Source organism: Podarcis melisellensis (genome assembly GCF_964234715.1).
Source record: "Podarcis melisellensis genome assembly, chromosome: 11".
Lineage (NCBI taxonomy): Eukaryota > Metazoa > Chordata > Lepidosauria > Squamata > Lacertidae > Podarcis > Podarcis melisellensis.
The window spans coordinates 11176864-11237811 of NC_138543.1; the positions used below are offsets into that span (position 1 = coordinate 11176864).

The 60948-nt window shown below is 42.2% G+C and overlaps 1 protein-coding gene across 2 annotated transcripts; it reads right to left on the bottom strand.

The window, feature by feature from the left end:
• Positions 1–25100: 25100 nt before the first annotated feature.
• MFSD14B (major facilitator superfamily domain containing 14B) lies at positions 25101–60679 on the bottom strand. 2 transcript variants are annotated; one of them, XM_081930655.1, is made up of 12 exons: positions 60251–60676; positions 52710–52802; positions 49319–49381; positions 45816–45943; positions 45443–45557; positions 40494–40703; positions 38669–38782; positions 36666–36737; positions 34596–34708; positions 32735–32832; positions 30355–30512; positions 25101–26633 (listed from the first exon to the last, which is right to left on the bottom strand). In XM_081930655.1, the coding sequence occupies exons 1-12, from the start codon at positions 60449–60451 to the stop codon at positions 26430–26432; spliced, it is 1569 nt and encodes a 522-aa protein (XP_081786781.1). In that variant the 5' UTR covers positions 60452–60676; the 3' UTR covers positions 25101–26429. The 2 variants fall into 2 exon arrangements, with proteins under 2 accessions (XP_081786781.1, XP_081786782.1); XM_081930656.1 differs by lacking the exon at positions 25101–26633 and adding an exon at positions 28065–28525 and having other exon boundaries at positions 60251–60679.
• Between the last annotated feature and the right edge of the window lie 269 nt (positions 60680–60948).

A 60948-nucleotide genomic window follows, 5' to 3' on the forward strand; every position in this document is an offset into this window, starting at 1 on the left:
CCCCATCCCCAAAACCTGGACCCACTCCAAAATAGTCTCCATCCCAAAACCACTAAAAGATAGCCTCAAAGTAGAATCATACCGCCCAATCTCATTAATAAACCAAGACTACAAGATATTCACATCAATCTTGGCCAACCACCTAAAAACCTTCCTACACAAATTAATAGCCCCAGACCAGACTGGCTTTGTCCCTGGCCGCAATATAACAGACCCCATCAGGAAACTACTGAACCTGATCGAACACAGCAAGGCAACCAAACTCCCATTGACAATTATGTCCCTAGACATCCTCAAAGCCTTTGACTGCTTGGAGTGGAAATACATATTAGCAGTACTAACTAACATGAAATTTGGCCCCAACTTCCTACAAATCCTCAAACAAATATACTCCCAAGCCTCAGCAAAATGCAGAACTAACAATATGGATTCTAATACTATAGCTATCCAAAGAGGCACGAAACAAGGATGCCCACTGTCTCCCTTCTTATTTATCCTGGCTCTGGAACCCTTAGCAATCCGCATCCGAGCAGCCACAGACATCAAGGGAGTGGAAATAAAAGGCAGAACCTATAAATTAGGGCTCTTTGCAGACGACCTAATGGTCACAACACCAGACCCCATAAGCACAGCAACCTCCCTAATCAGAGAACTCAACACATTTGCAATGGTGTCGGGCCTACAGGTAAATTTTCCAAAGTCAGAAGCTATGTGCTTTAACACCCCTCCTCACACCCAAAAAGAACTCACGAAGGTCACCAAAATAAAACTTTGCCACACCAAGTTCAGATACCTAGGGGTACAAATAACCAGAAACCTCAATAAATTGTACCTCCACAACTACAAGCCCTGTGGCGACAAATTAACAAAGACCTAAAGAGATGGAATAACATGAATTTCACTCTCTCAGACAAAATAGCCATGATCAAAATGATCACACTCCCAAAACTAACCTACCTATTCCAAACCCTCCCAATCTGGATCCCCTCAACCCAACTTCGCAGTTGGCAGAGAAAACGACACTCTTTCATCTTCTCACATAAAAAACCAAGAATAAGCTCCAAATGCCTGCACCTCCCCACCTCAGAAGGAGGATGGGGAATCCCCAACATAGAAGCATATTACAATGCCAACCAAATACGCCATATAATCCCATATATACTAGAAGATGAGACAAAACAATGGGTACACCTAGAGAGGGACACAATTGAAAACACCTGCACCACAACATACCCACTCCTCCCAAACAAACTAAAGAAAATTCCCACAACACTTAACAGGTACACACAGACCATGCTCAAAGCATGGAAAACACAAATAGGCAAACTATCCCCAAGCCCATCCCCACTAATCCCCCTGGTGCACCACCCATTATTCTACCATGCGGCACAAAACCTCCAGACAAAAACCTGGTGAACCAAAGGCTTATATCGCCTAATAGACTTTTATAAAAATAACAAACCCTTGTCAACACAAGAAATACAAGACAAACTAGAAGACACCCAAATGACCTGGTTAACACAACACCAACTACATGCCCTCTTAAACAACCCAACAGTAAAATCAGCAGCAACTAGGCCCCTGACAACCTTCGAAAACCTCCTCCTAACAACAAAGGGAAACGGTAAAGGGACGGTATCCGCAATATACAAAATACTACTCCAAAATCCCGCAAATCCCATAGACGCAATCCTCCTTCTGAGGTGGGGAGGTGCAGGCTATGAGATTAACCCCACTCAATGGACCAGAATGTGGTCTAAACCCCCCTTTAAATCCATATCAACGAAAAGAAAAGAACTCACACTGAAACTCACCTACAGGTGGTACCTAACACCAAGGAAACTAGCGCTAATACACCCAGGAACCTCACCAAAATGCTGGAGAGGGTGCACCTCCACAGGCACATACCTCCACATGTGGTGGGAGTGTCCCAAAATTCAACTATTCTGGACAACAGCCATACAAGAAATATGTAAAATAACTAAGCAAGTAATAGACATCACCCCAGAATTGGCCCTACTAAACATCTTCCAAGACAACAATGCCCATTTACACCACAAAGAACTCATAACCCACCTGCTCTCAGCAGCCAGAAACATCATAACCAGACACTGGAGAGACCTGTCAGGAGTAAGCATGGACCAATGGTTCCAAATAGTATGGGAAACAGCCCTACTAGAAAAATTAACTAATAAACTGAAACTGACACGGGGACAAACAGAAGAAGACGCCTTCACCCCGGTATGGCTCCCCTTTATCACATACACAGCCCAACAGGACAATGACAATAATCCACCAACAGCATACAAATTAATATGGTTAACCTGATCCAAAACACCCACCCACTTCACTCACACACAAAAACAAAGATCACCACAGCCAATCACAAGCAAACAATCACACCCTGGGCCAACCCCAACCTCTCTCACCACCAAAGGAACACAAGTGAACAACACAAGCAACGCTGACACCAAACTCTACATACATTAAGCATAATAGAAACATCGCCACCCGACCCCACCCCATCCATCTCCACTCCCTCCACCCCCCTTTCTTTTTTCTTTCTTTCTTTTTTTCTTCTCCCCCTAATGCCTCAACAAATGAAACAGATTTGTAAAAACGCTACGTGGAAGAAGAAGGAAAAAAAATACGAGGCACTACACTTCTGTAAAACAAGAAAATCCTTAATAAAAATATTTAAAATATATATATATATAAAAAGAAACCCATCTAAGGCTGCTCGCAAATAAATTCAAAGCACTTTAATAAAAATCACAAGGGGAAAAATGCTAAAACATTACACATCACACACATGAAACATTGTACTAAGCTTTCACCTGGGTGAGAATCCTCTCATAGTCTTTGACAGCATTGACTCTGCAGCCTTCAAGCAAGCAAACTTGCCTTATTATCACTCCCTAGCATCCCACTGCCAGAGGATTGCCTCCTTCCATTGACCACTTTGCCTCCTCCAAGTGGAAGAAACCTGGGCAGTGCTGAATGTCACATCCATTGCCAGGTGTGTCCTGCTGGAAATAGGAAAGAACTTTCCCCTTGGCCTGGCCTGCCTTTATATCCACTCAGTTGCCAAGTGCTTTTGTGACATCACAAGAAAGCCATAGCCAATGGCAACACCTGGCAATATTCATTGCTTTGAGCCTCACAATGGTGGGTGGACCTATCAGTGATTGTGTGCTTGTTTATTCAGGACACGGGTGGTGCTGTGGTCTAAACCACCGAGCCTCTTGGGCTTCCCAGTCAGAAGATTGGCAGTTCAAATCCCCGTGATGGAGTGAGCTCCTGTTGCTCTGTCCCAGCTCCTACCAACCTAGCAGTTCAAAAGCACAGGGCAACTAGATAAATAGGTATCACTGCGGTGGAAAGGTAAACGGCGTTTCTGTGCACTCTGGTTTCCATCACAGTGTTCCGTTGCATCAAAAGCAGTTTAGTCATGCTGGCCACATGAACCAGAAAGCTGTCTGTGGAAAAACGCCGGCTCCCTCGGCATGAAAGCGGGATGAGCACTGCAACCCCATAGTCACCTTTGACTGGACTTAACCATCCAGGGGTCCTTTACCTTTTACCTACTTCCCAGTAATCATTGGACATCCTCATCTACTTTGACGTCTATCAGCTTCCAGCCCATTTCCTGACTGTCTTTGGGTCTTTGAGGATTGCAAGAGAATGCATAAAGGTTCTTCAGTTCACTGACTGCAAGGGTCACAGCCATGAGGTGTAGCCCTTCTCATGCCCAGTAACAATGTGAGCCATGCCAAAAGTCTTGCATGGAATAAGCAGTGGGCAGCCAGTTGCCATCAGAGACAGCTTCTGCACAACAACAAGAGATTGAGGAACAATCCATCAAAGGTGGATCTAAGAGAGCACAACCAGTTTGGTCACACCAGACATAGCAGGCAGCCAAACTTTGACATCCAGCAGAAGGCGAGAGGCGGGTGGGTGCCAGATTTTTGCATCACACAGAGCACCACTGAAATCTGAGGTGTCAAAATCTGCTACTGAATCCGTATCTCCTTCTCAGCATAAGCCAAAGTATCTTCATAGATCTAAGGCAGAAAAATGCAGGATGCTCTCTCACTACAAAGCCCCTAAACCATGGGTAGGCAAACTAAGGCCTGGGGGCCAGATCCGGCCCAATCACTTTCTAAATCCGGCCTGCGGACAGTCCAGGAATCAATGTGTTTTTTCATGAGTAGAATGTGTCCTTTTATTTAAAATGCATCTCTGGGTTATTTGTGAGGCCTGCCTGGTGTTTTTACATGAGTAGAATGTGTGCTTTTATTGAAGATGCATCTCTGGGTTATCTGTGGGGCATAGGAATTCGTTCATTATTATTTTTTCAAAATACAGTCCGGCCCCCCACAAGTTCTGAGGGACAGTGGACCAGTCCCCTGTTGAAAAAGTTTGCTGACCCCTGCCCTAAACTATAGGTGAATGGCTTTTGAACAAGCCAGGATATTAAGCCAACTTTAAACTTTGCCTTCGTATCCCAGCTTCTTCAGTAGCCTTTCAACCATAGTTTTCCAGTTTGGACATAATGAGAAACTATAGTCAACTGAATATTTCCTGGCGTGTTCATTTTCTCCCGCAAGGAGAGGGATGAAGGGGCTGCATGCGTCCTTCCTATTTTGGCTTATTAAAGTGAGATTATCATCATCCCAATGTAGCCAGTGTGCTGAAACCACACATTGCTGCAATGTGTGCTTGAATTAATTGCCTGATTGAATGCAATGAATCCATTTGGATAGGCAAAAAGAAAGTCTTGTTCCTAGGATATTATGGTATCGCTGCTTGATGCATATTAGAATAATTTCCATCTCTAACAGCAGCAAACCAGATGCAAGACCATTGTTTACACTGATTTCCCCAATTTTCTCTCCCAACAGCACCTCCCATCCTATATCTTCCCCTTGAGCGTCCTTTTCTGACCTTGTGCTCGGGCTCCTTCACCATCTCCCTGCACTGGATACAACACAGTCAATAAATTACGGAGCTATTGCATTATAATAGGGAAGAAACAGCACGACTTCATTGGAAGTTTGATTCCGCCTGCATTGAAGATGTGAAACATTCTGAAAGCGTGGCAGAGAAAATTACTTGAACTCAATTGGCGATGCCACCCGCTGGTACCATGATAAAGGATGGCAGGCTGAGAGGAAACAGAAAGCCAGCAGCTTCGCTCCTCAAAGCACGCTGCCCCTGGAAGGGTGGGGATGGTGACAACTACATTCCCAAAACTGGCTTGGTGCCAGATTGGGGCACGCTTAGAGAATATTGAAATCAATGCATGACTCTAGCTGGACTCAGGCAATTGCACAAAGACATGAAGGGTTAAACCAGAGGTGGGGACAGAGGTGCACATGAAAGCCACAGTCCCAACAGCCCTGGGTGTATTATTATTATTATTATTATTATTATTATTATTATTATTACAGTGCTACCTTGAGTTACAGATGCTTCAGGTTACAGATGCTTCAGACTCTGGTAACCCAGAAATAGTACCAGTTACAGATAGGTAGCCGTGTTGGTCTGCCATAGTCAAAACAAAAAAATTCCTTCCAGTAGCACCTTAAAGACCAACTAAGTTAGTTCTTGGTATGAAGAAGTGTGCATGCACACGAAAGCTCATACCAAGAACTAACTTAGTTGGTCTTTAAGGTGCTACTGGAAGGAATTTTTTTGTTTTGACCAGAAATAGTACCTCAGGTTAAGAACTTTGCTCCAGGATGAGAACAGAAAACGTGCAGCAGCGGCACGGCAACAGCGGGAAGCCCCATTAGCTAAAGTGGTACCTCAGGTTAAGAACAGTTTCAGGTTACGTACAGACCTCCGGAACGAATTAAGTTCTTAACCGGAGGTACCACTGTATTATTATTATTATTATTATTATTATTATTATTATTATTATTATTCCCACCTTTTTTCCTGACAGGAACTCACCGTCTCCTTCCCTCTTGAAGGCACATGCCACCTATACCAGTAAAGTTCAGTTTTGATCCTAGGTGCAGGAAATATGCCTCCATCTTCTTGGGCATGGGGACAGACCCTCACCGTCTTGCCACCCCCAAATGGCAACCCCACCGGTGGCTGACCGCCCCCACAGCAGCCTGGTATAATGAGCACGCACACTTTATATGTGCACAGGAAAGTATAAAGACAAGGGAAAGTTTCTTACAGTCCTTTTTTATTTCAAACTTTACAGAGAGGCTATAGAACCCAGCCTCTTGGAAAATGGTGTTGTCCCAAGTGAATCTCTTCACACACATACACACACACACACACACACACACCGTCTCTCCCACTTCATTTGTTATTTCTACGGGTGCTGCTACATGCCCTCTGTCTTTGAGCTCTTTGCTCTCCTACTTTTAAGGCTTGATGGGTTCTGGGAGAGGAAGTGTCTAAAATACTTTCGAATAACAACGTGTCGGCCAGGTGTTGTTCTGGCTCTCCCGTGATTTCCCAACTTTCTCCCTCATCTGCCTTTGAGCTGTGACCTCCCTCAAACCCCTGTTGTAAATCTATACTGTCTTCCTCCATCCCCCCTCTGCCCAGTCCCTGAAAAATACCTAGAAATCACAGGTCTGGGTGGTTTTCTGCTTGTCCTGCAACTTTCCCCACAAAAATCCACTCTTTGGTGTTGAATGAAGCAAATGCCAATCCACAGAACACCCAACTGATGTCTGCTACAGAGCAGGCTTTCCAGGGGGTGGGGAAGTGGTGGGACAAGTGGAACTCTGGATGAGTCCCTTGTCATGGCTGAGGAAGGGTCTCTCACCACCTCATTTAAGAATGTGGTGATGCTTGGCCTAGACGGTCTAAGGCCTTCATCCTGACATTCTAAAAGAGGTTAGCTTATTCACAAAGTCTCTGGCACATTCATTTTGGAGAAAACTGTGACAGGCACGTCCATAACTCATTCCTGTTCCTGCGGAGAGCTTGAGAGGAAAGCAATGATAAAAACAAAGCTGAAATTGAAAGCAAAGGGGCAAATATTGCACTCGTCATTGTGTCAAATGTTGCGGTTTGGTCAGATTCAAGCATTTTGCTCTGCCAGGATATCATATTGGATGTGCTCCCATTACAGAAGAAAATGAAACTACTGACAGTCTGTTTGCTTTCATAGCTTCGGTATTTGTTGTTGTGAAATGATTGCTCTGTGTATCATCCTGAGAAGTTTCGACCCAGCAACTGTTCTCCACAGCATGATCTCAGGAGGAACTAATAGATAGATACACAAAAGTTTCCTAAAACTAATCTTCATTTCCAAAAGGTGGCTTTTCTTGTGGGTAGCCAGAGAATGGTGGGATGGAGAAAACATTTGGGTTTTGGCACAAAGGACTGAAAAGATCTCCATCCACAGATAGGGGAATCATCCTTCTGCCCATGTCAGCTTCCAAATAAGGATTGTGGTAAACTGGTATCTTATCAAGGAATGGGTGACAGATGGCATAACTTCTCTGTCCCATTCCATGCCTGGCTGGAGCCTGGTAAAGGTTGCATGAGCTTCAGCTGGCTACTTGCACAATACACTTATGGAAAGTGGCTGTGAGCCCAGTCCAGAGACATGGGTAGTTTTATACATACCTTTAAAAGACACCTTCTTGTAGATGAATGCATCAGCTCACAGTGAACTCCCAGATGATGCAAAATTCAGCCTCTTAAATCAGAAATGAAAAAAGAAAAAGAAAGGGCAACTTGGCTTTGCTTCTTCGTGATTATTACTTTTGCTGGCCAACCCTAAATAAAAAAAACATGCAGATGCTCTTCTATTCTGTTGCCATCGTAGAGTAAAAGACACAACAGTATTTTCTACCAATATTTTCAAGATGCAACAAAGCTGGCATTGGTGGTCCGGTATAAAGAATGTAATCAAGAGCAACATTCTTGATTCTATCCAAAAAGCACCCATAATGACATCCACAAATCTCATGGCATAGATCACTGCAGACGTGCCTTATGTTGTCCTCATAGATTGTGGAAGAAGAAGCAGGGTGGTGTGACCACAGCAGATGAACGAGAGGACCACGCTCCAGGAAACCTGTTGGCTGCATTCACTGCCATGAGGATGTTAGTCAATATTCTAGAGTTCAGATTAAGAAGGTGGCTGCTGCCTTTATTTACTAGGCCAGTGGGACACAGTTTATGGACCAGATTCAAATAGCCCATTCTGCTAGCAGAAGGCAGTGGAAGGACTCCAGTTAGGGCAGCAGGGTCTTCTCCTCCTCTCCTCCTCTGGAGAGCGTCTCTCCAAGGGGAGCTTTTATAATAAAGTCTGGCAGGCATTTGAACACCATCACGTTGGCTGTTCTGACCAGGTCATGTTGACTTCTGGGTGCCAGGCAGCATGGCTTCTGAAAAGCGCAATGGTCCTAAAGTAGGGGTACATCTCAACTTAGAAGAAAATGGCAGGCATATATGCTCTCCCAGGTTCTTTCTTCAAGATGTAAGAGTGTGTTCACACTGTGGTCTTAAAGTGTGTTGAAGATGTTTCTCCCTGTGTGTTTCAAAGCTCACTCAGTGTTATGTACTGAAGTTCTCACCCTGGGCCAGCAGGGAGATACTGTAGATAGTTTTCACTCAGGTCCACATATGCAAATAAGGGATTGAAAGTGACGTTCAGTGATTGGATAGTTACAGAAAGTGGCTACTGTTGCGTTCTAGTGGAGCTCTATCTAAGCAGGCTGGCTGAACCCTTCAGTTCAGTTTTGTTCTGGCCTGTGAATAAACAAGAGCTGCTTGAAGAATCGCTGTGTCGTCTGATATGTTCACTCACAACTTAACACTGGGCTTCACTTCATTCTGTTTGGGTACACACCAGGGGACATTTACAGGCTGGGAGTGTCTTTACCCAAAGCCAAGATGCTCACAGCTTGGCTACAGATAAATTAGGAGCAGCTTAAGGGTTCCAACAACATATAAAATGGTAGTATCTTATGACAAAGCACAGGACGCGTATGCATTTTGGACAACGGTTGTGTGAACGCAGATTTAAAACCGAGCACTGGAAACACAGTGAGTTCACAGGAAATGGGAGTGAGAAAACTGCCACAGTAAGGAAGGCCTCCAGACACAGGGCAAGAGAATTTGAAACAGTTTTCAGCACTTTAAAAGCCGGTGGTGTCTGAAAAGGCTACACTCGAATCCGCCTCAGCAATGCACTTTTACTCTTCTTGAAAATGTCTTATCAATACCTTGACAAAAGATCTTTCTGTACAAGAGGCCTCTCGAATACTCTTTTCACTACAAAAAGGAAGGTCACAAAACCAGATCTCTAAGGAAGGGAGACACGCTTGTATGACAGGCTTACCTTTAAAACTATGAGTCAGACCGGAACATAATTCATTCTGAACTTCGGCACCTGACTAACTGTGCACGCAAACTAAGCAACTATCGGGGGGGGGGGTAGAATCCCAGAAGCATCTGCCAAGCCTGCCTATGAAAATGCCTACCAGTTGGAAAGTGGTTGTTGCTTGCAAATAGGGAGGTGGTGCAGATAAGGGAAAAGATGCAGCGCTCATAACATGACCCAGAAAGCTGTATGTGGACAAACTCCAGCTCCATCTTGAAAGCAAGATGAGCGCCGCAACCCCATAGTCGCCTTTGACTGGACTTAACCATCCAGGGATCCTTTACCTTTACGTTTTTTACCTATATCCTAAAGACACCACTGGGACGTGGGTGGCACTGTGGTCTGAACCACTGAACCTCTTTGGGCTTGCCGATCAGAAGGTCGGCGGTTCGAATCCCCACGATGGGGTGAGCTCCCGTTGTTCGGTCCCAGCTCCTGCCAACCTAGCAGTTCAAAAGCACGTCAAAGTGCAAGTAGATAAATAGGTACCACTCCGGCACCATAGGTACCATTTCCGTGTGCTGCTCTGGTTTGCCAGAGGCGGCGTAGGCATGGTGGCCACACGACCCAGAAGCTGTACGCCGGCTCCCTCGGCCAGTAAAGCGAGATGGACGCCGCAACCCCCAGAGTCGTTCATGACTGGACTTAACTGTCAGGGGTCCTTTACCTTTTTAAAGACACCTCAGGCTCCGCTTACCTTTGCTCCAAAGAAACAAAACTCTAAGTAAGCACTGGGACCCCTATCGCTCAGAGATGGGGTGCATGCAACCATATAAACAGAACACAGGAATATGCAACAGTAGGAGACATTGCCCTTCCAACATAACCATTCTGCAGATCTTAAGTCACAAGCTCTCAGCTTTATTTTCTTCCTCTTTTCTGCTTTCTGCTTGGTAAGCAAAGTTTTTATTGTTTTTAAATTAACACAGGCCTTGGCACCAGCTTCCTCTGCCCTGCCTCTCTCCCTCAACTGGCCTCTTGAGCTCAATATCAAAGGCGAGGAAGAAATAAGTGATTTAGAAATGCCACATCGAAAGCCAACCCTTTTAATCTTTGCAATAAATACTCTGTCCAATATCAAGCCCTTCATAAACGTTCAAGGATTTAATGGACCTTTATCTCTTTGCCCCCACCCCCCCACCCCTGCCAGCCTTTTGTATGTCAGTAGAGAGTGGGTGTTCTTTATAGTTTCATAAAAGTTGGGAAATATATTTATTTTCAAATCAACACGGATGTAAATCTGGAGTGAGCTGGATTTTATTGGTGGAATTAAAATGGTTTCAAGTTTCCACTCATCTGACAAACTTTTTAGTCTGAAATCTCAGCATCAAAATTGAAAAATAGGCAGAGACAAGTATGTGGGCCCCTTCATACAGCCTTCTTATTGTACATTCATGATTATTTGGGCTTTTGTTGCTCCTGTGGCAGTCACACATGAGCCAAATTTCAACACTATATGGGGTTTTGGAGTAGTCACACTGCTTCATTTCCAGTTAGTGCAAATCTTTTTTATATGTTTGTGGGGAGCGGGGTATTTTATTCTGTACATGACAGATAGATGATTTGATTGACTGATTGATTGAGATATAGAGATAATATAAACAGAACATTTTTTCCCCTTTTCTGATCTTTTCTTCTCAAGTAATATTCCATTTTTAAAATGATTATTCCCCCCCCCCACGTACAGAATTAGATCATTTGCAGCTTCTGAATGCGAAACTCAAAGAGCATGTCACTGAACTCTACAGATGTCATGCAAGTAAACACGGCACATCTCCGTAAGAAATTGGAACTGAGAGTTCATTATTCAAATGCAAATATACCAAAGTGCTATTTAATATTTCAAAGTCCCATTAAGAATGGAAAGGGCACCAACTGGAAGGCAGGAAGATATTTCAATTACTCTGATGGAACCAGGGACCATTGTGCCTCCTTATTTTAAAAATGCATACCCCACTTTTCAAACAAGTTTCAAAGCTGCTCACTTAAAATACATATGTTTCGAGTATCGAAATGCAAAGTCAGCAAAACAGAAAACTCAGCTCCGCGGTCAAAGGCTTGTAAAAAAGAAGATTCCCTGAGATGTGCCACCACTGTAGCCTCGGAGGAAGAGGAGGAGCCTAAGTGCAACCCAGGCTGGATCTACACATGTGGGGGAAAACGCTATACATACATCATAAATTAAATCATTATAACAAAAGGAGGGGGGAAACTATGTAAAAAGTGCATAGACAAAGTTTTGTGCTCTACAGCACCATCTGGTGTCGCAGGTTTGTAATGCAGTTAAAACAATATAATGAACTGCGTGTAGCTGAGTCCCCAGGGAGGCTCATCTGCCAAGTCTTGTCTGCAGTTTGAGTCCTTTCTAGTGTGATTTTTGCCGCTCACCCTGAGCATGCACCCCTAGCGGGGTATCCCTGCAATAGGGTGAGCTCCTGTTGCTCTGTCCCAGTTTCTGCCAACCTAGCAGTTCAAAATCATACCAGGGCAAGTAGATAAATAGGTACTGCTGTGGCAGGAAGGTAAATGGCATTTCCGTGTGCTCTGGCTTACATCATGGTGTTCTGTTGCACCAGAAGCAGTTTAGTTATGCTGGCCACATGAGCCGGGAAGCTGTCTGTGGGCAAACGCCGGTTCCATCAGCCTGAAAGCAAGATGAGCACCGCAACTCCATAGACTGGACTTAACCTTCCAGGGGTCCTTTACCCTTACCTTTACCTTTCATCTGCTTGCTGCAGTCTGAGATGAGCTCTCCAGATAATGTTTTCACCAACATCCGCCAGCTTCTCTCAGGTCCATCGTGAGACGTCCGCCAGCTTCCAACCACAGATACCAGCAGCCTTCAAGCAAGCAGACCTGCCTTATTACCGCTCCCTAGCATCCCACTGCCAGAGTATTGCCTCCTTCCATTCACCAGTTTGCCTCCTCCAAGTGGAAGAAACCTGGGCAGTGCCGAATGTCACATCCATTGCCAGGTTTCTCCTGCTGGAAACAGAAAAGGGCTTTCCCCTTGGCCTGCCTTTATATCCACTCAGTTCCCAAGTGCTTTTATGACATCACAAGAAACCCACAGCCAATGGCAACAACTGGGGAGGCATCATCTTCATCACTTTGAGCCTCACAATGGCAGGTGGACCTGTCAGTGATTGTGTGCTTGTTTATTTGGCAAATAAATGGTTAGAAAGCAAGCAATGGGTTTCTCAATTGTCTATGTGGGCTAAAGGTTAGTTTAGGGTCTGCATTGGTTAAACGACAGAGTGCACCTTCACCACCACAAGCAAAAACAATAGGCGGTCCCTGAAACTGTAATTTTTCACTTAAAAAGAAAAAGGTAAAGGACCCCTGACAGTTAAGTCCAGTCGCAGACGACTCTGGGGTTGCAGCGCTCATCTCGCCTTACAGGCCGAGGGAGCTGGCGTTTGTCTGCAGACAGTTTTTCCAGGTCATGTGGTCAGCATGACTAAGCTGTGTCTGGTGCAACAGAACACTGAAACCAGAGCAGTGCACAGAAACGCCGTTTACCTTCCCACCAGAGTGGTACCTATTTATCTACTTGTACTTTTTTGGCGTGCTTTCGAACCGCTGTGTCGGCAGGAGCTGGGACAGAGCAACAGGAGCTCACCCCGCCGCAGGGATTTGAACCGCCGACCTTCTGATCGGCAAGCCCAAGAGGCTCAGTGGTTTAGACCACAGCACCACCCACGTCCTTATGACAGATCTAAAGTGGTGCAAAATGCTGATCCGTAATAGGTTTACTCAGGTAAACAATTATGATAGCAAGAGAAATCCAACCTCAGGGGTTCTATCAACTCATTCCAAGAGGTTAAAAGATAATGTGATCTACACTCTCATTTCAAAACCCCTTGGCTTATAGGCATTCCAGGGTTGATTTATCCCGAAGCTGTCCATGGACCTCAAAATAAAGAATTAAAGGCTTCCCCCTTGCCCTAGTCTGTTGCCTGGTCCAAAGCTTGCAATCCCTGCTGTGACATCCGAGCAGCTGAATCAACAGCAGTCGGCTGCAATACTAGCATCCCTATTTGAAAATCTTAACTTGGAGATAGCCTTGTTAAGTGCAGCAGAAGCAGATAACTGCCTCATATGAGGACCAAAGGTCACTGCAACATCAAAGAGACTTAGCTAATGGCATTAAGAGGCAGGGAAAGGAGGAGGATAGAAGCTGAGATAGCTGTACTTAATTGCCTTTATTTTGCCCTGGCCAAATCTGAAGGTTTGTGAATTTTTATGGCTTAGCTTGGTATGATGAAGACAGGCAGGCACAGAAGTATAATACGTATTTGGAGAAGCAAAGCCTTTTGAACCCAGGACAGAAGAAGAGGCACCAAAAATGCTCTATGATTGCTTTGCAAATGAATTTTTTAAAAAAACAAATCCGTGCTGTCCTCCACTCGTAACCTTTCTATGTACTGTGACAAAATTCAACATTTTGAATTGATTGTGATAGATTAAATACATGGTGAAAAACAATTTGAATATATGGCAGAAAACAATAGGAATCCACTAAAAATGACTTTTAATGCGTAACGTTTTTAAAGAACTAAAAGTGAGCAAACCATGCAGGCATCTATTTTATGTATTTATTTCAAGAATTTATAAACTACCCCCATTAAAACACATTGTGATGAAAATACAAAACACACATAAACACACGAGCTGTAATCCTTCCAACAATTCTGTAAAATAAATCCGTATTATTATCTCTATGTTAGAGATGGGGAGGAGCTTGCGTAAGACCTCCTAATGAGTTTGTGAAAGAGCAGAATTTGAAACAGGGTGTTATGTACTGAGTTGAATAGGATCCAAAATGCAGCAGTCTGATTGGTCCTAGAACAATAGGATCCAAAATGCAGCCGTCTGATTGGTCCTAGAACAATAGCATCCAAAATGCAGCACTCTGATTGGTCCTAGAACAATGCAGCAGTATGATTGGTCTGCAGGAGCCACCCAATCCAGCTCCAGATGGAAGTGAATCCACAACCTGATTGGCCTACAGGAGAATTCCAGAATTAGCCAATCACGTGGGGCCCATTGTATAGACAATGTATATAAAGCAGATACTTTGGGGAAACTTTCATTCCTCCTCACCACTATGAGCTGAATAAAGAGCATGAAATCCACTCTCGACTCTATTTCACAGGGTCTTCCCAATGCATTGCTCAGGCTGCAGTGCTATACTGACTTACCTGAGAGTAAGGCAAACCCCATTAAACTCAGTGGCACCTGCTTTCAAGTTGGGACATCCGATTGTGCTGTCAATCATTTAGCCACTATGCTGCACCAACTTTCTGTCTTTCGAAACAGGGTCTATTTTCCTTTTAGTTAAGCTAGCTGAGAATCCACCAGTGAAATACTAAAACAAAAAACCTCACTCCCAGATGCACAGAAATCCAATATCTTTTCCCACCTTTTAAAATAAAAACACACACATATCCTTCATAAGTTATGATGCGATGCATCCATGGTAAAAGCTGTATAACAATGCCAGCTAGTGGCCAGTCGGCTGCAAGACACAGTAATTCAGAGGAAACTGTTTCAAAAGCTTTTCCTGCAGCAGTAAGAAATACCGTATTGTTTGCTCTATGACTCACTTTTTCCCTCCTAAAAAGCAAGGGGAAATGTGTGTGCGTCTTATGGAGCAAATGCAGGCTGCGCAGCTATCCCAGAAGCCAGAACAGCAAGAGGGATTGCTGCTTTCACTGCGCAGCGATCCCTTTTGCTGTTCTGGCTTCTGAGATTCAGAATGTGTTTTTTTTTCCCCTTGTTTTCCTCCTCCAAAAATTAGGTGCGTCTTGTGGTCTGGTGCGTCTTATAGAGCGAAAAATACGGTAATCCCATTCTTAAACTCCAATGTAAAGCAGCCATTTCAGATGCACATGCTAATATTTAGATACATTTACTGCACTTGAGTTTAGTTTTTCATTTCAAGTATGCTAGTATATCGCAAACCATAAAAGTCACCTAACTGGCAGGAAGTAGGAAATTTTATTACCCTTGGATCAGCATTAGCCTCATTCTTCAACGGTAAATATAGTCTGGGATGTCAGGATTACTACTGCTCGTTCGCCTGCAAGGGAGGGGGGATATTGCATTCCATCGTTTTAATAACCTCAGCAAAGGCATTACAATGGTACCTTGGCTCTCAAACATCTTGGTTCTCAAACACCTTGGTTCTCAAACGCCAAAAACCCGGAAGTAAGTGTTCCGGTTTTCAAATGATTTTCGGAAGCCGAACATCCAATACGGCAGTTGGCTATTGTTTCAAGGGCGCCTACACCAATCAGAATCTGCACCTTGGTTTTCAAACATTTCAGAAGTCAAATGGGCTTCTGGAAAGAATTAAGTTTGGTGCTTTTTTTTTTTTTTTGCTGTTTCTTTTGCATTTTTGTTTTTGAGGCTTTTTCAGTTAATTTGATTTTGTGACTGTGTGGAATCCAGTTCAGCTACTGATTGATTAATTGATTGATTGATTGATTGATTGATTGATTGTGTGACTGTGGAAATGGATAAAAACCCCCATCCGAACAATGACTGTCATCAGTACAGCTAAGAAAAAATAATATTTTTTTATTTTTATCATCTACAATACTGTCTGATTTATTTTATAGTACAGTACATTGATTATTGCTTTCATTTTATGGATCAATGGTCTCGTTAGATAGTAAAAATTCATGTTAAATTGCTGTTTTAGAGGTTGTTTTTAAAAGTCTGGAATGGATTAATCCTTTTTGCATTACTTTCTATGGGAAAGCGCACCTTGGTTTTGAAACACTTTGGTTTTGGACTGGACTTCTGGAATGGATTAAGTTTGAGAACCAAGCTACCACTGTATACATGTTTTGCATGCAGAAGGTCCTTGGCATCTTCAGCTAAAGCAGAAGTGGCAGGCCTGTGGCCTTGCAGAGGTTGTTAGCCGACAAGTCCAAATCATGATACAAGTTAGGGACAGCCAGGGACAGCCGAAGGCGTTTTGGCACCTGAGGTGAACCCCAAAATGCCACTCCCCGCCTCTGGGGAAGAAGGGTTGATTGAGGATCTACATCAGGAACAAGCGGGGTGTTAGAAGTGGACCTTGAGACCCTCAAAATAAAATCTGGACAAAATTGGTGAAGCAGCAAAGAATAGGCACACCCAAATTTTACAAACCACAAGTTTATATTTCCTCAACCCGGTCACATGGTTCCTCCCTCTTTCCTCCATTGGGCTGGATACTCAGAAGTTTACAGCCTATCCTGAACACTTACAGTATTTATCACCCTATAGGACGCACCGGCCCATAGGACGCACCTAGTTTTTTGGGGGGGAAATAAAGGGGGGAATTATCCCCCCCCCAGCCGCGGATATCTGCCCAAAGTGCGGGGCGCTCTGCTTCAGCGCGCCCCATTCTCCGGGCAAGCAGGCTGCTATCCGCAGCCTAGGGAGCCCTGCGGGAACTCCTGCAGGCTCCCCAGGCTTGCTGATAGCTTCCTGAAGAGAGAGAGCAAGCCTGGTGCACACAGACCCCTCTCGCTCTCCACGCTTCAGTGAAAGCCTGCATTCGCTCCATAGGGCGCACACACATTTCCCCTTCATTTTTGGAGGGGGGAAAGTATGTCCTATAGGGCGAAAAATACGGTAATTATCTTATTCGTTATTTGATCTATGTTCCTATCAATTTAGATACTGACGCAGGCAACAGAGTCATATCCATAGCTGTCAAGCGTCCCTTATTTGGCGGGACAGTCCCTTATCCCAGCGCCATGTCCCGCTGCTGTCCCTTATTGATGATGTCCCTTAAATAAGCTACTGAAGGTAATGGGGCCCTTTCTATGTCCAGCTGTCCTTTGTCAACAACAAATTGTTGCTGTTTTTTGTGTTGAATATATGCTATATGGTAATTTATGGACCTAATAGGTATCTAAAGCCATTTGCACGCAACAAAATATGTATTTTATCAAAGTAATTGTTGATCCCTTATTTTGGTTGCTGATCCCTTATTTTCGAGGCTGCTGGTCCCTTATTTACAAATCTGTAAGTTGACAGCTATGGTCATATCCTGCCCACCAGTTGTCCCAGTTACAGGTGTAAGCGAGTTCTATACTTGCTGAAACCTACGAATAAACCATATTCCAGCAGCAAGCTGTCCTATTTTGTGAGCATCCTAACCACAAGCTGTTCTATGAGTGTAAGCACGTCTGGGCTATATGAGGTTGTCTAGCAGTTGCAGGATGGGGGAAATAAAGATCTACCTCAGAATCTGCTGATCCTGTGGGTCTTGCTATCTGAGGCAGTCGCCTCACCTTGCCTCATGGAAGGGCCGGCCCTGGGCCCATCACTGAGATAGCAGGTGGAAAAAGACGGATGAAAAAGACCCTGGAGAGTGGACAATACTGAGGCTGAATACCTGTTTACAGCACATTGCCTTCTTCAAAGAATACTCCCTTCACAGAGAGAGCTACAATTCCCAGCATAAACTACAGTTCCTGGGATTTGGGCAGGGAGACTTGCGTGTTTTAAATATGCTTTAAATATGAGATAGCTATTAATGATAAATTAAGATGGGAAATATGCAGAAATGATTTTGAGGAGATAGGGAAGGTGTTTGTAGAATTTGTACTGTCAAAACAGAAAGGCGTCAAACCATCACAAGAGGTGTTGACATTTTGGGAGGTTGGAATGGTCTCAGGGGTGGGGTGCACATTTTTATTCTTATTTATTTATTCTTATTTCTTTGTCAAAATAAAAAATAAAATTATATTTTTTAAAAAACATTATAAATGTGTGGTATGCAAGCAGTCCAGGTGTGAACATTCTTCATGAATTCAGGACAAGTTATGAAAGCAACTCTATTTAGGCTGAGGTCTACCAGAATCTTACCTGATCAGATCTAGCATGTGGAGAGACTGACCTCAGAAGTAAAATTACAGAAGGGGAAGGACAGAACAGGTTGCATTCACCTAGCGTTCTGGCTTAGTTTTCATCAGCACAGTAATTTCTTCTTGTGCAACAGAATGTGTTCACCCTCTCCTCCCCCTACATTTTGCTTAAATCTGTTCGGAGGATTCCCTCAACCCTCTGGAACAAATTTGTGGATGGCGCCGGCAGGTTTGGCAGGGAGAGGAGGCAGGAAATTGCCTTGCACTTAGTGCTACTCCCTAATGGTAAAGGTAAAGGGACCCCTGACCATTAGGTCCAGTCATGGCTGACTCTGGGGATGCAGCGCTCATCTCGCTTTATTGGCCAAGGGAGCCGGCGTACAGCTTCTGGGTCATGTGGCCAGCATGACTAAGCCGCTTCTGGCGAACCAGAGCAGCGCACGGAAACGCCGTTTACCTTCCCGCCGGAGTGGTACCTATTTATCTACTTGCACTTTGACATGCTTTCGAACTGCTAGGTTGGCAGGAGCAGGGACCGAGCAACGGGAGCTCACTCCGTCTCGGGGATTTGAACCACCGACCTTCTGAAGGCAAGCCCTAGGCTCTGTGGTTTAACCCACAGCGCCACCCGTGTCCCAGTGCTACTCCCTACACCAGCACAAAAAGTTAGCTGAATCATGCCCAGTAACTTTTTACCTCAGAAAGTGGCTGAGGAAAAGTTCCTTCTAGCTGTGGGTGCCAAAATAAAATCAAAAGTAGACATGCACATAAACTCTCTTATTGTTTACTCCCACCCTCAATATTACAGCGCAGTTGGTTCAATTAGCATTGTATATATTTGGCAGTATCCCAGCTGGAAAGAATTTGGCCCCAACAAGACTTACAGAGATCCGGATTTATTGATTTTTTAGCTTAAAAAGCCGGAAGCAATGTGATTAGGATTTCGGACCGGCATGCGAGGCTTAAGTTTAGTTCCTTTGAGCAGAATTACGCAAAGTTAATAAATGAATAATGTTTATGAGGCCCGTAAATCCATTTTTTCTTGACAGCATTTTCGGGTTTATTTGCCAGATTTCCGCCCTCCTCTGTGGAATACAGGAAAACATGAGGCCGTACATAACTGAAATATTCAGAAGGACAATGCATGGTAGATAGATGGAGATTATGGCTAACATCAAACCCACAGCAGCTGTAAAGGGAGACCTGGATAAATTCAAACAAATACAGAACACAGTTATGCAGGACTCGGTGGAAAATAGCACAAGCTATTGTTACCCTTACTGATCATCAACTAGGACCCTAGCTGATAACATCCTTTACTTCTGTCAAGCGCCAATCACAATACTCTCAGCTTTAGCTGCCAGAATGGTTTGGTTCACTTCCATATATAAAGGCATGTTTTTGCAGGCACAAGAGTCATGGCCGTATCTTGTATCAATGGAAACAATGTACCATGCGACCCATCAACGGACAGGTCTCAAATGAGACATCTTCTGAAGTCTGGTGTGCATTTTGAAGCCCCAGATTTCAGCCGAGATTGTGAGCTACCGTCTCATCTTACATTTCTCACATAAGCCCAGGAATTCTTACGGCATATGCAAAACCTGGCTCTCGGCCGAAAGATTACAGCAGAAATAATTAAGGGCCTTTAGATTCAAGCAATTAGAGAAAGCACAACAGAGAACGCATTCCGGCCTTTGATTATATATGGCTACCCATTCGTCATCGTTTAAGAGTAGGCATTGTGAGTGAAAGCCAAGATAGCGCAACACAAAATTAATCTTCATGAAATTCAAGCAGGAAGAGGGATGTGTATATGAATAAAGGGGAGGAGGCAAGCTAGAAAAATAAGAATTCAGCGATGTAGGTCAAGCAATCAGCGCATCATGAATTGCAATCAACACACATTTGAAGCTTAATGTTCTCTTTGTAATTTCCCCTTCCCGCTCCTTACACCTACTTTCTTTGTATGGGGCTTTTTCATAACAAAACAGTCTTGGGGGAATTGGCCTGCGGTGTTGAAACATAAGCCATTGTTATGCAGATAAACAGATACGCTGCCTTAAGTGTGTGCGTTTCTTCAAAGAAATAAGGAAGCCTCAGATGCTAATGCTCACAGCTCATGTTTTAACTTAATACTTCAAGGTCAGCGCCTGAGGCAAAGTCAGACTTAACAACATGTTAGGCATTGTAGATTGATGTAGGACTTCACTTCGGATTTTCTCCTATGACTACTTCTCCGTAATAACAGAAATGTTACAATCCTTTACAGAGACACTGACAACCTAACACACCCCTGAGATTTTGCTGTGAGCATTTCAAGGAAGAGAAGGCAACAGTCTGGATTTTCAGATATTTTAACCCCTAAAGCAAGCTTCCTGCAAAGCTGCACCTAGTACGGGAGCCGGTTCTGACATTCATTAAGCCTGCAGTCTTCTTCAAAACCCAATCACTTCAGCCTTTGGCAGCACAAAAGCTTGAAAAATAAAAGGGCCCTGCAACCTTGTACGCTTGTTTTTGACTTCGTATCTCCACCCAGAATGTAACTGCAGGGCACGGCTTCACATTTTAACATGCCTTTCTTGGAAATATTAGCTGGTTTTGATAAGTCACAGAGGAAATACTTCTAGCAACAGGAAACCACCACTGACGTACCTAGGCATCCATTTATTGAATTGCTAAATGCTAAACATGCAGCTGTTTACTGAAATCTTCACCAAGAGTATTTTACACACACACACCAGGTAACAACCCTAATTAAAACTGCTCAGAGACACTTGATAGGCACTTAGTCTATCAAAGTAGGGAAACTAAAAGGGAAGTCATTTTAGGAGCAACCCTTTATCAACAAATCATCTGTCAGGTTAAAACAAAATTAACCAGTTTTGCTTTCTTGAGAGAAAATTTATCCATCAAAGCAGAAGGAACGTGGTGCATCATGTCAACAGTTTATGAGAAAAATATGTGAGATCAGATCCTAATTTATCTTAAGAAGGTTCACAGAATGAAAGATTATTGTTTCCTGCTTTCAGCAGACAACACTCATATCCCAAAATACTTCTCTGGAGAGTTGGGAGTGGGGCTCCTGCCAATATAGGATGGGGGACAAGGGAAGAGGGAAATTGTTCCAAATCAAGCTACACTGAAAAATGAGCAGAGCCCCGTCACCCCCCATGCTTTTTAATATCTATATGAAGCTGCTGGGACAGATCCTCAGGGGGTTTGGGCTGGGTGTTCATCAGTATGCAGATGATACCCAGCTCTACCTCTCTTTTAAATCAGAACCAGTGAAGGTGGCGAAGGTCCTGTGTGAGTGTCTGGAGGCAGTTGGAGGATGGATGGCGGCTAACAGATTGAAGTTGAACCCTGACAAGACAGAAGGACTGTTCTTGGGGAACAGGGGGTGGATGGGTGTGGGGGAACTCCCTGGTCCTGAATGGGGTAACTGTGCCCCTAAAGGACCAGGTGTGCAGCCTGGGAGTCATTTTGGACTCACAGCTGTCCATGGAGGCGCAGATCAATTCTGTGTCCAAAGCATCTGTCTACCAGCTCCATCTGGTACGCAGGCTGAGACCCTATCTGCCCACAGATTGTCTCGCCAGAGTGGTGCATGCTCTAGTTATCTCCCGTTTGGACTACTGCAACATGCTCTACGTGGGGCTACCTTTGAAGGTGACCCAGAAACTACAACTAAACCAGAATGAAGATGCTACGTTTCCGAGCACAGTTCGAAGTTTGGTGCTGACCTTTAAATCCATAAACAGCCTCAGCCCAAGATACCTGAAGGAGCATCTCTACCCCCATTGGTCCAGTGCTGAGAGACTTCTGGCGGTTCCCTCCCAGTGAAAAGTGAAGTTACAGGGAACCAGGCAGAGGGCCTTCTCAGTAGCGGCACCTGCCCGCGGTATGCCCTCCCAGCAGATGTCAAAGAGAAAAACAACTACCAGACTTTTAGAAGACATCTGAAGACAGCCCTGTTTAGGGAAGTCTTTAATGTTTGATGTTTTATTGTGTTTTTAATATTCTGTTGGGAGTCACCCGGAGTGGCTGGGGAAACCCCGGTAATAAATATATTACTACTACTACTATATACCCAAACCAAAATCAAATCAATGTATGATGTTAAAAATACTGTTTGGCATTAACTTAACAGCAGTAGAATTGTAAGCATTTGAAAATAAGCCTTTAATGCAGATATTGATAGTTGTTGTCAGTTTGGTGTCAGTATCTTATGAGTCTATTGTTTTTGAAAAATCATTAAACACATCGTTAAGAAAAAGAAAGTAAAATTAATTCTAAAGCTGTTTGAACGTTTAATCATAAGAGTAAAATGAATCCATAGGAGTCCAACTAAATCTACTCTGTATTGGATAAAGGTAAAACGGTAAAGGACCCCTGGACGGTTAAGTCCAGTCAAAGGGGACTATGGGGTTGCGGCACTCATCTCGCTTTCAGGCCGAGGGAGCTGGTGTTTGTCCACAGGCAGCTTTCCGGGTTATGTGGACAGCATGAATAAACTGCTTCTGGCACAAGGGAACACCATGACAGAAACCAGAGCGCACAGAAGCACCGTTTACCTTCCCACCGCAGTGGTATCTATTTATCTTCTTGTACTGGCATGCTTTCAAACTGCTGGGTTGGCAGGAGCTGGGACAGAGCAATGGGAGCTCACCTTATTGCAGGGATTCGAACCACCGACCTTCCAATCAGGAAGCCCAAGAGGCTCAGTGGTTTAGACCACAGCGCCACCCACGTCCCATTTACCTCTATATTAGTTCCCTACTGAAGCACTTAGCAATCTTCATTCTACTCAGCATAAAGCATCTCCTGTTTTTGGAGTGTGGCCTTCCAGCTTCTTTCTCCAGATTTCAACTGTCTTCCTTTACCAAACCCATTACAAGCTTTTGTTTTTGCTTGGCATAGGAAGCTGGGATGTGCTCTGCAGCAGATCAAGATGATGAGCTAGTTTTCTCACTCATCTCTAAATACCTTGGCACCAGGTGAAGGTTTTTGTTTTTCAAGGCTTTTAAACTCTTAGCTGCTGTAGAATTGTTGTAACTGTTGTTTTTATTCTATTCTTTGTTGTATTTACTTCTTATGCAGTTTGATTTTTGGAAATTTTGAATTGAAAAACTGGATATAAGCTCAGAGTAAAGCAAAGCCACTATGACAATCATACAGCTTCTTTGGATTAGTCATACTGATAAAGGTAAAGGACCCCTAGACAGTTAAATCCAGTCAAAGGGGACTATGGGGTTGCGGTGCTCGTCTCGATTTCAGTCCGAGGGAGCCAGCGTTTGTCCACAGACAGCTTTCCGGGTCATGTGACCAGCAGGACTAAACTGCTTCTGGCACAACAGAACACTGTGACAAGAGCCAGAGCGCATGGAAACACATTTACCTTCCCGACTCAGCAGTACCTATTTATCTACTCATACTGGTGTGCTTTCAAACTGATAAGTTGGCTGGAGCTGGGACCGAGCAACGGGAGCTCACCCCGTCGCAGGGATTCGAACCGCCGACCTTCTGACCAGCAAACCCAAGAGGCTCAGTGGTTCAGACCACAGCGCCACCCACGTCTCTAATCATGCTGGTAATTTTATTGAATGCTCTCACTCCAGCCTCAAAGCACTTTACTATACCTTATGTAGAGGAGGCACTTCTCCAAAAGGCACTGTTATTCAGCTGCAAGTTTTCATCTTGCAACTGTAGGCTGCCATGTGTGCCCTGTACCAGGGAAACACAGTATCTGGGCCTAAGGCAGGGGTTGGCAAGGTTTACCGGCCATGGGCCGGATCACTCCCACAGAGATTATCTGTGGGCTGGGCTGGTGTGGAATGACGCCAGAAATCGCTTTTGCCATGTCCGCAGCGCCGGAAATTGCTTTTGCGGATGCCCAGACGCTGGAAATTGCACCTGTGCAGAAGCGATTTCCGGCGTCTGTACATGAGCTGACGTGATTTCCTGTATCTGCGCATGCGCAATTTCTGGCGCTACTCGGTGAGTCCCCGCACTGCACTGGTTTAGCGCAGCGTGCGGGGGACTCGCCGAGCTGGCAGCTTGGTTCGTGGCAGCTCGCGGGCCACTAAAATGGTCTTCGTGGGCTGCATCTGGCCCATGGGCCCCACATTGCCAACCCCTGGTCTAAGGCATCAACAGTGAAAATAATGGACACAGGCATTTCTGGCCTCATACATATTGAGAATTGCCAACTGAGATTTCTGAGCTGTAGACATGGAGAACCATCAGCGCTGGGATGCATATCACCAAATAAACTCTGAGCTAGTTTAGCCACAAGATAACCAAAGCGAGAAGAAGAATGCTTGTGAAATGCAGAAGCATGGTAGCTTGTCTTCTCTACTTCTTCACTTTGCAATTAGGGCCAGGGAAACAGTGAGCAGTTTCAGGCACACGGGGGGTACTTCTTCTTAGACCTCACTTATGCTGAGAGACCTACACAATCTTGTTTTCATCTTAGGAAAGCTCACTGACAGCTCTGAGATCCCCTGTTTACCTGATACTAGTTATGCTGAACAAAAGTGTGAAGGGAAGGGAACAATTGTTACTAGCAAAGCAGTTGTGACTGGCTCATCCTTACTGATGTATCAGTGCCATCATAGGGGTGTAGGGAGAAAAGACGTTCAGGGTTAAGATGATTAATTACTGTTGTTAAATTATTATTATTATTATTATTACTACTACTATTATTATTATTATTTACTTATACCCCACCCATCTGGCTGGGTTTCCCCAGACTGATATGCAGTAACGCATTAGCCAAGAATGTGCTACAAATAATTCAAACTCAGCTTCAGTATTGGAAGAAACTATATGGAATAAAAATAAAACCACGCTCGTAGTAGGTATATAGCATAGGTTGCAAATTTATTATGCATTAGGAAGCTTTTTAACTTAAAAACCAAACTGCATAGTACAAAAGGTTTGTTATCTTTGCTTAAGGCGGAACAAGTTTCAAAATATATATATATATTTATTTTGTTCAGTCATTACACAATCCTTTATAAAAGCTGTATATCCATCACCATCATTACATTTATAAATACAAGATTTACACAGTACCTTATCTGGAAAAAGTAAAACTTCTTACAAATATCTACATATATTCAATACATATAAAACATTCTTAAGATTACTTGGTTAGTTTTTGTGTGTGTAATGGTCCATTTCCACTGCCGCAAAATACATAGAAATCTGTGCAATTTAATAAAATGTCTCTAAAAATTATAACATGATACTCTGTAGAAACTAAACCATCTTTAGGGCCTCTTTGGGAGAGGCATTTCATAATTATAACCCATGAAATTCTTCCGAAGTTTGATATGAAGGCTAAATAAGAGTTGGTAACAAATGCACACTAAGTAGCAGTTAAGGCAGGAGTGAAATTAACAGGAGAGGGAGTGCTTCATACGGCAGATAAAAAGTGATAGATGATGCAATAAATACACACAAGTAAATGTGAATTGCCTCAGCATCCAGTTAATTAGCCTCTATGTCAAAACTGGCTACATTGGTAGTGCTACCTAGTTCAGTGATTATTACTAACCATCAATGAAAGTACATGTGCCCTTTTAAGGTTTCCAAAGGAGCTCCTGACATACGGGTTAAGAGTCCTTGAGAATGAGGGTTGAAGACTTCCAAAAAAAACCAAAACCTGAATCTATATTCAACGGCTGAAATTCTCTTGACACTTCTAACACAATATTCAATTTACCAGGCAGCCTATTAATTAGAAATGTAGGAACATAATGGCGAAGGGGTTTTGTTATCTTTATCCGTCAGTAGAAGTAACTTTTCTCTAATTGGCGGGGGCTGTGGTCTGCTCACAGTGAATCTGTGTACTCAGTAAGTTCCAGTTTGTTTGAAGGTTTTCCAAGATACTGTGTGTATTCCATATTCCGTCCGGTGCGGGGCTTGATAGCATTTCCAAATCAGATACAGAAAAATAACTGCGTTGAATTCTTATTTTGTTTTTTTTAAAAAAGAAAAGTGGTTAAATCCGTCCCGATAGGACATCCATGGACACCAACATAGCAAACCTTAGGTGAGTGAAATGTGCAAAGCTTCTGACAAGTCAAAAGCTCACTCCAGTCCTGCTCTGGATTCAGAGCTCAGTGCGTGGGTTTCGCTTGCTTGCAGGCTACATGAACGTTAGGAAAATCTAGCTCTCACACGCTGCTGTCCTGCAGCAATGGTTCAATGTCCTCGTCGCTGCCTCGGTCGGGGTTGGTGCTCTGTATGCTGCTGATGCTGTTGGTGTGCTTTCTGGTACTGCTGGCTTTACTGTGCTCGGGGATGAATAAGGCAACCAGAAAAGCGAGGAGGACTGCACATGCTCCAAACAGGAATGGCGGGCCAGGAATAATCGAACTCTGCAGAGAGAGAGAAAGGAACCACAATGAACAGGCTTACGGGGAATAACTCAGGCTGTGCAAAGCTGGGTCCAAGCATTCCTATTTGCCTACAGATACCAGTTTTTAGTCAGATTGCTGAACTGATTTACCAATGAAGCTGAAGTAGAAAACCAGAGTAATGTAGGGCTCATAGCTGCAGCCGATGCGGAGGAAATCCAACCTCAAGGACACAAGGATGCTCGGGTTGGGAAAGGAATAAAGCTTGGGTGACACCTGTTTGCAGTACACCTTGGTAAGGCTAGGAAGACCATTCCTACTATTGCGGAATTGGAGGCGAAAATGATGGATTACGCAATGGATGGAGTTAGTCAAACTGACCGGCAGGATTCGGGATCAGGACGATCAGAAATTCCAGGATAATTGGAGTAAATTTATTACTTAAAGGATAACTGTAAAAACTTAAAAGACATTAGCAGGATTGAAGTAATTCCTACAATGTAGATAAGATGTAAAAAGTTAAAATACGCGATTGGATTTGATAAGGGCGCTGAAGGGAAGGAGGGAAGTCGCAAGCTCGGCAGAGCAAAAAGGTTTATATGTTGAATAATGTATTGTAAGAATGACTGTGTAAGAAAATAATAAAAAATTATTGAGGGGGGGAAAGAGTGCTAAATAAATATATTGATATACAATATCTTTATTGTCATTGTCCCATGCAGAACAATGAAATTGAAAAACTACATAAAACTACTACAGAACTACGTAAAACTACATAAAAACTACATAAAACTGCTACAAAACTACATAAAACATTCAAAAACCCCTAAAAACTCTGAAACCCCATTTTAAAATACACTATACTATAGAGACCCCTTATGCTGCGTTTAGAACCAGAATTGCATTTGCATAGAAACTGTTTCTCAGGCGGCTAGTTCTGGCCTTTATAACCCTATACCTTCTTCCAGAAGGCAGAAGCTGAAAGAGATCATTGCGTACTATCCTGTGCTATCTCTGCCGCTTTCTTATGGCACCTGGCAGCATAGATTTGATCTAAGGTGGGAAGAGTGCACCCAATTATTCTCTCTGCAGTCTTTACAACCCTAGATAGCATTGTTTTGCAGCTCCCAAACCACACACACAGACCATAGGGTAATACACTCTCCACAGTACAATGGTAAAATGCCATCAACAGGTCCTTTGAGAGATTGTTTTTCCGGAGGATTCTCAGAAAATATAACCTCTGCTGTGCTCTCTTCACCAGGTCTTTGCTGTTTTCTCCCCAGGTTAGGTCGTCTCTCAACTCCATTCCCAGAAATCAAAAAAATGAGACCTGTTCCACGCACTTCCCCTCAATAATATGTGGTTGAATATTCAATTTACATTTCCTAAAGTCCACAATGATCTCTTTTGTTTTCTTTAAGTTAAGGAGTTAACTTAATATTGGAATATATATTGGCAAAAAAAAAAAAAAAAAAAAATTAAGACTAGGAGACCAGAGATTTCGGCTGGCCTCGGCATCTACTCAAATATTTGTGGCTTCCACTGCCCCACATCCTCCCTGACTCAGAAGAGGGCTGAGATCTCTTTTCTGATGTCATGTACAGTGGAGGCAGCACTTGGAAGTGGGGTTTCAAATACCATCCAAGTTAATCAGAAAACAACCCATGTTTGTGTCTCACCTTGGCTTGCAGGAGGCTGAGAAGAGCCTGCTCAAAGAGGAAGCTGAAACATGCAAGATTGCCTGTCCAGAACCTGCAAGGGAGAAGCTGGTCCACAATTGAGAGTGGCTGTCTGAACCACAGGATTAAACTCAAGCATGCCAACCTACCCAGCTGCTCAACTTGATCAGACTTACTTTTGAGTAGACATGCCCAGTGCTGCAGTGTAAAAGGATTACACCCGTATCAGCCCTGATGAAGAATATGAAACTCGGGCACTTGTAAAATGAGAGCCTTTGTCGCAGGCTTCAGCAGTGCATACAGCACAAAACGCAAATTATCAAAAATACAGGACTATCAACAGAGGTGCTGAATCGGCCATAACCTTGTGGAAATTCTGACAACCCTGTTACAAAGCACCCCAAGCACACAATCTATATTTATGTAGTTTACTCTTTGCTTAACTGTGGCGATGAGGTTGGGTGGGCGGGTACAATGAAATGCCCATTAAACACAGTCGACAAACACAAATGGCAAAATAAACGTTCAGTCTCGATAATCTATTTCTCAAAAGCTTTCAGCCTTAGTTCTTAAAGCATAGGGGCATTATCTAAAGAACCGTTTCTTTTTCATGGAACTGAATGAAATCTCAGAAGAGGCAGTTTTGGAGTACAGTGATACCTCGAGTTACAAACACCTCAGGTTACAAACTCTGCTAACCTGGAAGAGGTACCTCGAGTTGAGAACCTTGCCCCAGGATGAGAACGGAAATTGTGTGTTGGCGGTGCAACTGCAGCAGCAAGAGACCTCATTAGTGAAAGCACACCTCTAATTAAGAACAGTTTCAGGTTAAGAATGGACCTCCGGAACGAATTAAGTTCGTAACTAGAGGTACCACTGTACTGTGAAAGCATTCCATGTACATACTTACTTTGCCAAAACTTTGTTAGGCAGTACAAATATGGGCCATCATAAAACATCCATATATAAAATTTGAAAATATATACAAAAACAGCCACGTAAAAAATGCAATAGTGAGGATTTTCATTGGTGCTTCTTCCCACTAAATAGTGCCATTCACCACTCTGAGAGATACTATTGACAAAAACTAAGCTACCCTTGCTGTTAATTCCATGTATATAAGGAAGTTCTAATGTCGCAACAGGCATTTTTTTCAAAAAGCAAGGCAACCTTCACAATAATTTCAGGAGTGACTGGACAAAATAGAGCAACGCCAGAGCAATTTTTTGCAGGGTGGAGAGAGAAGTTCCACCACATGAACAGATGTTGTTCTGCGCATGCAATGGTTTCACTGTGTACAGTTCATGGGGAATAATCATTTAACTGGTTCCGGTAGTTTGTTCTTCAAGGAGGTGTTGTGTATTTTAAGCAGCGGTTCTCATTTACACTTGTAAAAACCAAGCATTTACAACCAGAATGGACTGTATGCTCAACTGGCATACAAAAAATAGGTTTCAAAATAGGTTTCAAAAAATAGGTTTTTAAACAGAAGAGGTTGGTACAGAATTGTTCTGTTAAGTGGTGGAAGAGGAGAAATTTGTGGCTGTACAAAACTGCAAGGAACTCATATCCAACTACTGGCAGACCCATCTAGTGATATTCCAGTTGTAGATTTACTCCATGTTTCACCCTCTAAGCAGCCATGAAGCCTAGAAATGGCTATATTGTATATAGTTGGATGCCAGACGATTTCATTATGTGAAATGTTATGTAGACTTTTACTCGGTACCTAAATACAGCAAGAAAAGCAAATGTAACATGAGGTTCACCTATGGGGAGGGCGGGTTGCTTTGCTTACTTGTTATGAATTTGTTTCTGTGTGGATGTATCAATGTTGTAACTTGTTATGAATTTGTTTCTGTGTGGATGTATCAATGTTGTAACGTATTTTAAAATGTTTAAAATAGGTTCTAAGTCGCTTGACAACTTTGTTTAACAAGTGACTAACAAGTCTAATAGTAGTATGAGCAGCATGGGTGATTACCAGGAAATTTAACTGCATAAATAAGTGGGGTGCCTTGATCAAGTACTATTAAAAGTTACGATTTACAATAATTTACCTCATCGCTTGGATCCTGCATTGCTTTTTTATCAGGATCTGGGACAGGCGCCAACTCGGTGAGCTCCACATGGAACAGAAAGAATATGAAGCCAAAGAGAGCAGGACCAAGACCATTGCAAAGGCCCCTGATTCCAGTTATTATCCCCTGGACAACACCTGTGAAAGAGCAAGAGAACAGGAGAAATAATTTCCATGAGCTTGACTCCAGTTCTAAAATGATGCAAAAACTGGAAAGCTTGCCGTTTAATTACTGTACTTTCAGGCTATCGTGCAGTTAACAGGCTGGCCTTATTTCAAACTGATCAGTTTCAATAAAATAGTTTAAGGAGGATAAACTGAACTTCAAAATAACAGCACAAACTAGAACTCTCCTTGTTCCAAAATGACTGTTTCTACTTGTTTCAATGAAGGAAGAGGAAAGTTCTGATCCAGGGGTTCTTGGATTTTCTGGCCCCCAGGCCCCACTTAAGGTAACTGAAAATTACTGAACCCCACTAATCACAAAATGGCAGTGCAAGAGAGGAATGAACCGCAAAATGGTGGTCGACGGAAGTGGAGTTTGGCATAATCAGCTGGCTGGCATCACTTTCTATTGCCCACATTTAATCTTTGGAAAACATAAAATTCTTTGCCATAGCATTTTCCTTGTGGCAATGTCCTCCATACCTCCATACCTCCATACCTCGGACTAAAGTTTCCCTCAGGCTAAATACAGACACTTGCTCGGTCAGTCTTGTCACTTAGCTGCCTCATTTTAGGCAGAATTTGCTGATGGAGAGGCTTTCCCTTCCCATCTCTACATACAGTGGTGCCCCGCAAGACGAATGCCTCGCAAGACGGAAAACCCGCTAGACGAAAGGGTTTTCCGTTTTGGAGGTGCTTCGCAAAATGAATTTCCTATGGGCTTGCGGGGGTTTTTTCCTTCCCCCCCCTTTTTCCCAAGCCGCTAAGCCGCTTATCAGCTGATCTGCTAAGCCGCTTAACAGCTGATCTGCTAAGCCGCTTATCAGATGATCCGCTTAAGCCGCTAATAGCGCTAATCCGCTAATGGGCTTGCTTCGCAAGACAAAAAAACCGCAAGACAAAGAGACTCGCGGAACGGATTCTTTTCATCTTGCGAGGCACCACTGTACTGCTCAAAAATATTCACTTCCTTCTCCCAGTCTCCATTAACATTCGACTTGTACCTTTCCCACCCCCAGTTGCAGCCCAAGACCTCACCATTCCTTGCGTCCCTCCTCTCTGGGTCCTTTTACGATCACTTCTTCCACCTATTACTGCTTTTGTTTCTTGTCCCTTTCTATTCCCGGTTTATTTCTGAATAATTATAATAAAGATTTATCTTTTATCTGTATCTTATTTCCTTCAACACCTCCTCCAGCCATCGCTGCTCAAGACAGACCTTCCTTCCATCCCCCTTCCCTAAACTTCTCTCTGTCTCCCAACCACCATAACTTAGCATGAAATGAGTCAGAACTGGTCTGATTAAAAGGCTGTGTGGCATAGTGAGCAGATGGGGCAGGCAAGTGTGGAGGCACTGGGCAAACTGGGGCACAGAGGCCCACCAAAAAGTGGCCTAAGGCGCTCTGGTGGGTCCTGATCCACAGTTTGAAAAACACTAACCTGCCACATGTTCAAAACACCACTAGAGGGTGTTAACATCAACTTCCTGACTGCTAAAAAATACTTCAAAGGATTCTTAATTGAAAAAAGAGGAAGAACTTTGGGATTTCTTCGGCTGTGACTTGCACTTACCCACTCAAATTACCGGTACTTTTAAAGGTTCAAGTTTTCTCATGTTAATGCCAACAAATTTAGCCCCATTCTGGGCAAATCAGCAAAAACTGTAGATATCCTACACAGGAAAGGGAACCAAATCTGTATGTCCTGTTCAGATAATCTCTCACACAGAGCCTGCAACTGAGCCAGGAAAGAGGCTGGAATAACCAACTGCAAGATTCTCACATTCCTGCTGGCCCTTGTGAGACCAAATTTGCAAAGAGTATATTTTAATTAGTCATCACTAATACTGAACAGTTCTGGAAACAAGTCTCAGCTACGGTCAAAGTACTTTTGGAAGAGAAAAATCTACCACAATCAACCTTCCATGGAAATTGTACCAAAGTCTGCATACTATTATACTTGTTATTATTATTACCTGTCCTTCAGTGGCAGGTCCTCAGAGCAGATTATAAAATTATAAACAGTTAAAATGAATTAGTATTACAGGAATTAAGCCGGTCCTGTAAACATGTGTCTCAGGTGTCAAAGACCAGGGTAAAATTATGTGTCTTCAGCATAAAAAAAGAACAATAATACCACCACTTACTTTGCCTAGAGTACTATGAACATCCAAAAAAGAAAATCACTGTACTCACCTTGTTGGTCTGAGTCTGCATTTCGTGACACAAGAGCGCTGATTGCTGGGAACGTAATACTTGACATGGATGCTACAGCTCCAGCTGCCCACATCATCCTGAGAGCAAGACACAAAGCAAAGCCATTACGTCATTCGTAATGAAGGAGCTATGCAGAAACAGAAACTAGCTCTCCAGCTATTGGGGTACCATGTTGGAAGCGTTAGAATTGTAGTCAGACTACATGGTACAGTTGCCATGAGGCTTTGTTACATTCCAGGGGAAGTTTATTATCCCACTAGCTGTGATTATTAGCAGTACTAAAATGGATCAGGACCATCAGTTAGCATGTTTCCCCACACCAGTAGCGGCTGCTAGCGGAGTCCATAGTACTCAGAAGGTGGTCTCATTTCGCACAATAACTGTGGCTAAGTACCATATTTCTCAGTGAATAAGACATTGGGGGGGGGGGTTACCAAAAAATTTGGTTTGAAATTCGGGTTTGTCTTATGCACAGGTAGTGATGAGGGGTGTTTTCTTAATTTGGAGTCCCCCAAAATAGGGAGCGTCTTCTACATGGGGCATCTTCTACACAAAAAAATACAGTAAATAATTGCTACAGCCAGTGAGTATAACATACTCTACAGGAATGCCAATGCCTGCATAAAGAATCTTATCATTACAAGCAAGAGCTTTTGGGTAAAAATACAGCATAGCAAGGCAAAACTGGACAGTAGTTGTGCATTATCCGAAGTTAAAAAGCAGACATGAATCACACCAGTATGAAACACTCACAAAGAAGTGTGGTAACAAAGTGAACTTGAAAATTAGGTGGAAATCAGCAGAATGGCTAAAGGAATGGAAATATTTATCCATTAGTCTTAACACAATGCTTTTCATTGTGTGGCTTGGGACCCCACTAATTGCAGCCAGGCCAAAAGAGGGCCACAAGAGTTCTGTCCTGATTAAATATTTGGGCAATTTGATGATATTGTAACCATGTGGTGCAGTATTGGGTCACCTCTTCGTATGGTCTTAATTTTAATTGGCCCTGCTCCTGCTTTAGGAGCTGCTGGTATGTCGCCAATCTTCCTGTCGTGTTTTTCTTTTTGACCGATATCACTTCCAATGGTGAAACCCACCACGGGGTTTTCGGTTCTAACAACCTTCTATGTCTCACCCAGACCTTATATAACAAATATCTAATTACATGACTTAGAAATTCTTTATGCACTGCCACTTTATTGTAAATTAGATAGGCATGCCAGTCATATCTGTTGTTCCATCTCTCCAAGTCTAGAATGTCATTATTATCTAATGTAATCCAATCTCTGATCCAACTAAAACTAAAGAGCTCTACCACCATACAAATATAGGGGATGGTATCTAGTGAAGTAGATCAGTTAGTATCGCTCCCTGCATTTCCACTAAATCTGTTCTGGGTTTTCCTCCAACCCTCCAGAGCAGATCTGGGGAGGGAGTGGAAGAAATCTAGGGAGAGGACAAGAGAGGAAGGGGAAGTTCCACTGTACGGCCAAAAGTTATTGAGCTAATGGAATTACTTTATGGGATATTGCCCTACGAAAAGATTTAAGAAGTAGGTCGACAAATGCGCACGGGGACTAAGGATTTTCAGATATGAAAAGGCTGAGGAATACTGGTCTAGAAAGTTCAGATCAGCACTTGGGGGAAAACCCCATTTTTTTTAATTAATCAAAGTATTTCTACATTGCCATTACTGATCCCACTGCCAGCCGAAACAGGCACCCAAGGTGACATGCAGCAATTTGAAAGATAAAAGTACACCCAAGAGTAAAAGAATCAGAAAGAGCACTGAAGCAAGCAGGCAGAGACATGGCTATTCTGCCATTACTGCACTTACCAAGGTTGGGAACCAAATCCATACCAAGCCAGCTGGAACATCTGAAAGCCAAGGCCAAGGAGCACAGTATTTTTGTTTCCTATAGACCTCATTAGGATACTGAGAAAAACAGTCTACAAAAAAGATAATAATGTAGGAAAAAGCTTTAAAATTGGATCGTTCTCTGTATATTTATAATAAAAAAACATTTAATTACCAATACATGCCTTTTTAAAAAAAGATACTGTTAGAAGCACAAAGCTTCAAATTAATCACTTACAGTGCAGTCGTATGAATATATACTCAAAAGAATTAAGGGCTTTAATTCCACCCAGTGAAATCACAGCCGAGGCAAAATTTGAACTGGGGATTTCCTACTCAAAAATGCATGTTCTTAACTGTCACCATAGCTCAGGTGTGCCCTTGAAACAAGGGATCCAATTTGGGCTGTGGATCCATTTCCCCCAAAACATGCCCACCCATTCACTCATCAACTGACATGACTAGAGACATAAGCCGATTGGCAGGAAAACAGGGTTAAATCCAGTACTGGCTGCATATCCTGCTCTCAATAAAGGATAGATAGTAAGATTTTATATTCTCTCATTAACCAATGGGTAGGGGTTAAAACCTGCACAGTTCTTTGCAACAGACCACAGGGGTTGTCTGAAAGGATCCACAGACTCAAACAGGAGCAGATGATGGAGGAATGGCTGGAAAAACCCTTTGCCTTTAAAATCACTCGCTTGCTGCGACTGTTGGGACTTCAAACCACATCACCTGACATCATAGTGATATCAAGGGATTGACAGGTGGCTGGCCCTGAGCTCCTATCAAAATTGGCCCAATGGGAAGATCCGGGACCCACTGGCAACAAAATGTTCCCCGCCCCTTCCCTAGCACTTCCTCCAATAGTTAATCGGAAAAATGATTTCATGAGTATTCATGTGCATCCTTCCTTTCTGGCACTCCCAACCACTGCAATTTCATCCCCCATCCCGTTTTTATGTCCGCATTCTCTTCAGTTCTGGACTGCTAATCCCTAACCATGCAGGGGATCTAGGGAAGGGCAGGCTCTTAAAGTAGCCTCACATCAAACAGATGTCAAATTGTGTGCGCAGCTCTGGGCCCTAAATGAGTCTTACTACCCAAGGCAGACATTTGGTAAAGCATTTATACTATACAATACAAGGTCTGCTTTGCAACTCAAATGAAAAGGAGAGGGAGAGGACTTCTGAGTAGCAGAACTCCAGCTTAAAAATATTCTCCAGGAAACCAGTCAGATACCTTTCCCGCACCAGGCCAAATAACATTTTATTATCCCAGGATTGTTAGCACTTTTAAACTTTTTAATACGGACCCTAAGTGTACCAATGTTGTTCAGACCTGGAGTAAAAAATGTTCTCCCTGTCTGCATCAAACTTTAACAAACACACCATTCTATTGGAGCTAGAGGTTCTTAGATGTTGAAAAGTTGTTGGAAATGTAATAACCTTAACAGAAACCAGGCAGGGACACTATTATGCATAAAGATCCTTCTTTTCTTTTCTTTTCTTTTAAAGGAATATAGCGTTAGGCGGCAAACCATACATCTCATCTAGGTTCATTGTATATTACATATTAAAAAGTTACAGGCGTGGTTGAATGTTCAAGAACTGTACAGGTGAAACTCAAAAAAACAGAATATCGTGGAAAAGTTCATTTATTTTTGTAATTCAACTTAAAAGGTCAAACTAAAATATGAGATAGACTCATGACATGCAAAGCAAGGTATGTCAAGCCTTTATTTGTTATAATTGTGATGATTATGGCATACAGCTGATGAAAACCCCAAATTAACAATCTCAGAAAATTAGAAAATGTTTCATGGATGAAGTTTTGTTCCTCCCAAATAATGTCAAGACTGTTTTTAATCACCTGTGGTCTGCAAGAAGGCCACAAGAATTCAGTCACAATTTGCGCACCTCTATCTCAGCCTTCCCACAGAATACATTATGTACACTTAATGTGCAAATCACTTATCACCCTGATCGTTAATATTTGCCTTTTATTATGAGCTGTCACCTAAGACATAGGATTGTAAATGCTTACCTGCGCAACGATAGACAGAATTCCTATCACAGCTATGAATGCTGCAATGCTGGCATATTCAAATTTTATCACCTGCAGATAACACAAAAACAATGTGTGCAAAGTTCAAAGAAACAGTAAGTGAAGAGCAATTACATTTATAGGCAGCTTACAAAACTAAAGCAAACCAGTACACTAAATTTTCACACAGTAAGGACAAATTTGGAAGACTGGAAGGTAGGAAGGTAAAGTGATTTCAGAGGTGGAAATAAGAGTTCGGGTGGGGAAAGGAAGATGGCAGTCAAGACTAGGTAAAAATATCGTATCAACATCTAGTCAAATATAGGTCATGACATTAAGGTCATATTTAGTATAAGACTATAAATTGAACTCTCTTACGGGAAATAAAAAGAACCACCAACCTATGTATTATGCTTCCATATTTAAGTCATGCATTTTCCTTCGTACTCACTGAACTAGACTTGGGGGTGTGCTTGCATTATCAGGAATGCCCAGGTGTGTACAAGATCACAGCCTAACAGCAAACATGCAGGAAAATACACTGCCATGGGCCAATTCTAATTTGACAAAAGGCAATCTAACTTTTCCATTGGTGTACTTTTTATTTTCTACCCAGTTACATGAGCTAATCCCCTGTATCCTGAACAAGCTACTGGATATGTCTATCAGCAGTTGCTGCTTAGGTCTACTTTTTAACCTGCAATCAAACATTATGTCTACATAATGTTATCTACATAATGTTATCTGAAGAAGTGTGCATGCACACGAAAGCTCATACCAAGAACTAACTTAGTTGGTCTTTAAGGTGCTACTGGAAGGAATTTTGTTTGTTTGTTTGTTTTGACTATGTCTACATAGGCAACCTAAGATGCTATGTGTATCTCCTATCCTCTTGGTGTGCCTTTTATCATTTTCTGGTCCTTAATTTTATTATACTAATAAAGTATGCCCCCACGGCTCTGCTAGTTTGGAGCAAACACATCAACATGAAGTTAAATGCATTGTTGTCACATATGCAATTCTCTGCATTTGGATCATTATTCATGCATATTAAGCTTTTTCTTCTATCTAAAAGAGGAGCAGAGAGGGATTTTATTTATTTTTATGCAAACAACTTATATACTGATTAATTAAAATCTTCTCTTAAGTGATGTTCAAGGAAGATGTGAGTGTTCTGTTCATTTGCTTCGCCTACCAGGAACAGAAAGCCTTGGGCCTTTTTTTTTTTTGCCTAACAATAATATCGGAGATTATTCCAAGCTTGTTTTGTTTTACAAATGCAGAAACATGCCAATTCAGAGCAGGTTCCGGGTGTTTTCAAATAGTTAAGAAAAAAACCAAACGGTTTGGATCCTAACTCTTTGCTCTGTCAACAGGAGAGCCATGCTCATGGAAGGGATCCTTTCATAAGAAAAACAAAATGCTGGGATCCATCCCATATAAGTTTCAGAACAAAACCCATATAATATGGTATATGTCAATAATGCCTATGACCACATCCCGAAAACCCCTTGTTATCTCAAGGCCCAGCTTGAAACTTTCTTTTGAATAGAAGTTCCCAATATGGAATCAGAAATTACCTTTGAACTTCTTGACCTACTTTTAAAAAGTGGTGGGTGGGGATCTACTGCGATAATACAATTATTAGTCATGCAATCTGGATTTTTGGCACTGTGCTATTTAAACAGCTTTGCATTTTTACCAATGACTGGCATTTTGAATAAACTCTAGATTACACTGTTTAATTTCATTAACTGCTGTAACTTTATGGCACAACTGATTTATAGTTTTACGAATTTGCTTTCATTGTATTTTTACTACTGTGTAAACTTCTTTGCTATTTTCTTCAGAAAAAAGTGTTATATATTTTTAATAAATGCAGCAGCTACGTACTATGTACATGTTTGATACTTTCAAGGCTTCATTTGTTCCCTGCATGTATTCTTTATTTATCTATCAAGAACAACTTGTACCATATTCAAAAAATACCTTAAATTACTTACTTGTCTCAAATATAGGAAAAAGCTAGAATATTGGCCAGCCTCAGGCAGGTAAGAAAGAAAGACAGTGATGCAAGTCAGCAAAATTGTAGTATCTTTTCCAACTCTTCTCAAAGACTGTCAAAAAAGTAAAGCAAGTCAAAATGAACCATCTGAAAAGGATTATTACATTCTGAGCAGGTGATATTTTTTGCTAATGAGTGCATTTGTCAGAATATATTCCATCTGTGGTTTGCTTTAAAAAAACCTTTCTCCTGTTTTTGAGTTTCCATGTTAATTTCCTAATGCTGAATTTAGATGGACCTCTGTTCAAATTCATAAAAGTAATGTTGACTAAACAAATGAATAGCTTGATTGTTCCAAAAGCCTGATTCTATTCTGCTCAGTAACAAAGGCTCCTAAGTTAGTGAAGTTTGGCTATAGCAACCACTGATGTTGTTGTTTCCTATTCACTTCCTCCTATATACCAGGCATGTCCAATGGGTAGGTCGTGATCACTGGACATCTGCGGTAGATCACTGGCAGATCATTGGCTCCTCCCAAAGAAGCTGAACAACTGTGGCTCCCCTAAAAAAAGCTCAAAATTTTACCTCCTCCCTGAAAAAACTCAACAACTATGACCTGAACCCCCCAAAAGGGGGTAGATCACTGCCTGTTTTTAACTCTGTGAGTAGATGGCAGTCTCTTGGGAGTTGGCCACCCCTGCTATATACATAAAAATGCAATGCTGTTGACATGCTGCAGTTTAGGTGGCTGCCAACAGGTAGCCACACCAACTCCAGCATGGTGACAGAGCAGAAAGCAGTGGGGAAAGCAAGCAAAATTGTAGGGGGGGGGCAGGTAGGCAGCCTAACTGAGCTGTTTAACAGAGGGGAAAGTGCTTCAGAGAGCAGTTTGCCAACCCATTCTCAGATGTGCCTCCTCCCTTTGCTGAACACAGCTGCAAGGTTTAACAAAGGGAAGGAGGTGCTTCAGATAATGGTTTGGCAAACCAAACTCTGAAGCGTCTCCCACCCCCCTTAAAAGCTCATTGGGCAAGCTGTGCAGGGTACTCAGGTTGGGTGCATTATACCTTCAGGGCACAAGGGTCTGAGAACTCAGGTATATTACCTGGTGAGTACCTTCTCTTCAGAAGGGGCATTGGCTTGTCTAGTCCCCACATTCCTACAGTTGCATTATTTAGGAATAGATCAAACCTGTACTAGTAAGTACAAGGTTCCATCAGAGTTAAGATTGTACCACCATGATTAACTGGTCTACCATTATAATTAGGAAAGTGTGGCAAGTCAGGGTTGTTCCTAGACATGGGTGAGGGTTCAAAGAGCTACTATAGGCATATATAATGAGATTCTGATTTAGTAAATGAATGAAAAACTTTGCTGAAGATGCATGCGGCCATGAAGCATCTTATAGTAGTTGGACGGGACTTTTGGAGATCCATGTAAGTTCAACCCCTGGAATGATGCTGGTTATGCAATGTGAGATACAGCTTCCACCAGCCTCAAATACTCCTAGCAAGGGAGATCCCACTGCTTCCTGAGGCAGTCTGAACAGATCTTACCATTAGGAAGTGTCTCCTAATGTTTAGCTGCAACTTCCTTCTCTGCAATTTCTACCGCTTGGGGCTAGTCTTGGCGCCTGGTGCAACAGAAAAAAGATCTCCTATATCTTCTCCTGATGAGACCTAACTAGAACATAATGAAGCAGAACTATTACTTCCTATAATCAGCACTTCCTATGCTTCTGTTTCTGGAGACTGCATTAGATTTAGCACCAGTATCACACTGATGACTAATAAAGGAGAAGGAACAAAAAAACAGTAACTTACTGCAAATGGGTCTGCTTGTTCCCACGATATAAGGGAAGGTGGCCTCATTTTTTCAGGTAGAGATTCTGGTACAGCGAGTAGAATGAAACATATATCTACAACAGCCACCACCGTAGCAATTAATACAACCAAGTTATCTCCATATAAAGTAGACAGGTGTGCTCCAATGGCAGGACTAGTTACCAAACTGGCTGCGAACGTTGCAGATACCTAAAAAGAAGACATTGGATTTTACTGCTTTGTTATGAACTCATGAGCAACTTAACATTCCTCACCAACTGAAACCTGAAATATCTCAAATGGACTATCTCCCAAATCCCGATTCCTGCAACAGAGTATCAGAAGAGTGGTATTCAGTGAAGCAGTTTTGTTAGCACAAAGGTTTCTGTATGCTCAATGGAACATTCCCCACTCTGCTCCAGCATAGCCTCCCAAATCTTCTCCGGAGGGCTGGAGGAACGCCCAGAAGAGATTTATGGGGAAGGAGAGGGGACGGAGAGGGAGGGATGTTCCGTTGTGCAGCCAAAGTCTTTGTGCTTAGAGAACTACATTTTGTGTACTGGCCACGGCCTTTTCTGCCACCATGCATTTTGACAGAAATATCTACCTACTAAGGTGAGCTGCTGAAGTTATGACGTTAACAATAGCTACACTGAAGACTCTTGAGCAGTGTTTCTCAAACTTGGCTCGCCATCTTTTTTTTTTTTGGACTACAATTCCCATCATTCCTGACGACTGGTCCTCCAAGCTAGGGATGATGGAAGTTGTAGTCCTAAAACAGCTGGAGATCCAAGTTTGGGAAACCCTGATCTTGAGGATAGGCATGAAGCTTTGCCAGGCTTGATGCTCTACAGAAGCATTAAGGAGCGCCATTACAACGTCTACATCTCAGGTGCCAAGGACCATACCAAACATTTCTTTCCATGGGATACATGAGTGCAGAACAGCTAAACTGAGCTGGAAAACCAACATTTTTTTGGGGGGGAGGGGTACATATCTCTTAGATTCCACTTTGCCTTTAAGACCTATTGGCAATTGGAGGAAGACAGAAAATTGTATCCCAGAAGCCTAAAGCATTAAAACTTTTCAATTATACTACTTACACACTGGGGGTGCGATTTTCAAGCTGCTTTATAACTATGCTCATTTTTATTTTAAACTGTTTGGGGGTAGTTGCAAATAGTGTTTTCCACTCTAACCTCAGCTCTTTGGCTTTCTCTGAATAGCTAGGGAATTAAGTAGAAAGGCAGGGGACTAGTTTTAAAAATGCATAATAAATCTAGCAGCCCTAAGCAACTAGACTGCAACATCTCAGAGCATATATAGAACAATTTATCCCCCTTCTGTCTCTTGGTAGTATCACTATTTCTTATTCGAAAGTGTGTTTAAGATTGTTAAGCCACTGACAAATGCTTGTATTTTATTCTTTATACCGTGCTCAGTAGTTTTATGCCCTTAATAATAATGATGGTAATAACTTAGGTGTCAAATCTGATCCATCTTTTTCAGATTCAACCCTCTACCCAAGAGTTGGCACTTTTCATTCTTTTATATTTTTGAAATTCTCACTATGGCTTCATCACTCCTAAATTGGATTATTGCAATGCTCATCTTTATGGCCCTTTCAGCTGTTTTAAGGTATCTTCTATTCATAATTCTGCCACCTGCCTCATTTGCTCTGCACACAGTTTCAATCACATCTTCCACTTTTCTGTTTTATATTGGATTAGTCTTTCATTTCACATTTACTATGAACTTCTTGCCTTTAAATGTCTCTGCTCTTGTACTTAGCTCTATATTTTTTCCCTAGTCTCTTTCCCTCACTCCCTTTATGTCTTTAACTTAAATTTTGTCAGGACTAGAATTTATCCATCCTCCTCAACACCATCCCTTTCGCCCAGCTATATGATGCTGCTATGAACTGTTATTTCCTTCACCACACCTAGTCAACACTTGGACTGAAGATAAGCCAGAACCCAATTTTATTGCATATTGAGGTTCAGGATAATCATATACATAATAAATTAGTTTTAAATCTCTGCGTGTTTTCACACACAAAAAAAAACATTCATTATACAGATCAGCCCTCCCATACTTGGTATGCTCCAAATGTTTTAGACAACTCATATGAGCCTCAGTCAGCACAGCCAATACTCAGAGATGGTGGGAGTATAAGCATATGACCTTGAAATCCTACAAGTCTACCGATATGTTACATTAGCATCACTGAGTTCAATGGGATATATTCCCATCTAGATAAGCGTGCACAGGCTTGCAACCTAATCAAACCATTTCTATTTTATCTATTTTTTATACTAAAGAGGCTGCACAATATTGCACTAGTTTCAAAAGGAAGACTTAAATAAGCAAGGCTAGTATTAAATTAAATTATCTTGCGATTCATCCTTGTACTTTATTCTTCCCACCCCAATTTCCTCCCATCCTTCCTTCCATTATCTAACCCATTCCCCTTCCCACACTCACACACACCCTCTCTGTCTGATCCACGGGCAGCAGTGTTCGAATCCAAAACAAGCTAGTACACACATTTGCACAGTGCAGCAAATGTGCTTTCATTATGTTCATGAAACCCCTCCTCCCTCGTATCTATCTTCTGTATGGACACACTGTCTTGTTCATCCCCGCTATGCAGCTGACTGGTAGACCATGCCTAACTCCAGGTATTCCACATCAATATCTGCCACTTGTTTTAAATTTAGAGGGTAGTTGGCAATGAGATCAAATTGCATTTGAACTACAACTATTTCTATTTCCTTGAACTGTTGAGACAGTAGCTTTTTAACACTAGTGGAGGTTTGGGGGGGAGAGAAGAGAAGAGGCGAACATTTATCCCAAGGTTTCCCAAACTTCGGTCTCCAGCTTTTGTTGGACTACAACTCCCATAATCCCTCGCTAGCAGGACCAGCTGTCAAGCATTATGGGAATCGTAGTCCAAAAACAGCTGGAGACCCAAGCTTGGGAAACCCTGGTTTAGCCAGTGTGACCCAAGTTTATCTGCTAAAACGCAGAGACTCTGATAGTTAATGACTGGGAGGAAGCTGGCACCCGAGGCCAAAAGAATGGCTTGGTAAACCGAGAAACGTCAGACAACGACCCTGAGAATGTACCTTAACAGTACACATCCTTATTTTAAAAGAAATCTAGAACTATTTTTATGCCACAAAACATGTCTGTTCAACAACAGCGAATCTGTCAGTCAAAGCTTACATAGTAAATAAATTAATAAGTTTAGAATATTCTATTTGTATTTGAAACCATCACTAAATGGTTCCAGGGTGGGTTTCAAACACATCCCAATTAGGCTCAGTGTATAATTAAAATAATATAATAAAACCACAAAACCCATCAATATAAGAAACTGCAAGGCAGCAGGTCTAAAAGTCACAAAAAGAAATTGTCTAACAGATGCCTTCCTCCTTCATCACCACTTCAGCTTAACACTTCAAAAATGTTTTTAGCAAGGTGCAAGATATGTAAGCACTCTATTTTTCAGGGGTTGCCATGGTACTTCTGTACTAATGAAGCAGCAGAGGAAATGACTTCATAGAAGACAGCATCCAAAGAGCATTACAGTATCTTGGCAATTCAGGGTTGTATCTAACACAATCACAAGGGGACCTCCTCTCTGTCTCCTTACAACCCCACCCCAATTTGTTCTAGGGGTTCAACCAGCACACCAGAGAGAGGATGAACATGATGAGAGAACATCCTGCTGCTCAGGTAGAAGTCCTTGCGCTTTCAGGATGGCTTCACTGGGTGCAACGAAGATTGCCCACTATGAAACTGCCATCCCATAGTAATTCACCTATCACTATTCAGTACATACTGCAAGGGGAAAGCTGGGAAGTGGTAATACCTGCGTTGCTGTTATGAGAAACTATGGAAATTCACCTACTATTCCTTTTATTATTATTATTCAGAGAGACACACATTCTAAAAATCACACTTTCACTCAGTGAGTGTAAAAAGGAATGCAAGCACAATCACTGAATTAGAAGGAATAGCCCAGTTTTAACCCTTGGTAGCCCCTGCAAGTATAGCATATCAGGGAAGGAAACACCAAGTCACCTGCTGGGCTGAGACTGGAGATTCTCAGTAGAGGGAATTCTGACTTAAGTCAACTGGTATTAATATTCCACTATTGGTTCAGATCTTTTTAAATGTTCAGATGCGCCTTTATCATTACTCAAAGCCATTCCTGCATTCTGGGGGGTTGGGCAAGAGATATTCAGGATCCCTTCCAAGTCTACAATTCTGCGATTCTATGATTCTGGGATTAGATGCTTATTAGGGGTCAGTTGCTGCCAATCCCAGGTAGGCAGGAAAATAAGAAGCCTCCCTTTGTTAATGGAAACCCACACTGACAACCTTATTGGAGGCACAACCTAAGGAAGAGATGACCGCCCATAATGCCTTTACATCCAGGAAGAAACCAGAATACTGAAAGGTACTTTCAAAGAAATGTTACCTAGCATGTCAGATTAACAAGCTGTCTTAATGTCATCCTCCCTTCCTAAGCTGCCATGCCGAGCAACAGACTCAGCAATTAGTAATAAACTAAACTCCTGCTATGACTTACCAAGGGAATCAGAGCTCAAACAATCCATTAAGTAACCTGGTCCAGCTACGTCTTTTGATACAGGATACCTACAATTAACACAGATGACTGCTCAACCTTCTACCTGTGCAGGATACGGTTTCTCGGCCGAGTGTCTAGGAATAAAGAAATCTAAGACTCTGTTCTCCCCCCTCCAACACATCATATTTTCTTGACTTTGTCACCGCTGCAAGATAAGCCTATCTTCTCAACCCCCAAAATAACCGGATGTGCCTTATTTAAACATAGTGAGTGTAGTATCTTTAAAATGAGGGACTACCAATATATATGACTACCGAAGCATCAGAAATATTTTCAGAAATCGTCTTACCAGTCCGTATGCAGTGCTCCTTTCATGCTCTTGTGTTATGTCAGCTACGTAAGCAAATATCACAGAGAACGTAACAGCAAAAATCCCAGAAACCGAAATCATAGCAAAATACCACCTGCAAAGGAGAAAGGTGTAATGTAACTATGCAAAGATTATTTGATAGTTGTAAAACTGTGTTGAGTATCATCAATCTACAACCTTTAATTAAACATTCCATTTTGAAGAACCCAATTAAAAGAACAGACTTGACACACTTGGACCCTGCAGCAGTAATTTAACCCTAACTTGAGATAATTGACTAGAGAAAAGTGATTTATCTCTTCTAGTTTCCTTCATACACCAAAAAACACCTACTGTCATTTGTACCACTTACCATGGACTTATCTTCATTAACGGAATTGGGACACAAGTGAAGAAAACTGTAACAAGGAGGAAAGACTTTCTTCCCCAGACATCAGACAAAGCACCAATCAGTGGAGCACTCAGGAAGGATAAAAACCCCTAAGAATGAAATAGAAGTGCTTTTAGTGCATTTTTGGTCCTTTTATCTTTAATCTACAATTTATTCAGAGGAACACGGTAATAAGCAAATTAGCTATACATGCTGGGTTGTGTCTTCTTATATAGCATAATTTAAAAGAGCCAAAGAGAACAATCAGGAACATAGGTAGAATGTTTTCTTTTTTTGGAGGGGGGGGAGCACATGCAGGGTAGGCATGCAAACTATATTGCACTAAACACTCACAGTACTCTGGAAGAGTAAGATAAGACTGTTTCAAAGGCAAAGGTGAAGATGCTAAGCAAGTGCTGGTTTAGTGAACATATGTACTGATCCTCAGCTGAATGAGAAATGCAATTTCTTCCCAACTAGAAATGGCATTTTAGAGTTTCATAAAGGTCACAATAGCCACAGATTGCTACATGCATAAAGCAAAATTCACATTATACAAAGGACAAAAAGGCTGCCAAAAATGAGGATAAATTGTAACTGGAGTTGGGAGACCCCCTTCTGATTTGCAAATAATCAATTAAAAACTCATGGGTGCCAACCACAAGTTCCAAATTTAAAAGTATGTGCAGGGATTAGATTTTCATAGCCCCATTCCAGCCAAGAATTTACTGTAAAATCGCTTAATATATTAGTTCTACTATATTAAAACACTTAAATTTAACACTAATAATGGGTCAACTCCAAATCTACTTTTATCCCTTAACATTTTCCAAATTTCTTCTCAAACCATCCTATCAAAAAATGGCAGCTACAGCTGCTGGGCTGCATTTTTTGTTTGAAGACAAAGAGTGAACCATTTCCCTTTAGTGCAAATCTGATGAATGTCAATATGAAAAATACATTCAGCACAGAACAACAACATAAATTATCCCGGGAGACAAAGCAGCTATTCATCTGCTTACATTCTGGAGCACAAAGTAGCATGAGAGAAATTGTCAGACTTCTAAAGCATAAAGTCTGCCAAATCCATTCCACATTGCTGCAATACCAGATTATTGTTAATTGTCTGGCAGGAAATCCACACAAGTCTTAGTTAAGTAGCATACCAGTCTCAAGGTTCCACTAAGTCAACCCTCCCCAACTGGTACCTTCCAGATGTTTTAGACTCCCAATTCCCAATTGTTTCTGCTCTCTAACCACTTTCTATACAGTGTCTGAACTCTGAACCATTTCCCAAAGTTTGAATTTTCTCTATGCAAAAGACCCCTCACAAGAAATGCTTTTTCCATAGGCAAAGATTATTGAACTAGGTAATCACGCTGTCAACAATTAACATATACCCACAATATTTACAAATTGGCACTTCCAGTAGGCAACTTTCATCCATGCTGAAAATTTTACAATTGCATACAGCAGCCACCATTCTACATAACTTCATCATAATTTAATTTGTATTTCGCCTTTCCATAGTTAAAACCGTGCTCAAGGCAGCTTACAGCATGAAAAGATTACAAACATTACCTAATTGCAAACATAGCAAAAGTAGTCATAAAGAATAAATAAAACACATCAAAAAGTACACAACCAAAAATGAACAATTCCAACTATTCCCATATAAACCGCTGTAAGATCTAAAAATAAATATACAAAACAATAATGTCAACAGCAGCAACAAAAAAACCCCAACAATACCCCCTAAACCAGGGGTCTGCAACCTTTAAGACAAAAAGAGTCACTTGGACCCGTTTCCGAAGGAAAAAAAAACTGGGAGCCACAAAACTCGTCATTATAAAAATAACTTTTTTGTCACTTTTTATTATTTTTTTGTTTTACCCTTCAGAATTACTCCTCCTCATAGAAATAAGCGTTAAATTAACAAGTTACCTTTTTGTGTGTGTGTGTGTGTGTGTTCTTCACTCCCCTTCAAAACAGTGACCAGCGTACATGCCCCCTTTCAATGCAGTGACCAGCGTACATGCCCCTTACAATGTAGTGGACGGGCGGGCGGGAAGGTGATGTTGGGACGGTGCGTGACTAACGCACACACCGCCCCATGCGACGTCACAGCCAGTACAGCGCCTGCCACAGTGGGGAGTGTCGGGGCGCACAATGGGCCTCCTCCCCTCGCTAGTATCCACCCCGGAGCCGGGGCAAAGGTGTAAAAGAGCCACATGCGGCTCCGGAGCCGCGGGTTGCAGACCCCTGCCCTAAACAATATCTCAGCCCAAGAGTCTGCTATGCTAAATGTGACAATTTGCCAAAAGAAAGTGCACACGCCTTCTGCAAACTGCTTTCTCTGGTATTATCCCTTTTATATATTTAGAACAATATTTGAAATACAGAAAAGATACAGGTAAGTCATTCAGTTTTTAATACATTCAATGCTCCCAAAGGACATCATTGCAGAGATTTTTATGTTACATCACTGAAGCAAATGTTTCAAGACTGAAGGTTATTATTTTAACCATAATAGCATGAGGTTGCAGGGATCACTAGAAATTTGCACAGGTTTATTCACTGCGGTTCTTTAATTACAGATATTTGTGACACCTTAAGTACCCACAGGGATACAATAATAAAATAAAATATGCAGCATCCTTAATCAATGGGGGAGGGTCACATTGTATTATCTTCTTAGCACCATAAACAGCAATAGAGAAAATTATCCCCTGAAACAATAATATACCTTATCACGATAGACAAGATTTCATATGCACTGCTGCTGCACTGACATCCCCCAAATTCTGTCCCTTTAGTGTAATATTAATTATTCCATCTCATAACATGCCGAAAAGTCTCAACCAAAGTCTCATTGTTCAATTAATGTAATTTACCAGTTTGTAATTTACCAGTTTGAATTGATCTGGTTCCAACATATCACAAATTTGACATTAGTCAGTTGTCCAAGACTGAATGTGTTCTTACACCTCCATTTGTTTCCACATCAGTGCAATTATATAAATGTCTACTCAGAAGGCAGCCCAAATTAGGATTAATTTGACTTAATGTCAACTAAATTGCAGCCTCATGGTGGTAATCCAATGTGTTAGTTCTGTTAGCACAACTTCTGGCTGTACAACGGAACTTCCTCTTCCTGTGCACCCCATGTTCTGGGGGATCCCCAGCGCTCCAAAGCATATATTGGCAGGAAAGGAGAGGGAGGGGAAGTTCTATTATGCAGCCGGAAGTGCTTGTGCTGGTGGAACTACTTTGTTGGACGCTACTCAACAAGCGGCTAAACAGTTTTGTGACTTTTTAAATTCTGAAAATGAGCTTTTCATTCTCATAGCTGCATCAATGCTGTTTGTCTCATACAAATGATAAGTCCCGCAATACCAATGTATCAGAAACATTGTGCTATTATTAGGCTTACAAAAATTAACAGTTCAAGAATGGTTATGATTAACCGACTATTTTTTAATTACCTTAACTCCTTGAATGAGGCCATTCATTAAAAATGTATGCTGAGGAAATGTTTCACGTAAGACCTAAAGAGAAGAAATTGTTATTCAAAGTAACCTTCCATTAAAGAAGATATATTAAACTACTTTAAAACATAAATACTTGGCCATTACTGACTCATCTAGAGTGCCATGACTTCTGTTTCAGAACTCATCACAGTCAAATATATTTCAGTCTTTCCCATCTTATCCAAAGCCATACAGCAACGTAGTTTTAACAGCTGCCAAACCTGGCTTTTAGTATTTTTAACAGATCTGTCACTCCCCCAGTCAATAAGCACACAAGGGAGCTATATGGATTTTTTTCGCCCCACGTTCCCCTTCTCTAGAAACAGAACTGTAATGATACCATGATGAACACAATGTTAACAACCAGCTGGCCCTCATTAAAAAAATTAAGAATAAGTTAATCAACAGAACCTAGAAGCTGTTTATGTGTTTTTAAAAAGTTGAGATGTGTCTGCATGTTCAAGCTTTAACACACTACCCCAGTTATACTTCCAACTATTTAAATCTACTAAAAGCAATTGGGGAGGGGGCCCGGCAGTATTAATATTATGGTATATGTGTTTAACTACTTTGAGCACTACACCTCTAAACATCACACCGCAAGATCTAAAACATCAAACTGCGTACTTACATGCACCCAGCATGCTTCTATTCTGACAATAGTTCTGCATATCATCTGATAAAATTCTAACACCCAGCTGACAGTTCAAAAGAAACCAATATCCCAATAGGAAATTTGATGTACAGCAAGTTCTTTGAGGTTCTCTTAGCCTCAATTATGAACACATCACACCTGTACTTCAAATATTACAATTTATCAGCAAACAAGCATCTGAGTCAAAGTGCCTAGAAAGCAAAAATATACTAAGCTAAAGCAATGGCAAAATGTATGTACTGTTGCCTTTTTTGAAAAAAGTTCTATTCAATGGCACATTTAGGTTGCAATGTTCCACATGTATACCTGAGAGTACGTACCACTGAACTCAATGAGGTCCAATTTTGAGTAGGAATTCTATTCATTTCTCCATTATATGTATATGATTGTACTATAGCAAATGTTTCTTAAGCTTAGGAGGTTGCAAGTCACCTTCTATTGTACCAGAAGTTGCACTTAACTGACATAACAACATTGCACATATATGCCCATATGGAGATGCTAAGTTCAAGACTTGCAAGGTAGACTGGAACAGCAAAGATGTCTTCCAATTTAGCAAGAATTCAAGAAGTATGAAAATCAGGATTTGTGTGTGTGTGTGTGTGTGTGTGTCTATATATATATATATGCATGAGCTCTAGGGAAGGGTAGGGAACCCTGGCCTGCAGGCCAATCTGATCAGTGGGAGGAAGGGAGGCAGGGCTATTATTATTATAATTAGCATTTATATACCGCCCTATACCCAGAGGTCTCAGGGCTGCAATGGGGGACTCCCACCTGTTTACAGGAGAAGAACAAAGCACCATTTCAAACAGCCTCCCCTCCCCATAAGTAGTGGGACGTTGCTTCAAATGGCACTTTGCAATTTTTAGACAGTCCCTGCGTTCCTATCAGAAGCAAAGAGGCTGCCCTAAAAGCACTTGGCATAGTTGCTTTTTTCATGCATGGTGTGCCTGCAATACACTGCAAAAAAAGGGGGGGTTAACAACTTCTCTTCCATCAAGGGCCAGAAATTTAAGCTCAGAGGCCTTTGCAAGTCTCCCCGCTTTTGTATGATCTGACTTCAGAGGCCCTGCCCACCTGACAAATTTGGTACGTGAGACAGATCCTGATAAAGGATCTGGTCCGTGAAGCCAAAAAGGTCCCCTACTCCTGCTCTAGATCAATTAAACAAAAACAGAATATAGTGTACACTTCTGAAATATGCTTGCTAGATTCATATTTAAAACACGAGGAATGCAATTCATTTTTTCCACCAAGAGAGAGGTACAATTGGTGTTTGAGATTAAAATGGTTGTGCCCAGTGAAGTAGAAAGGTGCAGCACTGTACTAGGGATTTGGCATGGCAAGGGAGCCTGCCAATCTTTTAGCAATCGACCTGATTGCCGTCAGCAAATTTAGCAAAATGTGCATTGGGCTCTATTTTAAAGTCAATGCTTTATTGATTTTCACTGTGAATAGCTAATTTAATCCCCTGAAAAGTGGAAGCCTGAAAAGGGTGGGTCAAAAAGAGCACTGAGCAACACTGTTCAAACCATATATATTGTAGTTCAAGCTCATTGATGAATTTTACTCTGTTACTTGAGTGGGGAGGCAACTCAAAACGTTCCCTACATTCTCGCCAATCATATCAATTTACTACTGATTTGCTATATTTATGCAACATGTTTCTGCACTCAAGGTGGTTCATAATTTAAAATGATGGCTTACAAATTAATCAATAAAAGGCAAAAGACAGGAAAGAGAAACTAAGCAGATTCAGATAACAGCTCTTACATAATGACTAAGTCATGGGTAGGCAAACAGCTTCTAGGCTTTTGCAGATACTGATATATACATACAGTCGTAACTTGTTTTGCAGCCCCGGCCGCTAGTCAAAAAAGACGCAGGGCAAAGTGTCACATCTGCGCACAGAGCAGTTTGTGCTTCTGCGCATAGTGTGATTTAGCGCTTCTGCGCATGCGGGAGCACCAAACCCGCAAGTAATTCGTTCCAGTATTTCTGGATTTGCCACGGATTTTTGCCGGAATGGATGCTAGACGAGGCGGACGTTCGCAGAGGTATTACTGTACAAATATGAAGTATCTCCATTGCTCTAAATAAGTTCAGCAATTCAAAACGTAACACTGAACAAGTAATTGTTAGTAATTAACTAACAGACAGACACTACCAACTGCAGACTCACAGAATGACACATTAATGACAGATATTGTCATGGCACTGGGCTGTTACCAAAGAAACTGGCTTGGTTAACCTTGCACCTGTGATTAGCTCATCCATGGGGTGATTTACACTCATGAAGGAAATGAAACCCTTATGGTGTCCAGTTACCCCAACACAGATGTTGCTGAACCTAAACTCCCAGTAGCCCCAGCCAGCATAGTCAACAGCCAGGGATGGTGGAAGTTCTAGTTCACCAACATCTGCAGGGCCACACATTAGCCACCTTTAGCCTGTGCCAACTTAATGGAGAGGGCCTGCTGGTGTAATGGCAGCTGAAGGAGGTAGCTATGGAAGAAGATGAGCCAAGTAACAGCAGGACTCTAGCCTCCAAGTATAGTACCAGAAATTAGAAATAAAAACCATTGTTTAATGTAGACCATTATTATTACAGGCAAACACATATAATTCTGAAAGTACTTATTAATACTACACAGCTCTGAGCAAAAACACCCAGGTTAGGAAACTTACTGTGAGCATGGGAGTTGTAAGCAGTCCCCAAGCAAAGAATTCCAGGAAGATGACAATAACCGCATGGTACACACTTGGTCGACCAATACCTTGCTGTTAAAGGGGGGGAAATGTGATATTAATACAGCACAACTCTTAGAAACTTGCTTCTGACAACATTTTAAATGGTACAAGGCATTCTATTTTAATTTAAACATACGGCCAGTGGGGGTTTTGCCAAATCAATTGGAGTTAAGAGCTCGCATTAAACTAGAATACTGCTGTGGGGTACATGCCAATTAATGAAGCAGTAGTACATCAATTCTATGTTTCTCTTGAAATTATTTCTAATTAAGCCTATCCTGAGAGTTCAAGGCAGGTTAACAATTTTTAAACATGGGTTAGACAAATCCTTAAAAGATATAAAAGCTTACTTACTAAACTAGGGTATTAAAATCCAACTGAAATAAAAGCTGTGTGCTGTCTGAAAACGGCCAGAATGACAAATCCACAGGGAAAGAGGAAGAACGTGAATAGAAAGGGTTTCCGTTTTGCAGAGGGTTTGCTCCTACACATAATGATACCTTGTCTGTGTAAACTGGGAGATTATTTTAAAATATGCAGGCTGTAATACTTGACACAGTTACTGGAGTTCCACTGAACTGTTCCCTTCATCCCAGAGTATGCAGTTTAATCAAGTGAGTTATTAATTTAACTGGGAGCTAGAGTGCTGAAGCAGGTAAAAGTGGTAAACAAGGAGCTTGGAGACTCAGGTTTAAATCCCCATCTGCCATGAACATCACCGAGTGACCCCAGAGTCCCTTGACCTACCCAACCTCACAGTGTACTGCAGTAATAAAAGGGAGAGGCTGGGCGGGGGGTGGGGGAGAGAGAGAGAGCCTCTTTGAAATCTTTGGAGAAAAGGTGGATTATATATGTAACAAATAACAGAAAATAAATTAATGGATACTTATACATTTACTATGTACAACTCTACTCTTCGAAATAGCACCAACTAAAGTTCCCCCCCCCCCATATCACCTACAAAACAGGAATATAGATTTGCTTATGAACTTCAACAGTTGCCACAATGTTTCCTTTCATTCGTGACGTTTCCTGCAACTCAATAATATTAAATGGAATTGTTTTAATAATCTCTTGTGAGTGCACAGAATGCTGGAGTCAGCAAAAATTACAAAAAGCTATGCTGTGGACTTACTAACCACCTATATGGTTTCTTTTACAAAATTAAATGGTTCAGCTTATATAACTCATTAAAACTTATGCCATTAAGAGATTTTTTTTTTGTATGTGTGCCAATGGCAGACATTTTTATGTTCAATTGTTCAATCAATTCAATTAACTAAGCTTTCAGTTTATTTAAGCTGGTACTGAAACACCAGAGTGGTGACAGAAAAAGAAATTTCTGCCAATTACAGTGGTACCTCGGGTTAAGAACTTAATTCGTTCTGGAGGTCTGTTCTTAACCTGAAACTGTTCTTAACCTGAAGCACCACTTTAGCTAATGGGGCCTCCCACTGCCGCCGTGCGATTTCTGTTCTCATCATGAAGCAAAGTTCTTAACCCGGGGTACTATTTCTAGGTTAGCGGAGTCTGTAACCTGAGGCGTATGTAACCTGAAGCATATGTAACCTGAGGTACCACTGTATAAAGGAAACAAATTCCTTTCTACTAACACTTCCTTGTCCCTTTCACTCCCCTTTCCCCCATACATTTTGCTCAAATCCCCCCTCCTAATACTGAATGGTGAAAAAGAAAATGCACCCAAGACTAGAACATGATATACTATCTCTAAATAGTCAGTCAAAAGAAGTTTCTGCCAAAAGATGACAAACCCCTTTCCTCTCTAAAATCAAGCCTTATGAGGAATGGTTGAAGGATCTGGGAACGTTTAACCTGGAAAAGAAGAGACTGAAAGGAGATATGATAACCATCTTCAAATATCTTAAGGGCTGCCACATGTAAGAGGGAACATGCTTGTTTTCTCTTTCTCTAGAGGGTAGGACTTGAACCAATGGCTTCAAGTTACAAGAAAGGAAATTCTGATTAAACATCTAGAAAAATTTTTTGACAGTAAGAGCTGTTCAGCAGTGGAACGGTCTCCCACAAGAGGTGGTGGACTCTCCGTCCTTGGAGGTTTTAAAGCGGATGTTGGATGGCCATCTGTCTTGGATGCTATACCTGAGATTCCTGCACTGCAGGAGTTGGGACTAGCTGAACCTTGAGCACCTTCCAACTCTAAGATTCTATGAATTCTATATAGAAAGTGGATGGGAGAGAAGAAAAGGGGTCCAATTTCAGCCGGCTGATGTTTGTCTTGCTGGTTTCTTTTCAATTAACCTGTCACACTCCCTATGTCACTTAAAATTAGTCATTAGATACTGTTAGCTAAGAAATAAGAACTGTATAGTTAGATTTCACATGGACATTCATTGGGGAAATGACAGGATGAGATTTTGCACTTTGTGCCTCCGATGGATATAAGATGCAAATAGAAGGCTGTGATCTAATGTCAGACATTTTTTATACCAGTGGGGATAGACTGCTCTAGAATACTTATTAGTGTAACCAAGAAAAACTATTTCCCCCCCAGTTTGCCTGAAACATAGAAGTTGCATGTTCCGAACCTACTAGTTTATTTCCTCATGCATTACATTTTCAATTCCACACTCTCTACTGATTGTATTTTTTATTACATTAAAAACAACATCGAAATATTTAAGAAAAACCCCTCTGGACATTCTTTTCAATGTTAGTAAACACTCTGGAGCTGAATCCTTTGATGTCCCAAGCTTGTAGCTCATTTGTGCTTATGGATAACATTTTATCATCAGAATTCGGGTGAATGAAACAATGTTGTAAGAACAGGTATGCTGGATACTTTGTATCAGAACAAAATTTTGCCTGTCCCTTAATTATGCTAGCCAGTGCTCAAGAGGGCCACTGGTCCAAATAATAATAATAATAATAATAATAATAATAATAATAATAATAATAATAATAATAATTTATTATTTGTACCCCGCCCATCTGGCTGGGTTTCCCCAGCCACTCTGGGCGGCTTCCAACGAAGATGAAAGATACACTGAAATGTCACATATTAAAAACTTCCCTGAACAGGGCTGCCTTCAGAATGTCAGGTAGATGTTTATCGCTTTGACATCTGATGGGTGGGCGTTCCACAGGGCGGGCGCCACTACCGAGAAGGCCCTCTGCCCGGTTCCCTGTAACTTGGCCTCTTGCAGTGAGGGAACCGCCAGAAGGCCCTCGGAGCTGGACCTCAGTGTCCGGGCAGAACACTGGGGGAGGAGACGCTCCTTCAGATATACTGGACCGAGGCCGTTTAGGGCTTTAAAGCTCAACACCAACACTTTGAATTGTGCTTGGAAACGTACTGGGAGCCAATGTAGGTCTTTCAAGACCGGTGTTATATGGTCTCGGCGGCCACTCCCAGTCACCAGTCTAGCTGCCCTAAAACTCCTATTGAAGAACACAAGGGAAGCATTCCCCTAGGATGTTTAAAAAATATTGCCTAGAGGTTTTCACCCTGAATTTGAGGTCAGGAAATTTGACTGCCACTGTCTAAAATACAGTGGTACCTAAGGTTACATACGCTTCAGGTTACATATGCTTCAGGTTACAGACTCCGTTAACCCAGAAATAGTGCTTCAGGTTAAGAACTTTGCTTCAGGATGAGAACAGAAATCGAGCTCCAGCGGTGCGGCAACAGCAGGAGGCCCCATTAGCTAAAGTGGTGCTTCAGGTTAAGAACAGTTTCAGGTTAAGTACGGACCTCCGGAACGAATTAAGTACTTAACCTGAGGTACCACTGTACATAAAACAAGGTTTGCACAACTGTTTTACTAGAAAAATCACAAGCTGGTTTAATTTATATACTTGGGAACCCTGTGTACCTAAACTACTTTGAAAGTAACCATTCCAACCAAGGAACAATTCATTCTACATGAGCAGGTTGCAAGACTCAAACAGGGAACCTGGTACAGCTTTAAAGGGCTGTGAGGTACCCTGTACGACTTATTTCACTCCAATAAACCATGTCCAAAGTACACCCACTCTAACTGAAATATTAAACTAGTTATACTGATTTGGCTGCTGTCACAAACCTTACTTGAACATGGTGAGTGATGGGAAATATTTATGTACTGCCATACAGGATGTGGTGGAATATGGTGTGTTTATAGCTAGAGGCAGCCCTATCACAAGGATGATCACCATGACTGGGTTAGCTTGCTGTCACTGAGGCAAGTCTGGTCCTGGGTTAATCAACAGCCTGTACAGCAAGTGCAACTTCCTCTTCTTCAACTTTTGAGTATCTTGTGTTTGTATGTAGCCCATTTAATGAGTTTGGTGCAAAATGTATTCCTATTATACAATGCTAAGTCTGCATGCATAGATCTGATCAAAGTCACTTGCATGCATGCTAAAAGGACGCCAATTGCTACAAGTTTTCCCATAAATAAGAAAGACTAACTAATGCTAATCCAATACAGTGGTACCTCTGGTTACGAACGGAATCCGTTCCGGAGGTCCATTTGTAATTAGAAACCGCTCGTAAGATGAGGCGTCATTAGCAAAAGCAGGCCTCTGGCACGTGATTTCCACTCACATCCCAGGGCAAAGGTCTCAACCAGGAACGGCTACTTCCGGGTTACTGGAGCTTGTAACCCGCAGCGTGCACAACCAGAGGTACCACTGGAATGGCTTTACCAGTAAAGATAAACTGCTTAGATACTAAGTTTGAGCAGCTGAATCAATAGTTCTGTGTGTTACTGAACGGCTTTTATTGCAACATATTGCTCTTTCTGAACTTACGTTTTTTTTTAAAGACATCTAGAAGCTTATGTAACACATTACAGTACTAATAAATTGCAAAAAGCAACTAATAAACTGAATACATCATCATAAATCACCAGAGCCTGCTATGAGATATGCACAGCACTAGAATGAAGACATGCCAAATCTTTGTGCCAAGTCTTTGTATCCAAACACAAGCATCATGTCACACTGCATGTAAGAGGTTAGGAGCACACTATTTTTGTGCACTCTACACTACACAAGTGATACTTGAATTAGCTCCAGTAGGCACGTCATCCAATGTTTACTAGCGATGTGTGCACTGAGACAGCTCAACTCCTACATTTCAAATGAATTTTTGCATGCCCACGTCAATGGGCATCTTGGGAAGATACGAACAGCATCTAGCATATAACTGAGAACACAAAATATGTTAGGCACATTTTGCATTCTCAATTTTTTTTAAAGCGCCATTGCTCAAATAAATAAATGAAAAAAATACAGATTGAACAAACTGTGAAAGTGTGGGAGACTCTAGCATAATTTGCAAGCTGTAGCAGTGGATTGTCCATTGGCTAAGACCTAAAGGGCGTAATCCAACTGGCTCCAAAGCATAGCATTTTTTAAGCAGCAAATAGTACAATGAATCATGTAAGAGTTGCAAAAACTGAAAAAGGCCTTTTCTCACGCCTGCCTGAAAGACTTCAGCAGGTACCCAACCCCTATACTGTAAACACAAGAACTCACTTAGCCTGTATCAAGGGTGAAGCCTGGAGAGCCTAAGCCAAGCACACATTGAAAAAAAGAAAAACACTATGCAGAGATCAACAATATTTTAGAGCGCAAAAAGGAGCATTAAGGAGTCTTGTGGTATGAGTTTTCAAGAGGAAATGATATATAACAAAATGAAAAAGATGTTTAAAATAATGTTTGGGGGTAAAACCAGAAGCCTTTATTTTGGAAATTATAGGGACAGAACTACTGTATAGAAACTTATTCATTACTCGCCACCAAAATGGAAAGAAGCAGAAGCCATAGCAAAGGAATAATGGGTACAAAAACTTGTGCAATATTCAGAAATGGTAAAACTTACTGGATTACAATTATAAGATGACAATTGTGAGGTTTTTTTGCAAAAGAATGGAAATGATTTGTTCAATATTTACAGATAAATTGTAAACAGATAAGATGATTAGCAGGATTATTGAAATAACAGTTTCATCAGAGTATATATTTAAAGTAGATGAATAAATGAGAAAATTAAGTTAATTTGGATATGCAGAAGGTATTAAAAATAAATTTAAGGAACTGCAGAAAGAGGGGGAAGGAAGTCAAATTTTTGAAATGTTCAAATAATTGTAAAATTAGTGAAATGTATAAACCTGAAAAGTTTTTGGGGTTTTTTTGCGTGCACTTCATCCCTTGCATCCAAGCCAGGGAAACCTATACCCTTTTAATATGTGACTCTTTGGGGGGGGGGATTATTGGGTTTTTTTATTTTTACTTTATATATTGTGATCTTTTCTGTGAACTGCCCTGAGACATCTGGGTATAGGGCAGCATATAAATTCAATAAATAAAAATAATAAACCATTTTCAAAGAAGTTCAGTCAAAGTGAGCCTTAAGAAAGAACATGGGAGTGACAGGGAGAAGTCAAAGCAGGGCGTTTGAAGGAAGAAAATGAGTGAAGACGGGAGTGGGGATGAAAGTGGGCTGAGCCTACCCCCAACATATAATGGCTTTTGAATTACAAGAAATGTGGCTCTTTTGGGGGCGGGGAGGGTGTTATTGGGTTATTGATTTTATTTTGAGTTTATATATTGTGATCTTTTCTGTGAACCGCCCTGAGACCTCTGGGTATTGGGCGGTATAGAAATTCAATCAATCAATCAATCAAAACAACTCCCCCATGTTTCCCTAATAATAATAATAATAATGACTCCTATTAATAATAACTCCCCCGTGTTTCCTGAATAATAACTCCTAATAACTCCCCCATGTTTCCCCAATAATAATAATAACAACTCCCCCATGTTTCCCTAATAATAATAATAATGACTCCTATTAATAATAACTCCCCCGTGTTTCCTGAATAATAACTCCTAATAACTCCCCCATGTTTCCCCAATAATAAAAATAACAACTCCCCCATGTTTCCCTAATAATAATAATAATGACTCCTATTAATAATAACTCCCCCGTGTTTCCCCAATAATAAAAACTCCTAATAATAACTCCCCCGTGTTTCCCCAATCACTCCCCCATGTTTCCCCAATAATAAAAATAACAACTCCCCCATGTTTCCCTAATAATAATAATAATAATGACTCCTATTACTAACTCCCCCGTGTTTCCCGAATAATAATAACTCCTAATAATAATAACTCCCCGTTTTCCCCAATAACTCCCCCATTTTTTCTCAATAATAAAAATAATAACTCCCCCCATGTTTCCCCAATAATAATAATAACAACAACTCCCCCGTGTTTTTCTGGCCCGACCTTTACCACAGAGCCCACCGAGGCCCAACAGATCGGGGAGCAAAAAAAACCACAAATGCGGACCCGACCTCCGCCCCGCGGAGGAAGATGCCCGGAGCCTCTCCCGGCGCCTAACGGGCCCGCAGCGCGTCCGCTTCCCGGGGCCGGGACCCCCGAGGATGCTTCTTGGGAGGGCGCAGAGGCGCGAAGGGGAGGAGAGGGGCCCTGTTCCCCGGGCTACTCACCGCGGCGGCGCCTCCGCCCGGCTTGAGGCCGACCCTCCTCACCAGCATGATGCGGCTGCCCCACTGCTTCCCTCCGCCGGCTCCGGCCGCCGCTGCCGCCGCCGCTTCTCCGTCCACCACGGCCGCCACAGTCAAGGCCACCACCTCCGCTTCCCGGGCCGGAGGAGGAGGAGGAGGCGGCGGCTCCGGCTCGGGGCTCATTCCGCTCCCATCTTGCCGCGCCGGAGGAGGAGGCGGCGGCGAGGCAGGGGCTCCGGGAGGCCTCCCGCCGGCTCCCTCATCTGCTGCCACCGTCGCGAGGGGCCAGGCAGGGAGGGACGGAAGCCGGGAGGGACGGAAGGCGCGCCGGGAAATAGCCTCGAGCCGCCGCCGCTGCTGCCGCCGCTTTCCGTCTTCGCTCCGCCTCGCTTCTCCCCTCACAGAACCCTCCCCACGTGACCCGGCCTCCCTCCCTCCCTCCTCCAGCACCTCCCACCGGAAATTGCGTCACACACGGAGGCGGGGCGTGTGGCGAGTGGGCGGGGCATCTGCGCTGCGTTTTCTTCACGCGCTTTCTGGCGCAGTTCGAGCGTCCGGGATCACGTGACTCGGAGCGGGCGTTAGGGCCGTTGCTATGGTTTCCTTCCTTCGAAGGGGATGCTCGTGGCGGGGGATGGAAGGCCTTCAATTGCCAGGGGCTTTGCTTCGGATCATTTTTA

Excerpts from the sequence above, each read along its gene's own strand:
- MFSD14B (XM_081930655.1), bottom strand. The coding sequence starts at position 60,451 with ATGAGCCCCGAGCCGGAGCCGCCGCCTCCTCCTCCTCCTCCGGCCCGG. Across the intron at positions 45,944-49,318 it reads GCCTCATTCAAGGAGTTAAG|GGGTTTTTATCCTTCCTGAG; the intron begins GTAATTAAAAAA and ends TTTCATTCTTAG. Across the intron at positions 34,709-36,665 it reads TTCTGTCTATCGTTGCGCAG|ACTGTTTTTCTCAGTATCCT; the intron begins GTAAGCATTTAC and ends TCTTTTTTGTAG.